This window comes from Medicago sativa, chromosome 1 (genome assembly GCF_051527215.1).
Source record: "Medicago sativa cultivar Bolivia chromosome 1, Bolivia_mono, whole genome shotgun sequence".
Classification (NCBI taxonomy): Eukaryota; Viridiplantae; Streptophyta; class Magnoliopsida; order Fabales; family Fabaceae; genus Medicago; species Medicago sativa.
In genome coordinates this window covers 82,716,686-82,788,080 of record NC_140749.1, presented here as the reverse complement: position 1 = coordinate 82,788,080, position 71,395 = coordinate 82,716,686, and the positions used below count along the sequence as shown (strand labels likewise).

At 32.7% G+C, this 71,395-nt stretch overlaps 8 protein-coding genes, 1 long non-coding RNA gene and 1 pseudogene across 14 annotated transcripts; 6 read left to right on the top strand and 4 right to left on the bottom strand.

Annotated features, from left to right (window-relative positions):
• The first annotated feature begins 1,226 nt into the window (after positions 1-1,226).
• LOC146958198 (F-box/kelch-repeat protein At3g23880-like) lies at positions 1,227-2,429 on the top strand. The gene has a single exon (XM_085751704.1). The coding sequence runs from the start codon at positions 1,227-1,229 to the stop codon at positions 2,427-2,429; it is 1,203 nt and encodes a 400-aa protein (XP_085607830.1).
• A 4,157-nt stretch (positions 2,430-6,586) lies between these two features.
• On the top strand, positions 6,587-7,789 carry LOC146958197 (F-box/kelch-repeat protein At3g23880-like). The gene has a single exon (XM_085751693.1). The coding sequence runs from the start codon at positions 6,587-6,589 to the stop codon at positions 7,787-7,789; it is 1,203 nt and encodes a 400-aa protein (XP_085607819.1).
• A 6,880-nt stretch (positions 7,790-14,669) lies between these two features.
• Positions 14,670-16,915, top strand: LOC146958196 (uncharacterized). Its single transcript, XR_015024588.1, has 5 exons — positions 14,670-14,810; positions 14,926-14,994; positions 15,078-15,157; positions 15,777-15,939; positions 16,682-16,915. It is a non-coding gene; the product is annotated as an uncharacterized LOC146958196 (long non-coding RNA).
• A 7,015-nt stretch (positions 16,916-23,930) lies between these two features.
• Positions 23,931-25,965, top strand: LOC146958195 (F-box/kelch-repeat protein At3g23880-like). Its single transcript, XM_085739767.1, has one exon. It carries the CDS (start codon positions 24,365-24,367, stop codon positions 25,520-25,522), a length of 1,158 nt encoding a protein of 385 aa, XP_085595893.1. The 5' UTR covers positions 23,931-24,364; the 3' UTR covers positions 25,523-25,965.
• Positions 25,966-26,100: 135 nt separating this feature from the next.
• On the bottom strand, positions 26,101-29,293 carry HGPT (Hypoxanthine-guanine phosphoribosyltransferase). Of its 2 annotated transcripts, none has more exons than XM_085739768.1 (3): positions 28,794-29,293; positions 26,729-26,893; positions 26,101-26,440 (listed from the first exon to the last, which is right to left on the bottom strand). In XM_085739768.1, the coding sequence occupies exons 1-3, from the start codon at positions 29,091-29,093 to the stop codon at positions 26,342-26,344; spliced, it is 564 nt and encodes a 187-aa protein (XP_085595894.1). In that variant the 5' UTR covers positions 29,094-29,293; the 3' UTR covers positions 26,101-26,341. The 2 variants fall into 2 exon arrangements, with proteins under 2 accessions (XP_085595894.1, XP_085595895.1); XM_085739769.1 differs by having other exon boundaries at positions 26,423-26,658; positions 28,794-29,271.
• Positions 29,294-32,222: 2,929 nt separating this feature from the next.
• Positions 32,223-36,336, bottom strand: LOC146958193 (stachyose synthase-like). Its single transcript, XM_085739766.1, has 4 exons — positions 34,794-36,336; positions 33,826-34,003; positions 33,342-33,709; positions 32,223-33,011 (listed from the first exon to the last, which is right to left on the bottom strand). Exons 1-4 carry the CDS (start codon positions 36,246-36,248, stop codon positions 32,448-32,450), a joined length of 2,565 nt encoding a protein of 854 aa, XP_085595892.1. The 5' UTR covers positions 36,249-36,336; the 3' UTR covers positions 32,223-32,447.
• A 3,610-nt stretch (positions 36,337-39,946) lies between these two features.
• LOC146958192 (polyadenylate-binding protein 5-like) lies at positions 39,947-44,635 on the bottom strand. Its single transcript, XM_085739765.1, has 7 exons — positions 44,096-44,635; positions 42,333-43,111; positions 42,084-42,161; positions 41,913-42,002; positions 41,186-41,485; positions 40,910-41,104; positions 39,947-40,495 (listed from the first exon to the last, which is right to left on the bottom strand). Exons 1-7 carry the CDS (start codon positions 44,343-44,345, stop codon positions 40,268-40,270), a joined length of 1,920 nt encoding a protein of 639 aa, XP_085595891.1. The 5' UTR covers positions 44,346-44,635; the 3' UTR covers positions 39,947-40,267.
• Positions 44,636-46,847: 2,212 nt separating this feature from the next.
• On the bottom strand, positions 46,848-52,608 carry LOC146958191 (uncharacterized). 5 transcript variants are annotated; one of them, XR_015024586.1, is made up of 10 exons: positions 52,429-52,608; positions 52,209-52,260; positions 51,234-51,307; positions 50,320-50,421; positions 49,962-50,105; positions 49,426-49,477; positions 48,909-48,982; positions 47,714-47,803; positions 47,393-47,499; positions 46,848-47,153 (listed from the first exon to the last, which is right to left on the bottom strand). XR_015024586.1 is itself a non-coding variant. In XM_085739762.1 (10 exons), the coding sequence occupies exons 1-9, from the start codon at positions 52,554-52,556 to the stop codon at positions 47,432-47,434; spliced, it is 759 nt and encodes a 252-aa protein (XP_085595888.1). In that variant the 5' UTR covers positions 52,557-52,608; the 3' UTR covers positions 46,848-47,153; positions 47,393-47,431. The 5 variants fall into 5 exon arrangements, 3 of the variants coding, with proteins under 3 accessions (XP_085595888.1, XP_085595889.1, XP_085595890.1); XR_015024587.1 differs by having other exon boundaries at positions 47,393-47,469; XM_085739762.1 differs by having other exon boundaries at positions 47,393-47,474.
• Positions 52,609-57,619: 5,011 nt separating this feature from the next.
• LOC146958190 (uncharacterized) lies at positions 57,620-61,889 on the top strand. The gene has a single exon (XM_085739761.1). It carries the CDS (start codon positions 59,101-59,103, stop codon positions 60,940-60,942), a length of 1,842 nt encoding a protein of 613 aa, XP_085595887.1. The 5' UTR covers positions 57,620-59,100; the 3' UTR covers positions 60,943-61,889.
• A 1,296-nt stretch (positions 61,890-63,185) lies between these two features.
• LOC146958189 (secreted RxLR effector protein 161 pseudogene) lies at positions 63,186-63,920 on the top strand (annotated as a pseudogene).
• The last annotated feature ends 7,475 nt before the right edge of the window (positions 63,921-71,395 follow it).

Here is a 71,395-nt window from a genome sequence, read left to right as displayed (position 1 = left end):
CAAATGAAATTCAAAAACTAAAAAAAAAAAAATTAATGTTTAGAGTTCTGAGGGAGTCTACAATGGGTTGGACCATCACATTTGACTATGAGAAACTCCACAAGTGATATTGACAACACATCTTCGCGTAAAATCTTAAGACATTAGGTATATTGTTCTTCTTGCTTATATGTTACTCAATGTATATTATTGCACACAAGTTTAACTCATTATAATGTTTAGAGTTCTGAGGGAGTCTACAATGGGTTGGACCATCACATTTGACTATGAGAAACTCCACAAGTGAGATTGACATCACATCTTTGTGTAAAATCTTAAGACATTAGGTATATTGTTCTTCTTGCTTATATGTTACTCAATGTATATTATTGCACACAAGTTTAACTCACATATGAAACATAAACATCTCTCCCTTAAGTGTGAGACTATTATGTATGTGATCTGGTGAGATATCACATAAGGTCAGAGACACGACATGGTAAAAAAAAGTGGGTTGGCGGCAGTTTCATAGAGGGGTGTTTGTTTCTTTTTTTTCATGAGAAGAGATAAAGTAAATTATAAAAGAAAAGAAGATTAAAAATGAATTTGAACTTGATAGAAATGAAAAGAGAAAAAAAATAAGGAGTGTGCGTTTTATTCGTGAGAGCATAGGAAACATAATGAATTGCTCGTGATTTTATGGATTTGTTGAAGAAGTTGAATATTACTGGGCAGTTATGCTACCAAAATATTAGATTTATTGAAAATATGTACATCTATTTAAAATGTCTAACGAATATGTATTTTGTCAACTCATCATACATATACATTTTTCCATTGCAAGATCCCATGAAATACCATAAGTGAAGGAATTTGAAATGACAAAGGTTATTTTTTTTTTTTGTGCATGAAAGCTAATCACATTCAAAAACTAAAATTTAAGATGAAAAATTAAACAAATGACACTCTAAAAATAACGAAACAAATCATCACATTAGGCTAGGATCCTACAATGGATTGTATTATCACATTAAGCTAAGATCAAAAAATAACGAAAAAAATAAACAGGGGTATTTTCGTCAATTCCCATGCCATTTTGTTAATTTGATGACGTGGCAGTCATTAACTTGGTCAAGGGACGAATTTTTAACTGATTAAACTTTGCAGGGGCAAAAAAAAGGATTAGCGATTGCAGGGATGAAATTTTAAGCGACCCCTATTTGCTGGGACGCCCCTTATTTAATATCATGGTCACTTCTATTCAAAGCAGCGAAGTAACAAAAGTCGTTTTGGCTGAAGGCGTGCAATACTCAATGGGTGATGATGAATGCACGTGTACTCAATCACTGCCTGATGATACCACCGTCAACAGCCAACAGTTTCCTTCTCCAACCGCCGACGTACTTTCCAAGCAACTGCCGGAAGAACTCATCATTGAGATCTTTTCGAGACTTCCTGTGAAATCCCTGCTTCAATTCAAGTGCGCTTGCAAATCATGGAAAACCCTAATCTCAGACCCACAATTCGCAAACAACCACTTTCTGACCTCAACCGCTTATCCACAACTGTTCTCTGCCGCCCTTGGAGTCTGCCGTAATCCTTACGGAATACTATCTTATCCTGTTAAACCATTGTTGGAAAATCTATCAACTCCTATTACACCACTTAACTTCAGCATGGGGCACTGTTACGATATTCTAGGTTCATGCAATGGTTTGATTTGTTTGTATGATATTCATCAATCTAATTTCACATTGTGGAATCCTTCAACCAATTTGAAATCCAGAACATATCCAACCATTGCTTCGTCTGATAATGACGTTGTCGTATATCATGGTTTTGGCTATGACCAAATTAACGACAAGTACAAGGTGCTAGTAGTTGTGGTAGGTGAGGATGAGGAAGAGGAAGAGGAAACTGTGACCAGAATTTATACCTTTGGTGAAAATTCTTGCACAACTGTTCCAAATTTCCAGTGTGATCCTCACAGTAATTTAGGTTTATATGTGAGTGGCACTTTGAATTGGGCAGGTAATAAAAATAATAAAGAGATGATTATTTCCGTTGATCTTGAGAAGGAAATTTATGGAGAAGTGTTGCTGCCTCAACATGAGGATGCTGACAATGTCCGCAGTAGTGAGTTGTATGTTTTGAGTGACTGCCTTTGTATGTGTTTTGATAAGGAAACTCATTGGACTGTGTGGATGATGAACGAGTATGGAGTTGTTGAGTCATGGACTAAATTGATGATTATCCCTCACGAGGAGTTTCAGTTAATTTGGAATCCCTTGTTCATGTCAGAAAATGGTATCGTTCTGGTGAGGATAACACGTTCAATACTTGTCGTGTATAACTTAAATAATGGTCAGATTGATTATCATAAGATTTGGGACAATCTTGTTGGGGAGATGCATATTCACCGTGAGAGTCTAGTATCGCCGCAATGGTAAATCATATCTTATTGTTATTGTTATTAGATATTGTTATTTTTAAATAATGTTGATGGTTGAGTTCAAGTCACTGCTTTGAAAGAAGTTAATTAATGTTTGCTGTGATCTTTGTATTTTATTCAGAAAGTAAGTTTATGTTGTGTTGTAGAGTGGACTAACGCATAAGTGAAAACTACCTTTTGGATATGGTTGTAGAAACCAATGATCCACACAAAACTTTAGTGTGATTGTTCTCTCCTATTACAGAGAGTGTCAAAGTAAAGTTAAATTGAATCATTCCATTATCTTATTCTAAGTATTTATTAGGAACTTTTAACCAAAATTGAAAACTTTTTGGGTTGATTCAATGCCTAGTAAATACAAGTCAAATTCTCTATCTGTGCTCAAGATGATATCTCCAGCTTTGAATCCCTGCACTTTCAGTTCAAGCTAGCATTGTACAATACAGCTTTGCAGAATCTGAATTCCTCATCCATTTCATTTGTTTGTTCTTTAACTTCCGTTTGTTTCCAATTTTCCTGCAAATATTCCTTATCTATTTGTTGCCCATAAATGTTTCGTGGTTCTAGTTTTATCGAGAGATGGTTGATTTGAGTTGTATCGACTCTTTGCAGCATGAATTGCATTCAGTTTATATATATAAACACAGTTACACACAAACTAGGCATTCTAGTCCTTGAAATTGCAAGGTCGATCTATTAGCCCGTCCATTCTCCGAAGAGATTCTGGTAGGGTTGGGTGAGTTTCTTAGTGTTGAGAAAAGCAATATTGACACATATTTTTTGGGTTGTTTTCGTTTTTGGTTTCAAACCGAGGAGATGTGTTTCTTAAAAGGTACTGCCTAATGTAATTAACATGTGTCCTCTTTTGCCTCCTCCTTCTTCGACCCATGGTCATGTCATCCCACGCCTTCTCCTTCTTCTTTGTGCGATGACCACACTTTCTCCTTCTCCATCTAACACATTCTCCCTCTGTTGGTTCTGCTCTCGCACGCGTGTTCTCCTTCATCACTTGTTATTTATTATTGTCGTTTGATTTTTCTTGATTTGGCAAGTTTGTTGCTTCAGTATTTTTGTTGCTTGATTTGGCCATTTCTTCACTGTTTTGTTTGAACAAATCTAGTCACTGACTTACTGTTTTGCTTACTTCATTGTTGTTTCTACAGGTAATTTAAAGTTGAGACAAATGACAAATCAAAGTAGTATATGAAGCACTCCTTTACAAGTAACTTATCCCGCACAAGGAGAAAGACATAAAGCTGCAACATCATTCCTGAAGGATTTAAAAGCAAGCAACATGATGATAGTCCATATCCACCACTATGTACCTTGCTAAGTTTTTTGTTAAGTTGTTACAAAATTTGCTTTACATTCTAGGTGAAGAGATCATGTTTAAGTTGATTTCATGTTTGATAGTTGATTTGGTTGTATTCTTCTTCGTTTTTTTGTGTGATTAATTTGGTTTGTACTTTAAGTTATTATCAAAGTGATGGAGACATCAGAGCTCTGTCTTTAAAAATTGCTATTTTGTTCAATCTTTTCTGTTTTAACAATTTTTTTAGGTTTGAATCGATCACCCAAACCTATCTGTAATTATCGGGTTTGTTGTTATGTGTATGAATTCTCTGGTATATACATGTGGACTATGGCTGTGGTTTTGCCTTGGTAGGTACTGCGGAGAAATGCTTAAATAGCTTGATTAATACGCATGGGCATGGTTCATGAGTTGTAGCGGTTGTTGTGTATGGTTTTTGTTGCAGTAATTCCATAAATACTAGGTGATAAAAGGGGATGGGTGCTGGCTGTTGTTTGAAAACCCATCAACTCTTGTTGAATTTGTTAACTTCTTGAGCACACGGTGCCATTACGATATTTAGGTTAAGGAAATGAGTTGCTTTGTTTGTTCGGTATATCTAGTTTTACATTGTGGAATCTTTCTATCAAATTGAAATCATAAACATCTCCAACCCATTGGTTTGTTTGACGATCAGATTATCACACAATATGGTTTTGGCTATGATCAAATTAATGACAAATACAATTACTAGTTGTGGTCAGCATATGGATGATTGATTATATACATAAATTTTTAGGAAAAATGTGACCAAAATTTATACCTTTGGTGAAAATTCTTGGAAAACCGTTCCGAAATTCCCGTGTGATCCTGGTGCTTTTGTAGGGAATCATGCGAGTGGCACTTTGAATTGGATTGTTCATAAAGGAGAATTTAATTCTAATCAAGGGGTGACTCTTTCCTTTGATTTTGAGAACGAAACTTGTGGGAAAATTTTGCTTCATAATGTTGAAAGTTTCCACAATCATGTGTTGTATGTTTTGAGAAATCGCATTTGTGTGTATTTTGATCATGCTAAGGAAAACCATTGAACTAAATTGTTTATCATCCCTCATGAGAAAATCAAGTTCATGTGGGAGTCTATAAGGCTGTCTTTTTTGGTGACCCTTTGTTCATTTTCGAAAATAGTGTTTTTCATTTCATACTCTTTGTTCTTCAATCAAATCACCTTCTTCAGTAGCTGCTTATCAATGAACCTTATCACATAACTAGTTAATCTAACTGATTGAGTTCTTGTTCTATTTGATCTTCTAATAGTTTGATCAGGCGTATCTTACATGATCTTCCTAAATTACAACTCTTATATTTTCTTCATTACTATCATCATGGCCTGAATTGACTAGTAAAAAAAAACATTACCTTTTTTTGAAAGAGAAAAAATGTTACAAGTGTTTTATAAAAAAAATAAAATAGTGTTTTTAGGGAGAAGAGAGCATTGAGGATATTTAGAACTTGAATTCATGTTAAATTAGTCCAAATTGAAGCTCAATCATGCTAAAAAAGTAATTATAGTAAAAAAAAATTATTGGCAGTTGACCCCATGACAACTACTATGCCAACGCCTGTATCTACCACCAGACCATCTTAATTATTCAAATATGCCTGCGCGTTTTTAATATATATTAGATTTTTTCACGAGTTGTACAATAAAAAAATTATTTTGGACCTCCCAAATTTAGGAGGCCCAGCTCGGTAGAGCTGTTTGCACCCGCATAGGGCCGGCCCTTGGTGCATCTACTTTTTTTTTCTTTTCAGTGCATGTCCAAATTTGTGTCCACGCAAGAATTAATTCTCCATATGTTTCTTATCTTTGAAGTAGTCACTAACCTCAAATATCTTTTTTATTTGTTGCTATGATTCATTTTATTTGGGTGTACAAACTACTACTAGTTTTTTTTTTTTTTTGGTAGTGTAAAACTACTACTAGTTTGATAGTCTATGAAAGTGGTTAGAGCTTAGGCTTGTTATCTTAAGTGACGAAATTCAAATTCCTTCGGAGAAGCTAGTAAAATGTTTAGCATTGTAATTCTAACTAATAATAATTTTCTTCTTCCTCAATTTTTTTAAATGAATTAATCTTATAAAAAGATTGGAAAATGTTATTATTAGAATTGATAAAAAAAAAATGTAGTATTATATTGCTTTTTGACAAAAAAAAAAACCGATACTATATTAAAAATGATAAAAAAAAATGTAAATTTTATAATGTTATTTTTTTTGTTTGACCAAATATTCTCTCTTGAGTCGGATATGACCACAATAAATGATAAAATTCTCCCTTAAAAGATTTAACATTGTTGTAATTTTACTATGGAAATTGAACACAAACCTCTCGTTTAAACTAAAAGAAAGCTTTTACCATGTCCTCTTAGGTTATAATGTTTTTTTACTATTAAATTAAGTAATAAAACTATTTAATATTATTACAAGATAAGTATTGTTGACTGGTGTCAATTTTTTCTTTTGACTGAATTTGTTGACTGTTGTCATATCATATATGCAAATAAATAATTAATACAATTTTTGTGAGAGGAAAAAAATAATACAATTGTTGACCACTTTAATTTAATACTATAATAACACTAGTCAACAAAAAAAAAACATTAGTATTATTTCAAAAAAAAAAAAAAACATTAGTATTATCATTGAAATTTAATGCCGTTGGATGCCATGGATAAACATTTATAAATAATACATGTACCCGCTATCGAGACATACCAGTGTAAACAAAAACCTTGTCATTGTTTGTCATAAAAAAAAAAAAAAATCTTGTCATTGTCATAAGAGTTGTGTGTTCTGTTCCAATGAGTGATTATGTTGACAATTCATCGCCAATTTTACAAGAAGATCTCATCGTTGAGATCCTCCTTCGAGTTCCAGCGAGGTCTCTTCTTCCAATGAAGTGTGTTTGTAAATTATGGAAAACCCTAATCTCAGATCCACAATTTGCAAAGAGCCACCTCCTGAGGCTGAACTCAACTGCGTATCCACATTTGGTCTCTCGTCACGAGTCTAGCCGAACAATCATAGGTTACAATGTGGAGCCATTGTTGGAAGACCATTTAAATCGAATTGAGCCTGATTTCAAGACCATGAGGCATAATTACCTCATTATAGGTTCATGCAATGGCCTCTTGTGTCTATTACAATACAATCTAAATTTTGTCATATTGTGGAACCCTTTTCTCAATATGAAATCAAACGCATCTCCAACCCTTGTTTCTCACTATGGTGAGAATGATCATATCTCATATTATGGGTTTGGTTACGATCAAGTTAATCTCAGGTACAAGGTACTGATAGCTTGTATCAATATAGATGATTTTAGTGAAATTGTGACCAGAATTTACTCCTCCGGTGAAAATTCTTGGAGAACAATTCAAAATTTTCCTGGTGATATTGATTGTTTTCCTTCTAGTGATGATAAGCGTGTAGGGAAATGTGTGAATGGCACTTTGAATTGGGTAGTTAAAAAAAATGGTTTTAGTTCTACTCAAGAGATTATTATCTCCTTTGATCTCGAGAAGGAGACTTATGGCGAAGTGTTTCTGCCTCAATCTGATGATGCTGACAATGTCAGTAATGTTATACTGGATGTTTTGAGTGATTGTCTTTGTCTGTGTTTTGACTCAGAAAAAACTCAACTGGTTGTGTGGTTGATGAAAGAGTATGGAGTTGTTGAGTCATGGACTAAATTCATGACCATCCCTTATTTTATTCTTACACATATGCCTCCTTTATTTATTCGTGACCCGTTCTACTACTATCCAGTCAATATTTCGAATACACATTGGGTGGTTCGTCAGCGCAATCTTACAATGTTGCCTTCTTTTGTTGACCCATTGTTCATTTCAGGAAATGGTATTGTTCATGTGAAAACTATGCGTTCCAGACTTTTCTTGTATCTCACAAGGAATTGCAATCCGTATTCTCGCAAGCTTGCTAGATGTAGTTTATTTGATGATCTACAAATTTACCATGAGAGTCTGGTACCACCGCGATGGTAAAGCATATATGTGGAGTCTCCCAATTCTTACTTACATGATGACTTATGATTAAAGCAACTCGAGCAAAATAAAATATGCCGTGAGTTGTTTTGGTGAAGGCCCTACCCTCGTGTATTGTTATTTATGAAAAATATTGATGGTTGAGTTACAGTCACTGCCATGTAGTAATTCAATTAAAGTTTGTTGTGATCTTTTATTAATTCTATTTAGAAATTATGTTGATGCTATGTTGGAATATACCTGTATTATTACATTCAAAAACCTAGTTAATATTAAAAGAGCTAAAATTGACAATATAAATACGAAGTTAATATTAAAAGAGCTCTGATACTTAGTTAATGTTAAAAGAGCTAGTTGGTCATACTAATACTATATTTTAATGCAAAATTTACTTAAGATGTTTTCCAAATTAATATTGGAATTGTTAGCCTATTTTAGTTCTATCACTTAAAGAATAATAATTTGTAAAGAGTACAAAAAAATGTGAAACAAGAATATAAAAATGTGATCAAGTTAAAAGCCATCAAGGTAACTGAGCTTGGATATCTGATTTTGGAATAAAAACTATGTTGGTTTGAAGTTGGATAAACAAAGTAGTGATTGTTGTGTGTTTTTGAGTGTGCAGAAATTCTGATCCTGCATAATGAGTATCTCTAAGACCATCTCTAATAAGGGCGTGTCAGAGTTTCAGTATTTTTGGAAACCTAGACCTAAGTAGAAGATTAAGTGAAAGGGTGTGAGATTAAAACCGATGCACTAAAATGCCCATACCGGAGGAACTTATAGACTAGTCAAGGTTTGAGTGGCAATTGGGTTAGTTCCCATTTTCCGCATAATTAAATGTTTATAAAGCTTGAAACAAGTTTGTTTATTCATAATTAAGGACAATAATTTTGGCAATTGAAGAGAATGTAGGAGAAATTTACTAGTTGAATCTAATTAAAGAGACCATAAAGAAAGTTATTGATTGTTCTTGTTGTAAATGTAACTTATGTTTCAGCCAAAATAGGTTTGCCAAATCAAATTATTGCAGTATATTATTATACTAGTATACTTAGACATGCTACAAAAATTTTCGTTTTAATTTTACAAAATAAAATCAATCCTTAATCAATGAACTATAAACTTGCCCCATCAATAGAAATGCCGGTGACAACCAACGACTTGAGAATTCTCCTTTTGCATAATATACTAAGATGAGATAAAGTCCTACAAACACCGAACAATAGAGCAAAGTTAAAAGTTGGTAAAAAAAAAAAATTGAAACCAAATAAAGCACTAAAAATAAACTTAAAATCTAGTAGCGTCTTAATAACCAAGCTAAAAGCTCAATGCATGTAGTCATATGTTCAAAACCATGAAGCGCTATTACGACACTGACACTAAAACGTTGATACCATCAATAACTTAAGAAAATAGAAAATTAGAATGTATGCACGTGTGTCGTGTCGGATGGTGCTACACATGTTTAAAATCTATAATTCAATTGGGTTAAACCATTCTTTCTGAACATGATTTGTGAAATCCATCATCCCAATAATACAATATAGTGGATTCATAGGAGCAGGAAACAACACTCTCTTGAACCATATTTTGCATGTGATCTGTGTTTTTCAAGAGACTGGCTAGTTTCACTTCATATTTTTCAGCCTATAGATCTTTGATTACAAACTTGAATCTTTCCATTTCTAGTATCACTGAAGATTTCAGTTGGTTTTCGTCCATGCTATTTAAAAATGGATGTCAAGTTCGATACTTGTTCATGAGGATAGATTTACGTCCTTTGGTAATCTTTACTTAGTCATATCTTCCTTATTTTCAAAGTATCGTTAACATCAATCAAATATAAAAATATTATCCAGAATGACTTGTTCATGAGGATAGACTTACGTCCTTTGGTAATCTTTACTTAGTCATATCTTCCTTATTTTCAAAGTATCGTTAACATCAATCAAATAAGTATCGTTAACATCAATCAAATATAAAAATATTATCCAGAATGAATTTTTCATTAGGTTATAATGGTATTATCCAGAATGAATTTTTCATTAGGTTATAATGGTATGTGTGTATGTAATGGAATCCATCCATTCCATCTCATTGTTGTTGGGTCATGAGGGGAGCTCGGGGGAACCGTCCCACATCGAGGCGTGCTAGAGCAACCACACAAGTTAGAGAGACACCACACTCTTACCCAAAACCTTAAGGCAATGGGTTTATGGGTCCTCTTACTTATAAGGTGTTCAACCTTTACTTTCCTATCTGATGTGGGACATATAACTCACACTTGCACACAACACTCCCCCTCAAGTGTGAGTCCATCTACTCATCATGCTCCCCCTCAAGAGAAAACTCTTACTTTTGCCACTATTGTGTCATGAGGGGAGCTCGGGGGAACCGTCCACATCGAGGCTAGAGCAACCGTACAAGCGAGAGAGACACCACACTCTTACCCAAAACCTTAAGGCTATGAGTTTATGGGTCTTACTTATAAGGTGTTCAACCTTTACTTTTCTATCTGATGTGGGACGTATAACTCACACTTACACACAATAATTGTAAACTCCACTAATATACTGTAAATAATTACACGATGATCAGTTAATTGCATTATTAATGCGCTATCAATAACTTTAAACCACAACATTTATTTACTAGTGACACCAAAACAAACAAACTAAATAGCAAATGTGTTTACCTTGTCTAAATAGATTATTTCCATTTTATAAAAGAGGCAAATACAATTTCTACCAAACTAAAACTACATTTTGGGATGGTCGGCTGAACTTGTTATTATCATTGTCAGCTTAAGCCTTTTTAGATCATTTGAAGAATAACAACAGCGTTCTTTTAGGTGGATTCTAGGGTGAGGGTTCTAACAAGTCCCTCACCGGTGGACCATTGTGAAAAACATTAATAGTCATTTGATTAATCTAATTGCTTGTATCCTACCATACACTTTTAACACAATATCACACTTATTTGTTTTCTTCTCTCTAGCCTTTTCCCGTTTCTATTTCTCTGCTCTCGGCATTGATAACCTCCATTATAGTAAATCAAACCGCTCCAAAAAAGAATCAAATATGGCACCATCTTCCTCCCTCACTCACTCCCTAATCAAGCCTACGACATCTCATTCAGTTTTGTTAGTTTTTAATTCCAATAAACGTTAATAGATTAAAATATGAATATCTGGTGGGAAGTGATGTGAAAATTCGGAGTCAAACTTTACATATGGATCTATGTTGTTAAGCCCCTTTTCTGGTTCACTTTTGTGTTTTTATCATCAAAAGAGTGCAGACGCTGGATAAAAGATTCAGATAGGCTAGGCAGAGAGAGAAAGAAATTGGATCAGGTGAGGTGATGGATAATTAGATAAGGTGAGCTGCTTTTAATCTAACGGCGAAATTGAGTGGTCCACTGGTGAGGGACTTAATTGCTCCCTCACCCTAGAATCCACAGTTTTTTTAACAGTAAATTATAACATACATTATTCCTCAATTATATTTTACATTTCACTTTTTTTAGAAGCTCACTTATCTGTTAGTTAAGAAAGATACATAAACATACTTAAATTGAGAAGCTTAAATAAGTTAATCAAAAATTTCCTTGATGATGTCAGCATTTGCATTCTTATGCAAAATTTAAAACTTACATCTGTGAATAGGCACATTATTATGTAGCTCAAATAAAGATAATTGTAAAGTGACACTCTCTTAAACTCACACTGCTTATTAATGAGATCATAGCATGCAAGTACCACAATCTAGGCAATAATAAAAGATTTATTCAAAAGAAAAAATCTATGGAGATTAAGAAATTGCTAAAATAATTGACTACTCATTTGTATTTCCATTCAAAAGTTTAGCTTATGCAAATATCTAGTACACAAGGAAGAAAAAGTAAGTGGGTATGATTATTTATGCGTGTGAGGTTCATGTGGTATTATTTGTCACTTTGTCTACAAAGAAAAAAAAAATATGGTGGATTAATTGAACAAAATGAGATTTATTCCATCTTTCAATATCTCTATTTTTCTTCCCCTAACTTATGATAGTAAAAAAAATTATATGATAAATTCAACATTAGTTGTTTCAATTTTTTTTTTGTGGTGGTCGGGGTTTGAACTCCGGACCTTGAATATATTATGCATTGTCCCTACCAACTGAGCTAAGTTCACGATGACACATTATTTGTTTTATAATGATAGGGGTGATAGTCACTTTAGTCCCTGAATATGTAATGATTAGTCATTTTAGTCCTTCATTGTATCAAAATTTCAAAATAGTCCCTGATTGTGCATTCAGTTAGTCAAAATAGTCCTTGACACTAAAATAACCTCTCAATGTTCACAATAACTCTTTTCATATAGGGACTAAAATGACAATAAACATGTACTTATAAGGACTAATATGACAATAAGTAAGGATATTGGAGGACTAATCTGACAATATTAATGAAATATTTTAACATTAAGGACTATTATGACTAACAAAATGCACAATCGGGGACTACTTTGAAGTTTTGATATATTGAAGGACTATTTTGACTATTCATTACAATTTCAGGGACTAAAGTGACTATTAACCCATAATTATAATATTACATGTTATCATTTTCCTAATATTAAATATCCACAAAAAAAAATTAAATATGTAATTAATTAAGTTACCAAGTTTGTAGTGTTGACTACTATGTAAATAAATAGTGAATATTATTTAAATATAATTATTTTTCTTATCTAGTATAAATTTTTGAAGCAATAATTGACTGATAAAACTTGAAAGTTTTATAATAGTATTATTTAAATTGTTTAATGTTATTATAGAAAAAAAAATATTGTTGACTGCAATACTAGTATAAAATCATTTAATGTTTTTTTTTTTGGAAAATTATTTGTTATTTTGAAGAAAAAAAATATTGTTGACTGCAATATGTAAATAAATACTATTCATTTCAATTGTTGACTATTGTATATGGCAATATAATGATATTATTTAATTTAATTTTCATATAATATTATTTTAGAAATTTAATATCCACTTTGGGTGCTCTAAATAAATATCTATAAATAGCACCATTTTATGAAAAAACATACAATGTCATATGCTTTTCAAATGTAACAAAACAACACAAAATTACATAAGCCCATAAGAGTTGTGTTACAATGGCAACGAGTGATGATAATTAAAAAAGTTCGTGAAATTTGTCATTGAAGTTTTATTTTGATCAGATGCAGCTGAGGAGTGATATTGCAAAGAAAGAGCCAACCACGAAAAAAATTACCCAAATGCATATTGTTGTATATAATAACATTCTTGTCAACACAAAAAATTGTTTAAACATATGTATAATACAAAAGATGGAAGAATCTATAGAAATATCTTTCTATAATCCAATAATAAACAATGCCGAATTTTGAACGGTCATCAATTTCAGAAGTTTTGTTAATATCACTTTGGCATTTTGCATAAAATATAGTTTTCGATTGTGATGGTTTTATTTTTTTCCAAATCTTGATGAAGATCTTCAAATAAGTTATGTCGTATAATGTCAAAATAATTACAACCAACGTTATTGGTGCCGGTTATAACCTTCAAAATATTAAAATTTCCAAAATAATGTTTTCATGTTGTTCTATAAATTCAAGAAGGTCTTATAAAGTGTGTGAAATGATTAATTTCCCTCTTATTTCGTGAAATAAAAAGTTAAGATGATTTATAGAACATCATGAAAAAATGATATTGGAAATCTCAATATTTTAAAGGCTTTGATCGGCATGAAAAGCATTGATTGTAATTGTCTTGACATTAAACGACATACCATATTTAATAAAGATCATCATCAAGGTCTAGAAAGACATAAAACCATCATAATCGAAAACTATTTTGGGCAAGGCCCTAGAATGATTCCAATGAGTCAAGACTTTGCTTACAAAACTTTTAAAATTTAGGGTCATGTTAACTTGTGCCCTTAGGGCACATGTTAAGGAACCTAAATAAAGCAATTTTGCATTGGAAAACACAATATAACAACTTTTAAGAAGTTGAATGCACGCATTTTAATATGTGTATTTCTATAATGAGTATCTTAACATGTGCCTTGAGGGCACAAGTTAACATTAGCCTAAAATTTAAGGGCATCCGAAATTGGGTGTTTTTTTTTTATATCAAATTACAAAGATATTTCCATGTGTTCTTCCATATTTTGGACAATACACTTGTCTGGTCAACTTCTTTTGTTGACAATAATGTCATTTTATACAACAATATGCAATTAGGAAGTTCACTAATCTTATCCATTTTACTTCGACCGCGCTTTAATATCTTCATGTTTGGCTATCTCTTTAATACAACAATGGCATATATCCGATTGCTTTTCTGGTTACTTTGTTGCTTCAAAATTTTTTTGAGGAAGTATGTGTGTTAATATGAGCCAGTTTCAAGAGTTCATTTCTTCTTACTTTGTAGGCATTTTCTTAATCGGACTTTGCCAAATGTATAATAAATTTTAGATTTTTTTTTTTGTATTTTAGTGTTATATTTAGCTTGATCACTACAAAAAATGCGCTGGTTTGCGGGAGTTTTTTGGTGGAGGTTTCTCGAAACTCCCACAAATTGAGGTAAATTTTGGTATTTGTGAGCGGAGTGTTAAAAATTTTAGTTAAACTCAAGGGGTTCTAAAACCCCCGTAAATTGGCAGGAAAAAACCCCACAGTTATACAAAATTGAGTGGGCGCTCTCTACTTTCGTTTTCCCCCTTTTTCGTTTCACCCATCTTAAACAAAATAAAATTAGGTCTCTCTCTCTCATGACTCAACTCTTCATCATCATCATCGCTTCCAAAATAATCCCCAACCTTCGCAGTTCGATTCAGATCTCACACCTTAACCGCCTATGAGATTTTTGTCGCCGCACTTCGCAAAACTTCCTTCAATCGTTTCTTTGAAAGCTAAATCGGTCTTCATCGAACCTAAAATTCAAGATTGGTGAAATTTGAGCTTCATTTTCTTCATTATAAGGTTATATTCTTCACTCTATCAACTAATCCGTCGTTTTAGGGTTCTCACTTCAAAGTTTGAACCCTAGATCATATTTCGTTCATTTATGCTTCTTCTGTTGTTGTTTTTGTTTCAGATCCAACTGTATCTCTTCCTGACATCTTTGATTCGAAAGCTCAACTCAATGAATTCAAAATACTTCCAAGTTTTACTAAACTTTATGCTTTTTTCTTCGAAAGAAATAATCTTTATGCTTGTTGTTGATTTTGCTGCTATGATTTGTTGCAGATTTGGTAAGGTTTTGAGATTTGAAGGATTTGGTGGAAGAATCTTGGGAATTTTAGACGTTGTTATTGATACTTCTGTTGGTATTACCTTACTTTGATAGAATTATTTTTTTCTTTACTTCATTATTGAATGTCTTTTCCTAATGGGAAAGAAAGCAACTTAAATGTTCTTGCCTGATTTTAGAAATAATTGATTTATGCAATTCAATTTAGGACTCTCAGTCATTTTTATTTCGCAAACATCACATTTTTCTTAATATGTGTTGCAATCCATGTTGAGAGTGATCTTTGATCTCGATTTAGTAGCTATTTTTGTCTGTTTATATTTTATTTGTTTTTACTGTTTGAATTCAATCTTTAGCAATTGGATTCATTATGAATTCATTCAAGATTTTACTTTTTAGTTGAACATGTTTATGGTTGTGGTTTTTGTTAACTTGTAAACTTCGTTGTAGTCTTGGGAATAGCAGCAATATGCATAGTTCTTATTTTATTACAAATTTATGTTAATTTTTTATGATTTCCCATTTGCTGGTTGTAGTTTTTTTAGACTAACTGAAGCAAAAATTTGTAGTATGAAAAGAATTTGCATGTGCTCTTTTTTCTTTTGCTTTGCATTTTTCATTGTTCTTCTCCATGTGATGACTCTTGACAGCATGACTTGTTGCTTATGAGATGTTAATTTTATGATTATGATCAGGTATCTCATCAGTACAGTAGGACCTGTATAAATCAAATCAAAGGAAGTCATTTTTATGGATGTTCTTAAGGATCTCGTATAGACGTGTCACACATTCAGAACCCTGTTCGTGGACTTTCGTTAGTAAGGATAAATTGTTGGATATTGGTTATGAGTATGAAAGGTAAGCACTAATCAAACATTATATTTTTTTTCCTCTAATCCTGTAATGGGCAATACTATTTCTCTTTGTGGTCTCTTAATTGAGTTAAATTTGAAGTATCAATTAGCATGCTTGTAGTTATATGTAAATCTGAGTCCAAAATATGGAATAACAAATGCTCAATGCCCCCTGCCACATAGATTATTATTTGATAGTTTTGGTAATTTAGACGGGTTAAAGCTTGGATAGTGGCTATTCAATTCTCATAGTTTGTACGATGTCAAACTTAGAAGACGGAGGTGCACAACTTCACTAAAACAATTTTTCTGCAAAATATAACAATGAAGTTATGGTTTTTTGGGTTCAGATTTCTGTCGTAGTTTGTTGTATTGGTCTGCTCCATTTCTTCTAATTTTGTGCAGGTTTATTTTCTCTGGTTGAAGTTTTATTTTGCTGTTTACGGGTCTGATTTTGCAGACATTAGTTCATGTTTTTTTTTGCTCAACTGTTGTGATGGTTATGTAGCTGTTAGTATTGTGTTTTTTTTCCTTTCCTTGAGCTTGTTAATTTGGACTGAGTTTTGTTGTTCTGTTTCTAGGGGTGTGAATTTTGACTATGTTTTGTTGGTCAATGGGTTTTGTTCAAAACCTGCTAGTTGCAGTTGAGTTCCATACATAATGATTGCCATGGTTTTTAGAGTTTATTACTTTTTCTACTTTTTCCCCTTCATTTGTTTATGATAATTTTCTGATTTTTTATGTAGGAGTGGTAGAGATTAAGTCCTGATGTTTTTTGGTAACTGATGTTGCAACTGAGCCTAATTAGCACCCATGGATGCAAGATTGCGAGAGAATGATCATCTAATGCTGAGGAATGTTTTATTTTATTTAGTATAAAATTTTATTTTGGCTTATTATGAATGTTGAGTTGTATTAGTACATTTTATGATACTCATATTATAATTTTACTGAAATGAATGTTGAGTTTTATTAGTACATTTTATGATACTCTTACTTTATTTTTACTGAAATGAATGTTGATTTGTATTAGTATATTTTATGAATACAAAACAAGCGGTCACTTTGTATCAAAAATTATGTAACAAAGAATATGTATTTTATAGTACCTTGGTATCAAAGGAGGTTAAAAACTCCCACAAAACAAGCAAAAAAAATAATAATTTGTCATTGTATGTAAGGAGGTTAAAAACCCCCACAAAACAAAACACAAATATTGCGGCGGTTTTAGATCAGAATACCAGCGGTCACTAAAAACCCCCGCAGATAATTTGTGGGATTAGTATAAGCGGGGGTTTTCAAAAATCCCGCAAAACAATCCGCGGAGGTTAAAAACCCCCGCAAAATAGCTCAAAAACCGCCGCAATCTAGGCGCGTTTTTTGTAGTGGATGCACTTATATCAGTATGATAAATTGTATTTAGATGTACATGAATTTTTTTTTAAGATGTACATGATTTTTTTAGTGTTAAATATACATGACATCCATTAACCACAATTTGTTTTAAAAAATATACACATACAATTGTGGTTAATAATGTTCAAGAACGATATTTTTTATGTTCAATGAATGATTAATGAAATGTGACACCTTTTAATATTAATTAATCATTCATTAAACATAATTAACATTACAAATACTTGAAAATAATTAGCAATCCAAATTGTTAAAATTTGTCTGTTAAAATAACTCTTACGTGGGAAAAACTAGTAGTCTAGCCTACATTTGCCAAACTGTTTTTAAAAAGATGTACAAAGGGCACACGAACATGCCACCCTAGTTAAGAAGTCCACCTAAATAAACATCTTCAACCCATATACACATGACGCCTGGTCAAAATTCAGGCAAAATAAATATTAAAAATAGGAAATGGATTAACTCTCTATATAATTAAGAAAATTGAATCACACTAAATATAAATGGATTAACTTAGCACCCAAAAAAAATTGATTAACTTAATTAAGTGTTTTTTTAGGAATTGATAGCGTATTTGTAAAAAATATAATCAATTATATAAATTTTATGAGTTTTGTTAGGTATTGATAGCGTATTTGCAAAAAACAATAATCAAATATATAAATTTTATGAAGAAGCTAAATCTAGTTTAAAAAATAAAATGTAGATGTATGATTGTCATAAATCAGTATTTTTGTTTCATATAAAATGCACCTCGCCAGATTTGTCAACCCATACGAAGAAAAAACACCTCTCACATCCGTATGGGTGAATCAGGAAAGAAAGAAATAAAATTTTATTTTCCTCCTCTCTGGATAGACAAATCCATAAGGGGGCCATTCGGGTGGGAAAAAGTTCTCTATGAGATTATTGTTTTTTCGCTAAATACGCTTAAAAAACAAAAAGAAGCTTAGCATTAAGGATAAAGAACCCTAAATGGATCACTTAAAAGAAAAAGAATTCAAGTCTTTCGACGGGGAGATGAGATCATTGTTTGTTTCAATCAACTTGAGTAGCATATTATACCAAATGTGAAATTTTGCTTCAGAAGTTAAAAAAATGAAAATAAAAGTAAATAATATTCATTTCACTTGCAAGGACTGACCGATACTCACATTCTGCTATATTCTTATCAAGATAACATTAATTGTTGCTCCAGATTCCAAAGTTTGGACTGTTACTCTCACTAAGATTTGGATTGCATCGAGAATTTACCGACTCCTTTCTAATTTTGAAGTTTTGGAAACCTGCAAGACATTAATCAGTTCAATTCATAGAACGGACACTTTTTTCTTCTACTAGAAACACAATCTCGATAGCTCCCTCTACGATCTCTTATGTTGTGTTTTCATGCTTCAAAAAAGATTGAATGAAAAAAATAGAAAAAATTGTGTTTGGGAAGGTATTGAAAAGATATATAGTGGAGAAAGCTTCATGAAGATGAAGATTCACAACAAAACAAATTTACAACTTTGTTTATACATAATTTAAACGCAAGAATTTTGGTAATAGAAGAGAATGAAGGAGAAATTTACCTGTTGAATCTAATTAAAGAGACCATAAAGAAAGAAAGTTATTGATTGTTCTTGTTGTAAATGTAACTTATGTTTCAACCAAAATAGGTGTGCCAACTCAAATTATTGCAGTATATTATTATACAAGTATACTTAGACATACTACAAAGATTTTCTTTTTAATTTTACAAAATAAGAGCAATCCTTAATGAATGAACTATACTTGCTCCTTTAAGAGAAATGCCGGCATTGACAACCAATGACTCAAGAAATTTCTTTTTACTGCTGCTAAACTATGATAAAACAATTCCCGATTGCTGCTACTAATGCATTGTATTCCTATTCAATTTACAAGCATTCTTGACATTAGAAATAATGTAGACAGTGTATATATAATGTAGATTTTCTTTTACATACAAATGCATTCCTAAATTTGTGATAAACTAACTACTCTTTTTTCTTCTTTGCATTATAATATATTGTTATATAAAATAGATAGTTACTCTTAAACCCTCATCATTTTCTGAAAAAAATGTGCAGAAATTTTGATTGTGCATAATGTGTATCTCTAAGACCATCTCTAATGAGGGTGTTACATTGATGAACATGTATCTTCATTTTTCAGCCTATTAAAGGAAGAGGAATGTTAGCAACATTCTCTTTTCAACACTTTAACAATAACTCTATTATTGTGTGAAATCAATGTAGGTTTCATCACTTTATATTGGTTCCATTTTCAAAGTGTATGACCTACATTGATTTGACCAAATAAGAAAGTAAGTGTTAGAGGGAGTGTTCAAAGGAGAATGTTAGTAGAACTATTCAAGAAATCATTATGTGGAAAAGTGTGTAGAATAGAAATTGTTGAAATATCTCAAATATGATACGGATCATAGAACGACATTGAATACAAATACAAAAAAAATGTTTTATTTAAGAGTTGTATAATTTTTTTACCACCGAAGCAAAATGAATATGAGTTTCATAAGTATGATGTGGTATTGAGAGATCATGTTTTAGTCGTTTATGAAACCCACAGTAGGTTCCATAAAAATGACCATTGGAGATGCTCTAACATGTTTGCTATCCAAATGATTGCTTATTAATGTGATTTAGTGAAGAATTTTGAAGGCCAGACATAATTACAATTGATATGATTCTCTCTTGTGCCAATTTGGGTGGGTTAATTTAGATTCTTCAAAAATAAAAAACAATTGATATTATTCATGTTGGTTATGGTTTAAAAATAGTCAATGTTTAAAAGAAATTTTCATTTTACAATGCCGTCAAAAGTAGTTGTTGTCATATGCAGCAGTACCCTTCACATTGTGGGATAAAGAATTTCACTCAGTGTACTTACTTTGCCCGTAATCATAACTAAGAAGAGGGACTTGTAGTAGAAAAGTGAGCTGACGATGATTTTTTTCTCGTTTGAATCTGAGGTATATTTTGAACTAGTAAAGATAATTTTGTTTAGGCAAGATGAGTGGTCTACAAAAGTCTAGCTTCTAGTGCAGATTCTGCATCAAGGTTAATAAGTTTTTAAATACATCATTTAACTTCAGATTTGGTTAAAAAAACCGATGTGATTTCCATATTTTTGGAAATCAAAACCCAAGTAGGAGCTTGTGAAACGGTGTGAGATTAAAAGTGATCCATGCGATGCACTAAAATGCCCATACCAAAGGAACTTATAGTCTAGTTAAGGTTTGAGTGGCAATTGGGTTAGTTCTCATTTTCTGCATAATTAAATCTTTCTACAGCTGGGAACAAGAATTTTGGCAATTAAAGAGAATGTAGGAGAAATTTACTAGTTGAATCTAATTAAAGAGACCATAAAGAAAGAAAGTTATTGATTGTTCTTGTTGTAAATGTAACTTATGTTTCAACCAAAATAGGTGTGCCAAATCAATCCTTAGACATACTGCAAAGATTTTCTTTTTAATTTTACAAAATAAAATGAATCCTTAATCAATGAACTATACTTGCTCCTTCAAGAGAGATACCGACTAGTGCATTGTATTCTTATTCAATTTACAAGCATTCTTTGTATAACTTTAAAACACAACCATTATTCACACGTGATAACAAAACAAACAAATTAAATAGCAAATGTGTTCACCTAGTGTAATTGAAGTGCATTATTTCCATTTTTTAAAGGGTAAACAGTGTTTTTAGCTCCTGTAATATAGGGCACTTTTGGGTTTAGCCCCTGTAAAAATTTTTTTTTAGATTCCACCCTCATAAAAATTTTTTGTTTTGGTTTTGGCCCCTGACCCCTGTGACTCAGCAGAATCTATGAGGTGGCACTGACGTGGCATTTTTTTATTTTTCAATTTTTTTTGAATGCCACGTGTGTAAATGAATGTCCACGTGGCATTTCTTATTTTTTTTTTAATAAAAAATATTTTTTTAATTAAAAAAATTTTAAAATTTTTTTTTTAAAAATAAATAAAAAAACGAAAAAAATTCTTAAAAAATAAAAAAAAATGAAAAAAAATCTGAAATCTGAATTTTTTTTTAAAAATTGGAAAAACTACTAAAAATGAAAACAAAAATTTGGAAAATTTTAAAAATAAAAAATAAAATATGGTAAAATTAAAAAAATTAATAAATTTCGAAAAATTCATATTTCCAAATTTTTTTCAATACCGGAAAAATGAAAGAAATTCATTTTTTTTTTCGGAAAGTACTTGTCAATGACAAGTTGTCATTCAACCGTATAACGGAAAAAAATTCATATTTTTTTTTTCGAAAAGTACTTGTCATTCAACCTAAGCTCGGAATACACAAAAATTCCCGGAAAAAATACTAATGAAAATTTCGAAATATCGAAAAATACACAAAAAACCTAAGCTCGGTTTATAAATACACATATTTTTTCCCTTATTCTCGGTTTATAAACACACAAAAATTCCCAAAAAAAATTTTTGGAAATAAATACGCTGAAAAAACATAAGTTCGACATATATACTAATGAAAATTTTGAAATTTCAAGAAATACTAATGAAGATTTCAAAAATTTCATTTTTTTAAAAATGATTAATCTTCAAGAAAATTTCAAAATTTTTTTAAATATTTTCCAGAATTTTTTCACAATTTTTATTTTTCATTAAAATTTTAATTAGAATTTTAATTAAAATTTCGAAAATTTCATTTTTCCAGAATTTTAATTTTTTTCAGAAAATTTCTAAATTTTATTTTTTCAGAATTTTTCATTATTTTTCATTTTAATAGATTATTTTATTTTTTTAATCATTTTTTATTTTTATTAATTTTTCCAGAATTTTTAAACTTTTTTCCTTATTTTTAAATTTTTTTCATTTTTATTAATTTTTCAATTTTCCAGAATTTTTTAATATTTTCAGAATTTTTTTATTAATTTTCAGATTTTTTTTTTCAATTTCTATATTATTTTTAATTTTTCCAGAATTTTTAATTTTTTTTAAAAAAAATAAAAAAATGCCTCGTGTACCCAAAAAAAAATATAAAATAAAATTAATTATACAGTCAGCGTGACACGTCATCAAAAAAGGTGACACAGCATGCCACATCAGCGCCACGTCAAAGATTCTGCTGACTCAAGGGGGTCAGGGGCCAAAACCAAAGCAAAAAAATTTTATGAGGGTGGAATCTAAAAAAAAAAAATTTACAGGGGCTAAACCCAAAAGTGGTCTATATTACAGGGGCTAAAAGCACCGTTTACCCTTTTTTAAAAGACAAATACAATTTCTACAAAACTAAAACTACATTTTGGGATGACCGGGTGAACTTGATATTATATTGTCAGCTTAAGCCTTTTTAGATAATTTGACGAACATTAGAATTATTTGATGTATATTTCCTTAGGACTTAGATGTAATTGAACATCTTTATTTTCAACGAAAAAACTAAGAGCTATGTCACACATATTAAAAACAAAAATAAGCAAACTTAAGTGTTGGAATTAAAGTTTGAATAACAACTGCGTTTTTTTAACAGTAACTAATAACATACATAATTCCGCAATTATATTATACATTTTACTTTTTTTAGAAGCTCACTTATTTGTTAGTTAAGAAAGAAACATAAGCATACTTTAATTGAGAGGATTTGAACGGTATCTCTTGAGGTAACAAGTTAAAACTCTCCACTAAACAACTAAATATCTAAATGTGAGAAAAACACAAAAAATGGGGGTTTTAAATTGTGTTTTCTTTATATGAAAATCTTTTCTAAGTTAAAACAGATCAGAGGACAAGAAAAGATATTTATTCTCGTTCACCCCCACAATCCGATATTACATCCAGACCACCCACATTTAAGAGATTTTTCCTTGTAATCAAACTTGATTACAAATCACTTAGACACCATGTCTAAGAATACTTTTGCCTTTCCTATAGGACTTCCTTCCATCTAACAAGATTAAGTGTTTACAAGAATTTGTTGTTTGTTTATTGGTGTCTCCCAAAACACTATGAGTATTTTTGTGGGGGAAAGATTAAGTACAAGTATACATTGTCCAAGTTATAGTATAAAAAGATATCGATCACACAGGGATTGTGGAGCTATAGCTTCACATACTTTTCAGCATAAAACTTGTTTGCAAGAAAATAAAATAAATCATTTGTCAAAACAGTAAATATAAAAGGTTAAGTTTGGGAAAACAGTTAAAAAGATTTAGAAATTCTCAAGATGGAAAGTATGGTTTAAACTAGGTTCATTTATGACAAAACATTATTGCGATTATAAAGCTATAGCTTGGAAAGTGTGGCTTCTTTGTGTTTGGGTGTTGTGGAATGAACGAAACGATAGAATATTCAAAAATTCAGAGAATTTCATTCCATAACTACCGCTGAATGTAAAATAGTATTCTTTTTGGTGAATGAAGACAAAGAATGTGAATTTTTTCTATAACTATCTTTGTTGGCATTCGAGCCTTTTACTTGTTTGGGCATCAGATAAGTTCCTTTTTTTGCCTCATTTGTGAATGACTCATTGTAAACTTTAGTGGCCTTTTTGTACGCCTTGTGCTATAAAAAGACAACATTGTTGATGTTAACATATTTCATTTTTACTTGTTAAAAAAATGTAGTGTATTGAGATATTTATACTACATAAAATATTAGAAATTAAAAATCAAATAAAAGTTTAATTAAAATATTTTGTGGATAAGATCAAACTAAAATATGAAGTTAGTTGAGATATTGGTTGAAAAAGATAAAAATATAATAAAAATATTTAAGAATAAATATGACGCGTGAAATAAACAAACTTACTTCTACCTCAAAAAAAAAAAAAAAAAAAAAACAAACAAACAAACTTACTTTACATGCTTCAACAAAACCTTAATTTATATATAACTTTCATTGATATCGAAGGAGCTGAGCTCATTAAGATTAGGAATCCCTCTTAAACACCAACCCGTTACTCGTATTACTATTCCCAGTTTTGCTGGAAACACTGACTGGCCCTTCGATTATGGGCAATAGTTTATCCACCCAATCGTTACTCCAATCCACACCTAATAGTAATAGATTGACGATGCCCGTCTTGCCGGAGGACCTCATTCGTGATATCCTCCTCCGACTTCCCGTAAGATCCCTCCTTCAATTTAAGTGTGTCTGCACATCATGGAAAGCCCTAATATCCGATCCCCAATTCGCAAAGAGCCATCTTAAAATCTCAAACGCTGATCCAAACATGACAAACCAACAATTGCTCTTTAACGTTTTATCTGAACCCGACAAAATTTTATCTTACCCTTTGAAGTCATTATTCGAAAATTCATCAACCCCCATTGAACTCGGCAGCTTTAACAGCATGATGAAAGTGAAACACGGTCATCATATTACACGTGCTTCATGCAATGGTTTGTTGTGTCAGTTTGATGGCTCTCAGAATTGTGTTCGATTATGCAACCCTTCTATCAGGTGGAAATCCAAAAAATCTCCGGAAGCTTTTTCGCATGGTTGGATGACTATTTATTATGGCTTTGGATATGATCAAGTTAATGACAGTTACAAGGTTCTAGTAGTTGCGGGAAAAAAGTCTGATACTCGTGAAAGATTGACCAAAATTTATACATTTGGTGAAGATTCTTGGAAAACCATTCAAAAATTCCCTTGTACTTCCACTGTGCCATTCGGGGAATTTGTGAGTGGCACTTTGAATTGGATGGTTGATAATGATAATGATATTGGAGGTGTCAGTTATAATCAAAGTGTGATTCTTTCCTTTAATCTTGAGAAGGAAACTTATGGGAAAGTGTTGCTGCCTCAAGATGATGCTAACAAGGTGAGCATGCATAGGTTGTATGTTTTGAATAACTGCCTTTGTGTGTTTTCTGAGACTAACAAAACTCATTGGGTGGCCTGGTTGATGAAAGAGTATGGAGTTGTTGAGTCATGGACTAAATTCATGATCATCCCTCATGAGAAGTTTATCCAGAATTATCCTTCTTTTGTTGATCCCTTGTTCGTTTCAAAATATGGTGTTGTTCTTCTATTGAACATATGGTGTAACCAACTTGTCCTATATAACTCGAATAGTGGTCAGTTGGATCATATCTTAATAACTAGCATACTTGGGCGGCATTTACATATTTACCGTGAGAGTTTGATATCACTGCGATGGTAAATCACATTTGTGGAATTATCCAAGTTTTACTTGACTTCTGATTTAAACAAGTTTTATCTTTTGCTTTGATTTTTTTTTTTTTTTTGTGCTATACTTAAGCAAGAAATATGTGGTGATCATCTCTTATTTATCGGTGATATTGATGGTTGAATTAAAGGCAGTTCTTTTTTGTAGGAATTCAATTAATGTTTGCATTGATCCTTTTATTCTATTTAGAATTTAGAAACTATAGTTATGTTATGTTGGAATCATTTGAAACTTTCTTTAAGGATGTCATTCCTCAACAATGGATGATACTTTCTTTTGACATGGAAAAGGAAGCATTTGAAAAGGTGCTGCTATCTGATTTTGGTGATATAGAAACGGTGATAACTCCATTTTGTACTTTCTTTTAAGTATTGGAATAACAACCGAGTTTTTTTTACTTAACATACAAAATTCCTCCATTTTGTATTGCATTTCACTTTTTATAGAAGCTCACTCATCTGTAAGTGAAGAAAAATAAACATTTTAATTGAGAAGCTTACATAATTAGAAGTTAATCAAAACTTGTCTTGCCTACATCAGCATGTGCACCATTTCTATGGATAATTTAGAACTTTCATTTGTTAGTCCAAGTCACACACAATCATGTCGCTCAAATAAATATAATTGTAAAATAATATCCAAATCACAACTTATGATTTCACGGCGGCCATGAAAAGGCACAGCAAATCCATCTTGTTCTATTTCTTCTAGTTTCTATATAGCTACTATTGCTTCATTCCTTAAATGCTTCGTGGTTCCAAAAGTGGCAAGAGCCATGTAACAAATATAGCATCAACTGTAATGTTCGGGCTTCAAGACACCAATGTAAGGCAGATTTCTGTACAGTTCAGCAAAATCCATTCCATAACCAACTACAAAATAGTCTGGACACTGCATAAGAGAAACATGGACATAGAATCAGTCTATCTCACAGCTTACTGGTCAGACTATAGCATTTCATGCTTGTTCAATAATTTAGGCATTGTTATAATTATCATTGCATAACAACAAGCTTTATGCAAAAACTCCTCACTCATACTGTCATACCACATGGTCAATTGTAACTCCTACATATGGCATACTAAATCAGCTCAAGTGCATGTATTTATCTGCAGGAACAAAAAAACACAGCCTAAAAAACAGATAAAGGAGAATAAGGCAGAAGTGGAAGCATCATACCTCAAATCCTCGGTAGAATTTCCCTTCACCCACCAGTTCCACATTAACTTTTCTCCTTGTTGGTTTGTCAAGTAGAGTGCATACGGACACAGAGGATGCTCCCTTCGATTTTAAGTGACCAATGACTCTAGATAAAGTATGTCCGGTGTCAACAATGTCTTCAACCTAATTATCAATTAAATTTAAACCTTAGTGATTTAAAATATTTTTAACTACACACATGATAGGACTACTGAAGAGTAGAGGGGATAAGAAACACAAATAGCTGGAGAGAAAAAATTGAATAGGTAGCAAAAGTACAAATGCAATTGAAAAGAAAACTAAAATTAAAATTAATTTATTTTGCTTTCCTTAAACTTTCTTGTATTTAAACTTTCTTTGTTTGTGAGTTTGGAGGGGAAGGGAGGGGAAGGTTTGGGAAAAAAGGAAGGAGCAAGTGGAAGAAATAGAGGAAAATGGGAGAGGAGGGCTTTGGGGGGTTAACTTTTCTTCATAATACAAAACCCTCCTCATTTGGAGGAACTAAAAAATTGTATTGGAGGAGGGTTTTGGGGGGGTTTTGGAGGGTTAATAAGAATTCTTCAAATTTAATCTATGTTGTTATAATATTTTTAAAATTTAAAATAAAGTAATCATATGCACTAATTTATCATTCTCTAAAAAACTACTCTTTTAACTTTTTTGAAAGATTTCACTCTTTTTCCTCATATTTTGCACCCCTCAAAGCCTTTCCTTTCCTTCCCCTCCAAACTCCCGAACAAAGCCTAAGCCGACTGAAAGTGCATTACATCCAATTATAAATTACAAATTTCTGAACCAACTGAACTAATAGGATGATTGTGGCAGCATAATCTAATCAGTTGTAGTAACAGACAATACAGAATGGTCATGTTTAGTTGTCATTGTTTAGGTTGTTTAAAATATGGTGGAATTTAATGGAACAAAATGAATTGAAATCCAATCCATCCTTTCAACATCTCCACTTTGCTTCCCCTGATTTATGATATGAAATGAAACTAACTTTTTATTCATAAGTTCCCTTAGCATTTCGTTCACTTTCCATATGATGAACTGAAAATTATTGTATATTCCATCATGAAGTATAAAATAGTACAGTATTTTAATTCAATCCTGCACAGTTCCATTTTATTCAGCATCACACACAGCATGACATGAGATACCCAAAGCAAGGCTAAAACAAAGTACATAATCTCAATTTTTTTATATGTGCATGTACAAAGATCATTAATATATCAATTGTTAATTTTCTCATTAGTGGTTTATATTATCAGTATGTCTTACTTTCGCTTGTAAAGTAAGGGTGCCCATTAAAAAGAGACAAATCTCTTTTAACTATAGGGTTACTAGTTTTTCTTTCTGCACAGCACTTGTTTGGATATATAAACTCACAACCTATAATTTCATTTTCATATCAATTTGAATACCAAAGGAAGCCAATTGTCTAAAGTATAATAACAATAATAATAATTATAATTATTATTTTTCTTTTAGACATTGCCGTAAAGGTAGTTTCAACTTGTTTTTGACAAGGCTAGGCTAGCTTCAACTTTAACTTCTAAGAAATTGACTTGTTTTCTTCCATTTCATCACTTTTGCTAAATTCCCAAACATAAATGAAAATACTATAAAAGTAAAAAATTAGGATATGTTTATCTTAGCTAAACAAATTGATTAGAAGAGTGTATAAAAAGTAATTTATATAAAAATAAAAACTCGTTCACATGTGTTGATGATTATTATACAAAAATGTTTGTTTATTTGCCTTTCACCCTTATTCATGCAATGAGGGGACCAATTGGACTACCTTATGAAGTGTCTACTTTGATGAATTTCATTTTTTTTGTTGGTAGATAAACTAATAGTCAAAGCTATTATAAATACTCGCACACAAGTGGAGATATCGGGGTTCGAACCCAGCTGCCCGACCTAACAATTTCGGGCATTTTTGCTAGTTGAGCTAAAAATTGAAATAATAGAACCCTTGCACAACAACATGATATAAAAACACATACATGCATTAATAGGGTTAGAGAGAAAACAATACCAAGATGACGTGGCGGCCATTGACATCAACCTTCAAGTCAGAAGAAACGGTGGGTGCGCAATTGGAGACAGTAGCAGAACCGTAGGATTGAGCTCGGATAAGATCAATGGTGATAGGGAGGTCAATTTTGCGAACAAGGTCAGCAAGGAAGATGAATGCGCCGGTGATAACGCCGACGAAAACGGGAGGAGGTGAAGAAGAGGGAAAGTCATGAACGATTTGAGCGGCGAGTTGGGAGACTCGGAGAGAGATTTGGTCTTGGTTCCAGAGGATTCTGTCTATGTGGGATTGCATTGTCATGGCGATAGCCGCAGAATGGGGATTCAGGGTTTAAGGGGATTTCGATTGTTGCAACTTGCAGTTGCAATTGCAATTGGATTTCTCTCATAGCCCCACCCACTCATACCGTATTTAAATTAATATTTTTTTGTGAAATATCTTTCTTTCTTTCTTTTCCAGAATTGATATTTACCTTTTTATATGTCGTTTTCGTCCTTTGATTAATGTGATAAGAATATTCAAGATTCAATTAAATGTTTGTTTTAGAGATCAATGGTTTTATTATTATGAAATCTTAATTTGATCTTTCGCTTATGTTTTCATAATTTGATTCTTGAATGTTTATAAAAATGATGCAAACATGTAAAAGTGACATAAAAAAAAAAAATCGTTAGTTAAAATTAAGTTATGGAACGATAAATGTAATTTTCTCTTCTTTTTTTGTTAGAAATTTTTTATGTAAGTTGAGCTATGTGAATTCAACAAAGTTAAAACATATCACAAGATTCAACAAACGCGTACAAACGTATTTATAAATCCTGAGTTGGTATAACAATAGACCAATTTAAAACAAATTTTAAGTTAATATTTAGGATGAAATTCAAATTCGTTTAACATAAATAAGAGTGCAACTATATATAATACATGCATTTTTCCTCAAATTATGTAGTAATATTGTAGTCCACTCCACTGAGATCTGTTAATCTTCATCTCTAGATTTAATCCTAGGTAAGACAATGGACTAGTTTAAAACAAATTTTGCTCCCGTGCACGCATCTCTTAACAAAATAATTAGATGGAACCTTATTTATGGTGCTTAACTCACCATAACTTATTTTAAATTAGCCTGACATATATAATATCAGAATAAAATATTAAAGATAAAGAAAAATCTAACCTTAAAAGAGCTTATGGAATGGATACTAGAGTATTCAGTGGCAAAGAGATTATGAAAACAAAGATTTTATTTATGAGAATATTTTGCAACGAGCGTACAAGATGCTGAAGAAAAGCGTGCTTTGAAGCACAAAAGAAACTCTATATAAAGAAGGAAATGGTTCACTATCTGAACCAATAAAACTTGAACAACCGGTAACCGGTAAATTAAATAATTACAAACGACCAAATAAAATGATAAAAGAGTCAATTATTGATGCCGGGTGCGCTTTGTGGGCCCCATCGATCACGTCAACAAAGATAAAAGCAAAACACTACAAAAAACACCGAAAGAAAAAGTAGCTATTGTCCGCCAAAGAATTGATTCTCAATATGATAGAATCTTTGAATTACTACTTCAATTATTTCATTGGTCCTTTGTCCTTTTGTCCTTTAGAACCAACGGTGTAGATCATTGCATCGAAGAAATCTTCCGGAATTGGTTTCAAGTAATTATAATCAGAGCCAAAGACTAGGCTTATAAACTAGGTGGCAATTAAATCTATTCCGGAATTGGTTTCAAGTAAAACTAGGCTTATTTTTTTGAGGGAGTAAAACTAGGCTTATATGTGTTACGCAACGTCAAAACTCTGAGTCAAAGTTTTAGCTTTTGATGCCGCTCAATTTTGCTCTGATCACAACAGTGTTTGTTATTCAACATAGTTTAAACACATAATTTTGATGCTTGATATTTTCTGTCTAGATATACACAAATTCTTTAATTATTTAAAAACTCTTTGGATGATAAAAAGAAAAGTTTTATTTTTCATTTACTTCTGTTTGGTGTCTATTTTTCTCTTAAATGGGGGTGGGTTGTAATTCTAATTTCCAACTTACTTCCTTGCTTATGTTTTCCAAAAATACACTTTTAAACAAAATTTGTGGAACAAAGGTACACTTCCAAAAACACATGTAATTTTTGTAGATATTGTTAAAGTGGGAGAAGTTGCTCACATCGCCCATTTAGTTCTCACAGCTGTACTTGACTAGTAATGGAACTTTCAAAACGGACACGATCATTACCAATTTCATGCTATGATGTTGACACAATGACAATCCATTAAAGCTAATTTTGGAAGCTTTTCATGGTTTGAAGCTGGCATTATGTGACGCTATGAGTAACGACAATGCAAGTTCTACGTGATCAAGTTCCACCTTGTTAAACTTTTAGTGTGTAATTGGAAGTTAATGAGACGACGGAGGAGGATTTTGAAAAATAAATTGGATGAAATAGAATGAACTTGTGGAAACTAAAAAATTGCCTTGAAGAAGAATTTTGGACGATTTGGATAAGTTTTTTAAATTCAACTATACTATTTAAAAAATTTAATTAAATTGTGAATAAAATAAAATAAAAAATTTGGTAGATAGACGAGATGGCAAAGCCATCGTAAACTAACACACATAAAACCCCGATCATGACGTCCGGCCTAACAATTTCGACATTTTTGTGAGTTGAGTTAGGACTTATGAGACGTGAATAAAATAATTTATTAAAGAGTAAAATGGAAATTAAAAAGCCACAAAAATTAAAAAACCACAAAAATATATACTCTCTTTATATATAGAATTTTTTTTTGAAGAATCTTTATATATAGAAATTGTTAAAGTAAATTGTAAAATTACGATTTAAAACAACCAATCTTCGAAAATCTGTGAGGTACGCAAGGAGAATTCTCTCCTCTTAATCAAATTTTCTTAAGAATTAAAGATCAAACATTTGACTACTTACTTAAATGACTCAAATTCATTATAACTTAGATCACTTACATAATAGTCACCGCACATTGGCATAACATACTATAATCCATTAGGGTTCAATTTCCCTAACCCAAAACAGATGCATAGGCAGAGAAAACTTATCACAATAAAAAATGAGAACACCTAAAAAAAAATTGAGGGAAGAAATGTCAACCAAAAGTCCGGTTCATCATATCATTCAGCTCTAAAGATGAATTATTATCAAAGGTTTAATGAACTAAATCCTAACATTTTCTCTAACACTCACTATATTTCAAATATTATCTCTAGCATTCACTCTTTTATCTGGTGAAACTAAGTAGGTTTCACCATTTTATATGAAACAATTTCTAAAAGTGTGGTACCAACATAGATTTCACCTAATAAAAGTGTGAGTATTAGAGTGTTGGAAAGAGAGTGTTTCTATCACTCCTACTACCAATCTCAAATGAAACAAAATTGAGAGAAGAAATGTAAACCAAAAGCCCAATTCATGGTATCATTCAAAGTCTAAAGATAAATTATTATCAAAGATTTAATGAATAAATCCTCTACTACCAATCTCAAATGAAACAAAATCATAAAATTATCTTGAAAATCTAAAAATGAAAATGCTAAAAAGACTACCAAAACTACCAAAAGAGGTCCTTGTCCTTGACTTCCATTTCTTGGTATGTAAGAAACAGAGACTCTAGTAGTCTAGAAGAAAATTGCCAAATCAGAAACTCCACCAGCCTTTTCAATCCAAGGAACATTGAGAGACAATTTTCCATCACTCAACCACTCAAAAGCCACTTCAGAACCATTCAATTGGCACTTCTTTGGTGATTCATTTGAATAAGCAAGGAAATTCCCACCACCTTTAACCTTAATCTTAGCACAACTTTCAACATATTCCAAATCAAGAATTGTTCCACCACTGTTGAACATGTTTGCCAATCCGATTGGTGCATATTTGATGCTGCCACCTAGCTTTGTGACTGGAACAAAACTGTATAACTCAAAGGTAGATGGTTGAATGATAAATTTGATTGGTTCAGATTTTGGAGTCATCAAACAAAGTTCTTCAGCTTGATTCAAGTAGACTACGTACTCTTCAGCCTTGCCCAAATGTCCTGCTTCTTTCTTTTGATCCCATTCAACCTCAGTTACATGCACAGAACCAGATATGGGCTTGTAGCATTCAGGGAAGCCCCTGAATGTGTGCACTTTTGGGTCCCACCCTGACCCTTGACAGTTGAAAGCACCAATCACTCCTCCATACTGTTGAATATATGAACAATTTCTTTTATTAGATAAATATATAGTAACCTATAAAACAATGACAAGGACACCGAGGCCGACATAGCACTAACATAAATAAATATCGATAACAATTTAAGAAAATAAAAATAATTGAATGTAACACGTGCCATGTCGCATTGGTGTCGGACAACAATATGTATCGAACATCGGACGTATTATTAATTTGAAGTGGCGGTAGTAATAGACAAAGTATATATATATATATATATATATATATGGAAAATATTTTGTTAGACCCTGATATTGAATTTGATCTAAAAGATGTGTGAGTGAGAGAGAGAGAAGTACCTTGTTGAAGTTCCAAATTTTGAGAACAGTTTTTTGATCAAATAGAGGGTTTTTGAAAAGACAATCTCTAGTTGGAAGAGCGAAATGTGTACATCTGGGGATTGTACCATCAGGGAACACAAGCTTCTTAATCAAATCAAAGTCATGAGAGCCAACATTATCACTAAAATAAATTGGACCACCACAAATAGCTCTTGAACCTGCATGATATTTGGCACAAATATGGTCTGATTGGAACATGTCCCAATCAGGTTGAATCATTTGTCCCATCCATAAGCTATTGTAGGAACAATGAATCATGTGTAGCCCTTGTAACCAAAAAGCTCCCATTGGGTCATCTTCAGGACCATTGACCCAAAAGTCATCCCCTACAAAACACAAAAATTGTACCTTTTTTGTTAATAACATTTTTTTTGCTTGCATATATGTGTGTGAATGAAAAAATAGAAATAAAAATTCATTGATCATGTGCTTGTACACTGACCAGCTCTTCCCATGGAAACTTGCTTTGTTCCAAGAAAGAAAAAGTCATTGCATTGCTGCATGCTAGCAATGATTCCACTTCCATTAAAATTCTTGGCAATGGATTTAGTCAACCCTTCATAGTAAGCTTTGGCAAGGTCAACTCTTCCTCCATATTCATCACACACATATTCAAGAGTCTGCATACCAATAATAAAATTAATTATTATTATTATTTGGCCACAACAAATACTACCACAGTCATAATCGGTATTCAATATTGCTTGATCCAGTGCTAATAAATAGTATAAGTTTACCTCAGTTAAATAAATAATAAGAAAATAGTATGACAATAATTGTAGGTGAAAGACTTTGTCCCTGAACTACCCATATTTCTCTATCATAATAACATGGTATAAAAAATTGCAAAGCAACTCATATTAGTTACATGGATAACAATTTCACCTTTTTCATTGAAGATACACGACGGTTAATTGTCATAGAACCAAAACTAACTTTGAAACATTCATCTTATTTTATAAGAGTAGATTCTACAATGTCCCAAGATTTGTGTATCAAACAAGATAGTTTAGGAATATCCTTTAACAAATTTTAAAGTTTTAGAGATAGTATTATAAAAAAAAATGGACATAATTGGTAAAAAAAATAGACATAATTGGTAAATGGCACGGTAATAAAGGCATGAATATAGAAACAATAATACAATTTGAACGTGAAGAGATACAATTTGTCATAATTTTTTACATAAAACAAAATAAAATTGCAATGTATATATAAGACTAACCATGAAAAGGAAAATAACCAATTCTAAATACATTCATATATACAACTTTATATGCAATGTTATTAGGTCCTAATGCACCTACTTATTCTTGGCATGTAAGCAACTCATTTTAAAAAACAAAGTCTAAACAGAAACTTGTATTTCTAATAACACTATGTAAAGGAAAATAAAATTAAAAAACTTACATGCATGACATCAACTTTGACTCCTGTGATACCAGATTCAGCAAGATAAGAGTGCATGGAATCATAAAAGTCAATGGCTTGATTAGGATGAACTAGCCCAATTGCACCTTTGACAATGTTAACCACAGCAAGATCTTCCATTGTTCCATCAAGGCCAGGTGAAAGTTTGCATGGAATAATTTTGGAACTTAGGTGTGTGGTTTCAGGCCTCACACCACCCCAAGCACCACAAAGTGCATGCCAAACATAAATATCATCCAAACCTTTGAACTTAGTCCTAAGGTCCCTTGTGAAAGCCTTCAATCCATACTCTTTATCACTTTTTGGAACACTATGACTTTGTTCTCCACCAAAGAGATCATCAATTTCTCTTGTTACTTTTTTGATATTTGACTCAATCTCAGCCAAATCAGAACTTTTGGATAAGATAGCATCCTCTTTTTTCTTCTCCAATTTCTCATATTCAATTCCCTTTGAAATCAACTCATGAAACTTCTTTGGATTATAAGTAGGTGCATTAGGACCTAATAACAATCCACTTTCATATTTCTTGAATTTGTCACCTTCATCAAGCCTATGAAGTCTTCCAGTCATTTGTTGACCACCAAGAATAAGATTCTTAGCATTCTCATTTGGATCACAACCATCCAAACTAATACTTTGCCATCCATCATCAATGATAACAAACCTAGGCTCGACACCACCTTTCGAAAACTCATCAAGACCATGAAAAACACCAATAGGACCAACACTTAAATAGAAAGCATCCCATGTACACCAACCAAATTTATCAACCAAATTTGGAAGTGTTTTCTCTTCCAAAAGCCTAAAAGTGTTGAGATGAACCCTAATAGCACTATAAGCTTCATTCATCAAAGTATAAGAATTTTCACTCACATGAACATAAGCAATAGCATTGAAACTCAATGCTTTCACTTGTGTTGAACCACTTTCAGCACAAATCATGACATGATCATCAGAACCAGGGTGAAGTGCAGACCTAAAACTTTTTTCAATGATAGGAATGACAACAACATAGGATTTGATTTCAGGAATATCAATGAGAAACCATTGAGTTTCCATTTGTAAATCAGATCCAGAATTTCCTATCCATTGACTAGACCACCAAGTTTTGAACCTAAAAATACTAACAAAGTCTTTTCCATTGAAACTTCCTAAAGAGTTCATCAATCTATCAGAAGGTGTTTCTTGGGAGAATCCAAAGAAACCACATTTGTGAGAAAAATCATGAACACGTTGAACAAGTGAAGGTGGTGCATTTGATTCAGAGGTTTTGCATATAGAAGAGAAAGAACTAAAAGAAACATTGTTAGGAACATCATGGAACAAAGGAACACCTTTCACAGTAAATGTTCCCTCAGATAAATCAAATAAAGACTCAGTTTTGACAAGATCAAGGGTTGTGGAATTCACTGGATGATTGGGAGGAGCCATGGAAAAACAATGAACAAGAACAGAGGAAAAACAGAGTACGAAAAACAGAGGAAGAAATAGGGTTCAGTGGAGTGAAAAGTTTTACTATATGATGGGGTATATATACTAAAATTCTTACTTGTTTTCTTCTAGAAAAAAGAAAAACGTTTTGGTCTAAAAAGGGAAAGAAAATTAATCCAATTTATTACAATTTGATCCGAGAATAACAAATAAAAAATGTACTGATTAGAAAGCATGTTTTCTTGTAGAAAAAGAAAAACGTTTTAGACTAAAAAAGGAAAGAAAATTAATCCAGTATATTACAATTTTATACGAGAATAATAAATGAAAAAAGTGCCATTTAGAAAGGAGTAATGATATTTTGACATCCATTTGGTGACAACTTTGTTGACAACCTTGTTTTTCTCAATTCTTATTGGTCAAAAACAATGAAGAGAGAAAAAGGAAGAGAGAGGATAACAACATCATGTGAGTATGAGAGAGAAAGTTGTCCAAAAGTTGTAAAAAGTGGTTGTCAAAATATCATTTCTCTTTAGAAAGCTTGTTTCTTGTAGAAAATGAAATGAAAAACGTTTTAGTCTAAAAAAGGAAATGAAATTAATCCAATCTACTACAATTTATCCGAAAATAATAAATAATAAAGGTACCAATTTTTTTTTGACAGTCAATAAAAGTACCAATTAGAAAGCTAGGTTTCATGTGTGTAACAAAAAAAAAAGTTTGTTTTCATGTGAAAAAAGAAAAACGTTTTAGTCTAAAAAAGGAAATAAAAGTAATCCAATTTATCACAATTTAATCCGAGAATAATATTAAAAGTGCTGATTTTTTTTTAAAGAATAAAAAGTGCTGATTAGAAAGCTTATTTTCTTGTAGAAAAAGAAAAACATTTTAGTCCGAAAAAGGATAGAAAATTAATCCAAGTTATTATAGTTTAATCCGAGAATAATAAACAAAAAAGAAATTTGAAAATTTTTAAGGATTGCTTCTGAAAAAAAATTATCTAAGGATTGATTTTGTTCTAAAATCGAAGGAAATAATTATTGTAAAAAATTGAAAAAAAATAACAAATTTTTTTTATAGACGAAATGACAAATAACATAAATAAGACATTGATTTTGTCATATTTATCGGTTGAATTATGACTTATTGAAAGAAAAATAAAATATATATATATATATATATATATATATATTTGTAAAAAAAAACAATTTATATACATAAATACGGCATTGATTTTCAATATTTTCTTTTACACGTCAATCCTAAAAAAGGTTTGTTCCATGAAAAGTGCTATGAATATTTTTTTCTTTTTGATACTCTCAAATATTCACTCGTGTTTGATGAACTATGTGTGAGTCTCACACATTAAAAATAAATCTCACATAAATACTGAGATTCACATAGATTTCACCTAATAAAAAGTCAATATTGAATTTCTCCTTCAATAAAAATATTCTTAAAATGTGCAGCATCCTATTAGGATTAAGGGCATTTAGTCAACGTAAAAAAAATCAGATTATGTATTTTTGAATATAATCTTTTTCAAATATTCTAATAAAAATTGTGCATGCGTAAAATAAGTATTAGCAACTTTAACTAAAAGAAAATATTAGCAATTACGGTTTTCGGTGCAGTTTGTTTTAATTTTGAGGTTAAAAGTTATCTGAATTTCAAGATTAAAAAAATGTGGTTTAGATTTGTTTCATTTGACATTTTAAAAAACCAAACCATACTAAACCAAACCAATGTGGTTTGATTGGTTCGGTTTTTTGTGAGACAACACATAAGCGCGGCAAGTTAGAGTAATGTATAGTTAATTGGAAAAAGAAAGAAAGAGAAAAGGTGGGGCTTATTGAATGTTTGGTGGGTTGAGAGTGTGTTTCTCTAAGTTTGCGATTCGAGTGGCTAAACAAAAACCGTAAACTAAATCAAATCGCGTGGTTAAGTAAAAAGTTGCTCGAACACTTCTAAACCAAACATGGTTTTTGTAGTTTTTAATTGAATTGGTTTGGTTTACGAGTTTTCTTCTATTTGGTTGTTTTGGTTTTAAACACTCCATAATAGTTGCCGGTTTAATTTTTGCAACATAAATAGATAGGCAATTGACAATCATGAGAAATGTTTAGAACATTCACTTTCTAACACTTTGTTGAACCTCATTTTTTTTGTTGGATTAAACTCATGTAGGTTTCACCACTATATGTGGAATCTTTTACTAAAGTGTATGATTCATATAAGTTTCATCTAATAAAGAGTGAATGTTAGAGAAAGTATTTGAATTAGAGTGTTCATAGCACTCATCATTATATATATATATATATAAAATTCTGTAAGAAGCTGAATTATGGAACACAAACGAATATTAAACAAATTACAATATATTTTTTTAAGAGATTGGTCTAAAGGTAAAAAAATTAATAGAATATTCAAAATTCTCAAAAAAAAAAAAAAACAAAGATAGAGGTGTGTCAAAATTCAAAAATACAAGATACAAAGGAACAATAAATCACACTAGCCGACAAAAATACATAATAGTACCCCCTAAATAAATCACCAAACCATGGTTTAGGCCCCTTTTATAAAATAAATACAAGCAAGAGATTGAGTGCATCGTTTGTTTAATCAATAGCATAATAATAAAATGAAAAATACCAAGTGTTCTTGGATTGGAGTACTTGTAACATTCTTCAATAGATGAATAGCATTGAACTCTTCTTTACAAAAATAATGTCATTACGAAGTCTAAATAGCCCCAAAGGAAGCCAACCAAATCAAGGCATTATCCCACATACCACAAAACTGGGCATCATAAAAAAAGATGAATTGATTCTTCAAAACCACACCCACCTACATATACATGTGATTCATTACATCTTTTGTTGGTGGACGTTTTGCAACGAGCACCAAGAAAGTATTAAAATCTTCAACGGTGCTTGTTTGTTCGGCAAATATACGTGTATTAACTAGGATTATAATTTTATATACATCTTTGACCAAGTACTAGAGGAGTGTGTATCAACACCCACATCTCCTTCTCTGCTCATGACTTTGAATTTCGAAAAAACTACCTCGCCTAGTCATTGAGACGAGGTCAAGTCATTGTTATGTTGAGTAAAACTAACAACCCCTTCAAGTTCTAACCAACAAACTCAAGAAGCAAATAAAAAAACCCTCAACAAGTTCTAGCAATAAAATGTTACTTCACAGAAGGCAGTTAATAAAAACAAAAACTAATGAGGATAACAAAACCAGATCTTAATTGAGTTGATCTGGTTTTGGTTTTACTAAAACAATATATTTTATTTTGACACAAATCCGGAAGAAGAAAAAAAAAACACCATTTGGAAGTTTTTTTTACCAGAAGAATTTGACCCTGGTAGATAGAAAAAGGTGTATCATCAATCCATTTAAACAAGAATTTGACCCTGTCTTTACTATGTTGTCTAATACAAATTCAGAACTAATTTCTTAAAGCAGCAAAAACATAATGAACAAATAATTCAATCAAATTGGTATAGTAAGAGATTTATTAGTCAACACAATAACTATTATTATTATGTTTGACATAATAGTAACTGCAGGTTGGCATAATCTACTAATAAGAAAAATGTTGATACTCCATAAGGGTTCGATCTTGTCAAACCAAAATCAAATGTGTAGGCAGAGAAAACACATCACAATAAAATTGAGAAGAGATGTCAACCAAAAGCCCAGTTCATATCATTCAGGTCTAAAGATAAATTATTGTCAAATATCCTCTACGAAGAATCTCAATTGAAATAAAATCATAAAATTGTCTAGAAGCTAAAAATGAAAATGGAAATGCTAAAATAACTACCAAAACATGTCCTTGAATCTCTACATATCAGCCCACCAATAACTTATCTGGCAAAAATAAAATATGATTCTGATAAATCAAAATTGTATACGACCCCAAAATAATAATAGCTTATCAAGCACAAAAACGCGGCTCACATATGAGACGATGCATCATATCTACCACTGCAGCTGAAATTACTTCATTCGTTCAATGACAATGAACCAAGCTGATCACCAACTTCAGATCCCGATGCAGCTTCATGAAGGACCTGCAATGCCTCAGAGACCTTTATTTTTAGGGCATCGGGAGATTCAATAAGATGAATCACTTCGGATTGGTCCATTTCAAGCAACATCCCTGTCACCTTTGCAGTATGTTGGTTTGGTGTAAGACAGTCCACAAGGGGATATAGATGTTCACCGAGCATCTGATAATTTCAATTGGTACATACCGAAAAATTACATTTCTCACACATGAGTTTTATAAATTAACTGATACAAAGGTAACTACAAATTAAATTATCTACATATGTTATTGATATAGCTTCCAAGAAAAAATAGAAAACAAGTATAATGTAATTTTAGTCCTTAGTTAGTAATGTACCTCAATTTGATCCGTGTTTAAATTATGCATATGATTTTATCATTTAAATTACTAAACAAATATTATGCTAGACCCTACCATAAATGGCAAAAGGAGTAACATGAAGTGTTTGAATAATTTAATTAAAGGGTTAAAATTGTGAGGCAAGTAAATTTTCAGAGATCAGAATACCAATTTACTCTAAGGAAACAATCTACAGTTCCTACATGTAAAAATACCAAATGCAACTTATACATACCATGCGCTGATTGTCTGGGGTAGCAGAAGCTAAAGCAGAGGCAAGTGATGTAGACCCTGGACGCTGATTATCAATAGGAGCAGCAGAAACTCCAGAACCATCAAATGTCATCGGCAACATTGGACCTGCTAGATCCATGCCATTTCGATTGTTGGCCATATATCTATACCCTTGGTTGGAGTTACGATGCAACATCTGCTTTCAATATATATGTTTTTAATGCGATAAAACAAGTCATTATAAAAAGCTCAAAATTTAAATTTAAGTAATAATTACTTGATTCTGCTGCACATGTTGGAGGTTTCCATTTCGTCGAGCACCTATCCGTTGCCCATTTTGACCCTGTCTTTGGAGCTGATATGGCATAACAAAATTCGGAGCAACACCAGGCCGCATTCCAGGCAAGATCTGCTGCTGGAAACCAAATCCAGCAGGCTGAGGTGGTATGAAGCCAGGTGTGCCTTGACCGTAATACAACTGCTGAGGGGCAAGTCTTGGTGCCCCTGGATGGTACCCAGGAAGCCCTGCAGCCAGCGGTGCCATTCCACCAGGGGAACGGATTTGAGCAAAATGTGCCTACAGAGAAAATAACTTGTTAAGCCACCCATTGATTTTATGAATAAACTCCAAAACACAGTCAACCGACCATGAGAACTGTGAAAGTAAATAAATGTTTAAAGGGAAACGGGTTATGTCTAAAACATCAACCATGAGGATTCATAAAGGAATGTCAAATAGCAGAACTCAAATAAATTGTACACAAAAAAGATGAGCATTTAAAAAAACTAGATACAAGTCATACAACATACCAATTATAAGCAAAAATGAATATTTCAACAAAGCAAAAATGAAGAAGTGTTATATATTACAAAGCAAAAATGAATATTTCAACAAAGGCAGTCAAAGCAAATCCACTAATTATAAGCTATAGCCAGTCAGCTACTTAATAATGAAGTAAGTATTGAAATCATATGTGCATAATGATGTTAAAGAAGAGCATCACCTGCAACTGAGCCTTCCTCTCTTCTTTGCGCTGAGCCACAGCAACAAACAAAGGCTTTCTTCCCACCAACTTTCCATTCATTTCATTCAACTGGACAAACAACAATAGAAAGCTTAAGAATCGATTATGAAAATAAACATGTAGCTCAGCCACGCTTCTTTGAATACTTACCGCTTTATTTGCTTCCTCGGGAGTAGAAAAGGCCACGAAACCAGAACCCTTGCTATGACCATGTGAATCCAACATCACCTAATAATGCAACATATAATTTCATTGATTAAAATAATATCAATAAAATTGACCAGTAAAAAAGGTATGTTGGAAGTATATAATGCACACAAAAAAGGACATAGTTGCGCATGTTCACAAACAAATAAATATATGCAGAGAGACGGTCAATAAAAATAATCTTTAACATACCCTGCAAGATGTTACAGTTCCAAACTCAGAAAATAGATCTTTCAACTTTTCTTCATTAAAATCGTCATCAAGATTTTTCAGGTACAAATTAGCCCCTTGCAATTTCTCATATCTGTTAATTCTTTCCTGCTCGAACTTGGCTTTCAACTCATGCTCTCTTTCTGCTTTCCTCTGAGCCCTCCCCACAAATAAAACCTTGTCATCATTGATAGCAGTTCCATTTAACTTCTCAACTGCAGCAGCAGCTGAATCTGGACTTTGAAAATTCACAAAACCAAAGCATCTAGATTTCCCATTTGCATCTTTCATGACTGTTGCACTAGTTATCTTGCCAAAGGGGCCAAAAAGTTGTTTCAAGTCCTCATCAGTTGATGCTTCAGAAAGATTTTTCACATACACATTAGTGAACTTGGGCGATCCATTTGTCCTAACCCTTTCCTGGTGGCGAACAAAAAACCCAACATAGACTTGTTTATCATTTATCAACATGCCATCCAACTGTTTGATGGCACTCTTTGCAGCTTCTTCATTGTCAAACTGAACAAAGCCATACCCTTTTGACTGACCATTACTGTCAAGAGCCACCTTACAAGAAAGTACAGGGCCAAACGCAGCAAAAGTGTCATGCAACGCCTTGTGATCAATTGATGTGTCCAGGTTCTTAATGAACACATTGCCCGATCCACTTTTCCGAACACTTGGATCACGTTGAGAAAACATGATACGAATAGGTTTCCCATTCAGAGGAGTGAAGTTGAGAAGTTCCTTTGCATTGGCCGCTGAAAAATCAAGAAACAAAAATAGGATCAACAATGCATATCAACCATAAGATATTTTTAATAACTACCAAAACCTATGATAACAACAGTCCATCCATATATTAATTATTATGGATGTAAAATGAGAATAAACAGTACATCACAGTTCAGAAGAAGAAATTTGTGCACAGATTTTGTGGTTTCTTCAATGTGACAAAGCCGTCAAATAATACAAATTAATACAATGACCAACCTAATACCCCCAACATTAATATGCCGTTAAAATAAATACATAAAAATGGGTTGGTATAATTAATTAATAGATACAACTATAAACAAGGACAACATCAACCTTCATCCTTACAATTGTTCATCTGGATTTCACATTCAACATACATAAGTTATGATATGAATAATGAATCTCGGAATACATCTAATAAGTCATTCTATATAGGTAAAACAAAACATCAACAACTACCCAACACTTAGCTTTGTACAATGTACAAGAATCTTTGTAGCATCGAAGGCATGTTCAATGTTATCAATTGCACCGACACTTCTTATTGAAGACGTGTCCCAGTGTCTGACATGTGTAGTATCCGATACTGACACTTGTGATTACATTGATTTATATCATTTTCTTAAAATTTTATGGTGTTATGTATTTGTGTCGATGTTATGTCCGGTGTCTGTCCGATACATGTTAGTGTCCAACATGACACATGATCACAATGACTTATGTTCCTTTCTCAAATTATCGGTGTGGATGTATTAGTATTTGTGTCGTGTTTATGCTTCATAAATGAAATTGATGATAATTACGATGATAACAACACGTAGATGATTAATTACGATGAAATCGACATGCAAAAACCAAATTACAACACATAGATGATTAATTACGACGAAATCGACATGCAAAAACCAAATTAACAAGAAACAGTTAACAAATATCAGTATCAAATAAAAGATCAAACAAATTAATTTCGAAAAATAAAAACTCACCATCCTGAGCATTGGTGAAGTTGACATAAGCGTAACCAAGAGAGGATCGCCTAGTCTGATCCCTACAGACCCTAATTGAAACAACCTGAGCGACTTGGCTAAACAGATCAAAAAGTTGTCCTTCGTTCACACTCCCTTCGAGATCGCCAACGTAAAGTGACGCATTCACGAACGGTCCTCCGGTCAATGCTGCCGTCGCCGGAGCCACCACATTCGGAGACTGAACCATCGGTGATGAAATCGCAGCCATTCCGTTATTTCCCGTGAAAAATAACAGAAAATTGAAATGGCGAAAGTGAGAACGAGAACAGGGAACAAGAAGAAAGTGTAACTACAGTAACTGTGAGAGGAACAAATCAGAAAACAAACTCCTATTTTTTGTTTTTGAGAAATTATTATTTTTATTTATTTTTTGTTTTTTGTTTTTTCTGTTTTCCTTACCTCTGAAAATAAGGAACAGAGAGGACATGAAAATGGTTCGGGACGAGGAGTTTGAGTTTATATATGCCACCCATGCGTGCTGGAAAGTGAAAGTGCAATGTCGTTTTCGTTCTCATTTTCGCGTTTTGTCCTACGTATTTTGGTGGTCTTTTCGGAATGATGACTTGGCGCAACTTGTTTTGCGTGTTTTTTTATTTAAAATGTTATATATATTTTTTGTGGGGTAACCTCAGCGCCCAATTAAGACTAATTTTTTGAGTTTTATGGGATTCAATGAATAGCAAATTCATGTAACTTTTGTGCATAATTGCGAAGACTAATACCTCGAGTTTTATGAGATCTAAATGGGTGGGAAATTTAGTATCATCCGAGCGCAATTGCATAGATTAATACTCCCTCCGTTTCAAAATGAGTGTCGCTTTAGCCAAAAACATTTGTTTCAAAATGAATGTCGCTTTCAGTTTCCAATGCAATAATAACTTTTTCTTTTCAATTGTGCCCTCCAATTAATACTCTGCACACTACTTCCAACGTATTACTTTTAAAACTAACCAATAGTTAATAAGGATAATTTGGTAAAATAATCGTTCTCTTTCTTTTAATCATTACATTTCTTAATATGTGTGTAAACACCTAAAACGACACTCATTTTGAAACGGAGGGAGTATTTTTTTAAGAGTTTTAACATTGTTGCATATCCAAAGGTAGATTCGGACTCAGGACTTTGGTTAATCTAGAAAGAGACTCACGTCATCTCATCTAAGCGTCATTAGTAAAAGTGTTATATTTTATTTATGAGTAAAAATTCAATTTGATATATATTAATATTCTCGCAACTTAATAAAATCAAATTAGTCCTTGGTAATTTTCAACCAGTGACAAATTAGTTCTTATATCATAATGAATCGATGACTAATTTGTCTTTCATATAAAAATGTTAGGGAATAATTTTGGTATTATTTTTTGTAAATAATTAAATTGTGTTGAGAAAAAATTGTAAAAGATCAAATTGAGTCATTAATCTTTATTGAGTTTTATTAATTTGTATCTTAATAGCATACGGTAAGGATCTTAGAAGAAGTTTTACATTGAAAATACAATATAGGTAAATTTCCTTTTTGACTATGTATTTTTTAATTTACTAAAACATGGCCTATCAAACACAAGCTAGAACAGGTCAGAAACACAAACTAGAAATTTGCAAGGAAATACCACAAGATGCGTTTAAAATGGAACAATATTAAAAAGATTCATGGACAGGGAAGTTTGCCTGAAATGTTGATTTGTTTATGGACAAACAATCATTTAGATTCATGAACGTGTGAGGTGTTGTTACTACAATTCCTATATGCATAGAAATTGCAAACACATACATACACGTACACAGTGTATAAGAAAATTCTAGGTATTGTAAAATAATTCAGATAGTATTACTGTCTAGCAGTTGTGTTTCTCTGATTGTTGAATTTTCCACAAGTTCTTGTGTTGCAATTGTGTTTCTTTATTTTTCTATCTTATTTTTTCCCAACAAGTTTCTCCCACTTCAATGGGGTTCGCTTGTCAGTCTAATAGACCGTTTGCGAAGTTTGTTAGGCATGCTTAAATAGTTACTTGCATTTTTAAGGGTGGAAATAGGTTAGGATGACTAATAAGGACATACGACCTAACCTAAAATATAGAGTGCTCTATCGAGAGAGTAGATCACTTGTTTAAATTGCCTTCTAACTTGTTTTCCTATGTTTGAATCGCCTGATCTATTTAAAACAAACGAGCAACTTCAAAACAGAAACTAATCGAAAAACCACCTGTTATAAATCCAATAAAACTACCATAAAGTTAAAAATTACTTGGAAAATTTGGTCAAACCAGATCATGATAAATTGTATACTTTGCACCAATTTATTTTAGAACAAAATGAGATTGAAGTATGAAGTTTCATCTCAAAGGTTTTTCCAAATTCAGTTTGTCATGACTCATGAGACTTGTTTGTTCAAATTACTGCCTTTTTCTCCAATTCCATTTGGTTCCTTCTATCACCTTCTACACAAATGCACGCTTCTTTACATCAAGGTGGATAGGGGAAGAAGCATTCTACCCTTCTTAATTTATCACCCATTCAATGAAGAGAAATCACTGCTATTTAATTGTAGTCCAAGAGTCGGGGGAATTAGAGTCCTAAATCAAGCAGCAAACACAGTTCTCCCAAGTTTCCAGGGTGGTTTCCGCGCATTAAACTGAAAAAGCTATATGTTTTAAATTTTGTTAATATCTAGTATAGGAACCTGCGTCGAAATCCGGTAAAAAATGCAAGTGGTAGTAACAAATTAATATATACTTAAGTTATGATCTAACATTTTCTCTCATTCGGACTATTACACATTATTATTCAATTCATTTACAGGATAAAAAAATAAATGCATGCACAATTAAGTACAAATCAACAATTACACTAGGGATATAACTGTGTTTCATTTATGTCTAGGGAGAATAACATCGTCCATCTGTGAGCTAGTGTTTGCAGAGACAATCTCCACACATCAATTTCATCAGTATGTTAGTTTTCTGTCTTCTGGGTTCACAATATCTGTTCAGGGGTTATCTGGTCCCTTTTTACTTCCTATAATTATCAATAAGCGAGATGTTAAGCTCAACATGCAGCAGAAATACTAAAAACACATTGTTTACATTACAATGTACTATTTTTTTTTATTTGGTGAATTTCATGCTAGTCTCAGCAAACAAAGTGGCTCTGGCTCCAAATTTTTAGTGAGACCAACATGAAAATCACCTAATAACAAAGTGATTGTCAAATAGTGTGCAAGAACATATACCACTCACAGATTAGTACGAACATACCTGATACCACGTCTTTTGCTCATTAACGCCAAGCCATTGTTATGTTGCCTCGGCAGAAAGCCCCTTATATTTGTTTTCTGCCCTACCATCAACAATCATTGCCGTTTCTAAATAAATTAATAAAATTAAGAAAGAACATATATTTGTTTAGTTGTAAAGGATTCTTATTAAGACAGTCGTATTAAGACAGAACACAAACTTAAAGGTTAAAGGATTCTGCCAGCCCAAAAATTATGTTGCTTCATGCATATTTCAGTCTCAAATATAATTGATAAAAAAAATCAAAAGAAAAAAAAAGTGCTATGTATTATGTATACTTGCCTGTCACTATGACGCACTAAAATAAGATAAGCAGGATCTTGACTAGATATCTGGAACAGCTGCAATACTACGTACATGCAACTAGTAATACTGAAAGTTTGGAAAAGTAAATAACAGTCAGCCACACATAAAAAGTTCCAAATCTACTTGTGAATCTTCATCTTAAAACATATTTCTCATTTTATATTTAATATTTTGATATATTTTTTTGAAGAAGCTAAATTAGCCCACCCATTTTGGCACCGGAGGGAATCGAACTTGAGACCTTGAGGAGGAGCACACTCTCAAGTCCCAAGCCATTACCACCAGACCAGCCCAAGTGGGTTTATTTTGATATATATACCTAACACCACAAAGACCAGGTGCATCTGACATGTATGACTAAATTTCATCGGTTGCCACAGCTTCCTTATGCTCAACTTGTCTAGGAATAGAATCACTGTGAGCCAACTTGTCTAGGAACGAACTATATGCCTCAAATTTTTATAATGAAAAAGGCAGCTTAGCCTCAACTCTGAACACACATAGCATAAGGAAACTCAAAATTAATAAATGGATATTACTCAAAAGATCATGTTAGGGCTGCCCCTGGCATTCCTGACCCAGCTATTCAGCATTTATAATGTTATAGAAAAGAGCCTTTGTCAAATTGGTAGAAAACTTCCTTATGCTCCTGTTATTTATTGTTAATTGTCATTTAATGGTCAAGGAAAGTCCTCAAACTAACGTCTTCAAGAATTTGAAAGAGAAAACTGTGCCATGTGGATTAAAATTTTATAGGACAACATCCCCTGATGTATATGTTAGCTGGCATAAACCATTGTTCTACTTGTATAAGCAGAGGTATCGGTTCTACAATACACACACACACACACACACACACACACACACACACACACTAAAAAACAGCTTTTTTTCTTTCATGCATCTTCTAGAATATCCAAAAAAATAAGCACCAATATAGGGTACAATGTCATTTATATAGTAATATACTATATATCATACATTATTTTCTCATAACAACAAAATTTGACGTCTTAATCAAAGAAAATTTGAAAAATAAACAAATTGCTCAATGAAATTTATAACCTGTAATAAAATTAAAATTATTTAACATCCTAGATAAAAGTATTTTCGAATAATAGTTAATTTTCATCATCAACCAATAAGCAAACATAAAATAGTATGGACTAACCTGCCAAAACATATCAATAGAATCACCCAAAAGACCGCATAAATCCAACTAGATTCTTTGTAGGCAACCCAGACCTGGAATTGAATGAAGAGTTGCAATGCTTAAATCCAAACGAAAACAAGTGTGTTGAATACTGATATTAAAACTTTCACATTCTTATACAGTATTCATCATAACCTTGAATTCACAAATACTTTTTGATTATATTGAGATCTTTTAGTGGTCACTGGTCAGTAATCAAATAGATCAGTCTCACAAGTATTTACAATTGTCTTGAATTAAGTCATTCTGTTATAGCCCCGTATTGCACTTGGAAGAACAAAATACACTTGTAATGTTAAAAAAAAGTGTCTTACATCTATTTTTGAACAAAAGACAACAATTTTAAGCGACTTCTTGAATATTAATCCTCCGAGGCAATGAAATAAATTTAAATAGTGACGAAATAATTTTATATATTTTGTACCATTTAGAGCTACTAAGATTAAAAAAAAAAAAAAAAAAAATGTTGACTTACTGCTAGAGCTACAACATTGACGTAGAAGTCCACAAGTGTTGCATCCATCCACCTGTAAACATGTTGGAGCTTGTGACATTCCCAAAAAAACAAGTGACTGCCACAAGCAGAAGCTGTGCAGAAACTTACTCACATGAGCATGACAAAGTTGCAAATATATACTTGAATGACACACAGAAAGTACATGTGTTGCCTTGGTGAATATTATTAGGAAAATGAAGAATGAAAAGCACTTTATAAATCACAACTTTCAAAATCAATGTTGTCCTCACTGCAATCTATGGATAAGCTTTCAATTTTTTACCAATTACCAATGGGCAGTTTGCATATAATATAAGTTGTGAATAGATAAATTCAGTCAACCATATAGTAGACAGTACATAGAATGTGGAATGTGAGTGGTAATGATGTTGTGTATCTTTTCCCACTGAACTGGAAAAGCGAAGTTAAGTACTATTATGGGAGAGGAATATTCATTTTAAAAAGAAAAAAACGTATGCTCCATTCGCGCAGTTCATGCTTATATGAGCACTTACGGAGTCAATAGCTCTGTACGGAAAGGAGAACCATCAGTGACAAGAGTGTATACCAAGGTTCCAAGCATGACAACACCCAAAATGCTGAAAAGGATTCTTAGAGTCGCAACAATAGAACACTTTGTTTTTGGTTCTGTGCCACTCCTAGATAGAAAATATCACATTATATTAGAACTGATGGTGAAAATCAAGACATTAAACATAAAATCATATGGAAAACTAAAGTAGTAAACCATGAAATAGGATTATCTAAATATCATCCTGCGCCTTTTCTCCAAATATATTTATGGAACATTACTCTATAGTGAATCAAATGTAGAGAGAAAATTACTCTATAGTTGTTTTTTTGTAGACATACTTGTGTGGTTGTCGCAACAGAACATAATACATAGGGTCCTGTGAAGATTCTTGAGATGACAGCTTCAAAAATTGCACAACAATATAGGCAGATGTAGCAATGCTGAAACGATAAAAATACCACAAAGAAATGGAAAAATAAATCAGCACTTGAGATTCCTTTAAACTATAAGCTACAGCCTAGAAACTTCAATTTGAGCTTTTATAATAGGATTATTTTGCTTTTCTATAATATGATTGAAATCAGAGTATCCTGTCAGCATGCACTATAGGTACAACAAGTGACTAAAAAAAGAAATAAACTTAAATACTGTAAAGCTATTATTACAAGAGAAACAAAAGGGCGTAATTCAATAGTCAAATCTTCTCTTAAAACCAATATAAGTAAGAATTAAGTAAAAACCAATCATGTGACTTTCTGTCAGCACAACACACACAAATAACCAAAATTGACTATTTTTTATGCAAATCAATTAAAAAAATATATATGCATCAAATAAAGTCAGTTCAAAGATGAACTATACAGCATTATCAGATCCCTATATCCACTTGGAAATTGGAAAGAGTCGTGCACATTTATATTTTATACAGCCCTTAGAGCACCTATATTTAAAATTAAAAGTAAGAAACCACGATACCCAATATTTATCTGTATGTACTTCAGACCTGTATTTAAACCAAAAATGAAAACGAAACCATGACATTTGTTTCAAAGTTTTATTTGAGTTACAATTATAGTAAAACAAGGTAATATAAATTGGAAAATATCAGAGGAAAGAAGTATAATTCCTCTTGTTAAAAAGAGATTCCTCTCATACCTCAGATTATAGATAAGATTTATATTAACAAACGTCTTGATTAAGCAAGCAATAACGCATACACTAATGATCATCAAATCATGACAGAAAACAATACCTTCCAAGGCCGATAAGTAAAACTATCCATAGAATCGAGCTGATCCAATTAGCTTCCTTGTAAATAACCCAGGCCTGGTTGGTGTGACAAAAAAACATATGTCAGAGCTGATGAAACTCCGGTTGGAAAGAGATTCTGACACAAGGTTAATTAGACTACGTTCCATTAAAATTAGTCATGTTTTAAATTAAAAGTGGGTTCGGCAGAAGGAAATTGACAGATTACGTTACATATAAGTGTTTATCTATAAGTTCTTTGTAACAAAACAACAATCAAGCCTTATCCCACTATGTAGAGTCGACTACATAGATCTCTATTATATATCATATTTCTATCAAACTCATTAATCTCTAGATCTTTCATAATAGTTTTCTTATAGTTTTTGTAGGTCTTCTTCTGCCTCTCTCTGGTGATTTGACGACCCTCCATCTGATCTACTCTCTACATGCCCAAACCACCTAAGCCAGTTTTCCATCATATTTTCTAAGATAGGCGCTACCCCAACTTCTCTTCAATCATATCTTGTCTAGTTTTAGCACACATTCAACGCAGTATCCATAATCCTCATCTCCGCAACAAAAGATAAAATAAAATCAAACTACTTTCATAAGTTATCCTGAAGAGCTTATGGAGATAAGCTGAAAACAACTTATGGACAAATCATAAGCAGTTTCCATAAGCTACCTCAAACAGTTTCACAAGTACTTATACCAATAGATAATCTCAAACAGGCCCATAACACCCGCGTTAAAAATTACTACAAAATGGAAGCACACGACAGCACAAGTGACAAGTTTTCAGGAGAAAATTGCATCAAACATTAAGAGGAAGTTCTGAAACCAATAAATTGCACAACAAAATCATTATAGTCCATCTAAGCTGATTTTTTGTATATTTAAATCACCAAAATAGTAAATATGTTTAAATACTGAAGAAAGATGATTATAATTTATAGAGTTAAGTAGCTTGACATACACTCAAAATTGTAACGTTGATATAGAAATCAATCAAAGTTGCTGCCATCCACCTGTATCAAATAAAAAAGTATCGTTATATTCTATTATTATTAAAAAGGGTTTTTCTATCATAACTATGAAGAAAGAAATATAGATAACTATAGATAACTATGAAGAAAGAAAACAGAACAGAGAGAGAGAGAGAGAGAGAGAGAGAGAGAGAGAGAGAGAGAGATTACGGAGTGAGAAGTTCTTTACGAAAGGGTAAACCATCGGTTATGACTGTGTAAAGAACGATAGCAAGCATGAGAGTTCCCAAAACAATGAACAGAGTTTTTAGACCGTTTGCCAATGAAATCGTCGCCATTGATGCTTGGACGAGATACGGAGAGTTTTGCAATAGCTATGGCGGGGAAGATGAAGATGAAGAAGAAGGGTGTTTGAGAAATTAATAGATAATAATGGGACACTAGAGAACCACGTCGCATACAAGAAAAATCAATGTTGCGTCACTTTCAAATTATGAATCAACTCACTCGTATTCATTTCTCGAATTTTTATCATTTTTTATTTTATTTTTATATACAAAAACATCATTTTCTTAATCATTTACATTTTGATTACTACTTGCTTAACTTAACTTATGACAACCCAATAGATTTATAGAAATCGTTAGGATAGTTAAGCTTGTAAGTAAAAATTGTAATTTGATTTGCACAAAAAAAAAATTGTAATTTGATATTTTCAACATTTTCATTACACATTGATATTTTTTATGCACAAAATTGAAATCAAATTCGACAACAAATTTGGTGGCTAAAACAGATTAAATATGTGATTAACGCATTTTAGTTCATAATTAGTAATTATTAAATATAACAAAGCATTGCAGCTTGTTAACCATTCATTAAAGACAATTAACCATATTTTTTAATGTCGCTATCCACATTGTTCAAATAAGTATATATTTGAACACAATTTAGATGATTGATGAATATGTACATTGGAACACCTTTTTATTCATTAATGGATATGATTGATGGACATATATATCCTCAACGTGATTAACCACATATTGAAATTGTTTAAACCATTTAACTTGTTATCTAAATTTGATATACAATGTGTGTCAAAACAACATTACTCTACTTGAAAAGGAGATAAGTTGCAATGTATATATTAGTTTTTTTTTTTTTACAATAATTTATATATCATTTAGTCTCATAATATATCAACAAGATTTAACTTTATCCCACAATATAAGTCATTTTAACAAATAATATACTGATTAAAAAATATAATTAATTTATAGCATTATTAGAAAAATCAATAAAAGAGTAATTCTCTGAACTATAACTAATGATAGTTTTTTTGGTCAAGTGACAAGAAAAGTCGGTCTTTAATGTGAACAAATGAAAAATCCATGTTCCTATGTGTTTTTTTTAGGATTCTTCACATAAAATACTCACAACTACCGGTGATTTCTCAAATTCACAATTTTCTTAAATTTGTTATAACTAAAAAAAATGAATTTTATGTGTACGAAATATGCACGTAAGGAAATGGACTCAAGTTTTGTCCTTTTGCAAATAAAAGGTCAATTGGATTAATGAGTGTAATCTCAGAAGATGTCTTCACTTTGCAAATTGGATTAATGAGTGTAATCTTATGGATGTTAACACAGTTGGAACTAAGTTTACTTGGAGGGGTCCTAAGTGGAATGGTTATGAGAGAGTCTTTAAAAAGCTAGATCGTGTTCTTTGTAACGTGGATTGGAGGCTACGATACCATGAGGGGTTTGCCAAAGTCCTCCCTAGGGTGCAGTCGGATCATCATCCTATTATGGTTATGCTTAATGGTGAGCCTTATTATGGAGGTAATCGTCCTTTCAGGTTTGCAGCTGCTTGGATTACTCATGATGATTTTCATAGATTACTAAAAGACAAGTGGGGTAGAGGCTCTGACTTGATTCACACTCTCAATGAGCTCACACCTTCTTTAAAGGAATGGAATCATGATACTTTTGGGAATATTTTCAAGAGAAAAAGGGAGCTACTTGCCAGGCTTAATGGGATCCAGAACAGCCCTAACTATGGTTATAGTAATTTCCTAGAGAATTTAGAGAAAGAACTCCAAGAACAACTTGCCATGACATTGTATCAAGAGGAGTGTCTCTGGTTCCAGAAGTCTCGCAGCCAATGGATATCTGATGGGGACCGTAACACTAAATACTATCATTCAAAAACCATTGTTAGAAGGAGGAGGAATAAAATATTAACTCTTCGCGATAACGATGGAATTTGGATTGATGATCCTGCGAATCTGAAAGCATTAGTGAGAAATTTTTATGAGAATTTATTCAAAGAAGATATCATTATTCGTGATTCAATAGTGTCTTGGAATACGTATCCTAAAACTGTTGAGACCCATCATGACCATCTGAGTGCTAATATTAATTTTATGGAGTGCAAAAGAGCTTTATTTGATATGGGTCCGCTCAAAGCACCTGGAGAAGATGGATACCCTGCTTTGTTTTTTCAAAAATGTTGGGATACCATTGCAGGCTCATTATACAATTTTGTTAGTCAGGTTTGGATAAATCCTTCTCTCATCTCTTCTATTAATAATACACTGATTGTTATGATACCTAAAGTTGATAAGCCTGATTTTGTTTCTCAATTTAGACCTATTTCTTTGTGCAATGTTATTTATAAAATTATTTCTAAAGTTATTGTTAACAGGATTAAGCCTTTGCTTGATAATATTATCTCACCTTTTCAATCTAGTTTTATTCCGGGTCGTAGCATCCATCATAATATTATTGTAGCTCAAGAGATGGTGCATTCTATGTCCAAAATGAAAGGTAATAAGGCGTTCATGGCTATCAAAATTGACTTAGAAAAAGCTTATGATCGTCTTAATTGGAACTTTGTGGAGGAGTGTCTTAAGGAGTGTAAGTTTCCCCCTAAGCTAATCAAGATCATACATCATTGTATATCTACTCCATCTTATAAAATAATGTGGAATGGTGACAAAACTGAATCTTTTTACCCATCTAGAGGTATTAGACAAGGGGATCCTCTTTCCCCTTATTTATTTGTCATTTGCATGGAAAGGCTCTCCCATATTATAGCTGATCAGGTGGAAGCTGATTACTGGAAACCTATGCGTGCTGGCAGGTATGGTCCCCCGATTTCTCATTTACTTTTTGCTGATGATCTTCTTCTTTTTGCAGAAGCATCCATTGAGCAGGCTCATTGTGTTTTACATTGCATTGATATGTTTTGTCAATCTTCGGGGCAAAAAATTAATAGACAAAAAACTCACGTGTATTTTTCCAAGAATGTTGACAACCAACTTCGGGAAGATATTATTCAACATACAGGGTTTAACCAGGTTAACAGTTTGGGTAAATATCTTGGGGCGAACATAGAACCAGGTAGAACTTCAAGAGGTCATTTCAATCATATTATCAACAAAATTCAAAACAAGCTAAGTGGTTGGAAGCAACAATGTTTAAGCTTGGCAGGTAGAATCATTCTTTCAAAATCTGTCATCAGCTCCATTCCTTACTATCACATGCAGTATGCTAAGATCCCTAAAACCATATGTGATGAGATTAAAAAAATTCAAAGAGGTTTTGTGTGGGGAGACTCGGATCAGAGGCGTAAAGCTCATTTGGTAAGTTGGGATGTATGTTGTCTTCCGAAGATGCATGGTGGTCTTGGTTTCAAGCGGCCTCATCATATGAACGAGGCATTTCTTATGAAGATGATATGGAATCTTATCAAGCAACCAGATAAGCTCTGGTGTAGAGTTCTTTACAGTAAGTACGGTAGAAATAATGATCTTAATAACAGTATTAGCTCCCAACCTTATGACTCTCCCCTGTGGAAAGCGATTGTAGGAATCTGGGATGATTTTAAGCGTCATGTTATTTGGCAAATTGGGGATGGAAGAAGTACTAACTTTTGGCTCGATAAGTGGGTCTCAAGTAATACTTCTCTCTTCTCTTCTGCTAATCAATCTTATGTGGATACTACTATTTCAGTTAGGGATGCTCTTAATACTTCTGGTGACTGGGATCTAAATTTTTTGATGGATAACTTGCATGTGGACATTGTTAACCAGATTTTAGCCCTTCCAACCCCTTCTGATTTTGATGGTCCAGACACTGTAGGATGGGGAGGAACTAGCACTCTCCAGTTTACTGTTCAAAGTGCTTACAATTTGCAGCAAGAGACCTCTTTGGCTGTGAGAGGTGATTGGAAGACCTTATGGAACTGGAAGGGTCCCCATCGTATCCAAACTTTTATTTGGTTGGCCGCTCATGGAAGAATCCTTACCAATTATCGTCGTAGCAAGTGGCGGGTTGGTATCCCCCCTACTTGTCCTTGTTGTGCGAGAGAGGATGAAACAGTCATTCATGTCCTTCGTGATTGTGTGCACGCCACTCAGGTATGGCTCAGACTTATTCCGTCTAATTACATAACTAATTTCTTCTCTGTTGATTGCAGGGAGTGGATCTTTAACAACCTTAATAAAAAAGGGATTGGAGATAATCCTACTACTTGGCAGACTATTTTCATGACAACATGTTGGTATTTATGGAATTGGCGAAACAAATCTATTTTTGAAATAGGATTTCAAAGACCAAGCAATCCTACACTGGTAATTCAAAAGTTTACTAGAGAAATAGAAGACAGTACGAAGCTGGTGCAAAAAAGTCCGCATCAAAAGGAAACTATATATATCGGTTGGGTGCGACCTCAGATTGGTTGGGTTAAGCTTAATTGTGATGGTGCTTGGAAGGGATCTGGTACTCTTGCAGGGTGTGGAGGGCTTCTTCGAGACTCTGATGGCAGATGGATCAAAGGCTACTTCAAGAAGATTGGAATGTGTGATGCTTTTCATGCTGAAATGTGGGGCGTGTACCTAGGTTTGGACTTGGCGTGGAGGGAGAATACCACTCATCTTATAGTGGAGAGTGACTCAAAGATTTTGGTCGATATGATTACTGAAAATTGCAATTTTGGTGGAACAACTCCTACCTTGGTCAAGCGTATTCGACAACTTTTGAGTTTGAGTTGGAATGTCAAAATTACCCATACTTGGCGTGAAGGCAACAGAAGTGCGGATTGGCTTGCTAATTTCAGCATTTCGATGGATTCTCTAGATTTTCATGTCCTGGAAAATCCACCTAGTGAGCTTCAGAGTCTTTTGTTTGATGATATTTCCGGGGCTTGCATGCCTAGGAACGTTCGTTTAATTTCTTAAGTCTTCTTTCTCTTTGGGCTTTGGCCCTCTTTTGTACCAAAAAAAAAAAAAGGTCAATTGCCCTTTTTTACAAAGGAAATTATCAAAGATGTTTCTAATTCTATACGGTACGAAATGAATCACTTATGTGTTGAGACAAAATCCTTATTTGATGTTTTAAAGATTACAAACATATTATATTTATTTAATCTTGTTATCTACTAATTCATTTTGTGAGAATTTGTTTCATGAGAACAATCTGAGAACGTTCTGGCAAATACGATGAAAATGAAACAGTACATCAAAAGTGAACAAGTCTGCACAGCAAGAAAGCATGGCAAAATAGCATTTAATAAATGTCTCTTGGGCCTTAGGAAAAGGGTTCGACCCATTTGGATCCAAGAAGCCCATTAAAGAATAAATGCACATGGCTTAAAGCATGACATCACTAAAACAAAGGACAATGACATCATCTGCATTGGGCAACAAGTTATACAGCTCATAACAGCTGGTTATCTCATGCGCAAGCAAGCAACAGTGCTGTAAAAGCCAGGCTGTTCATACAGAACATTCTGAGAACGTTCTGGCTATTTTAAAGAAGAAAAGAGAAATCAATTGAGTCTTTGGACAGCTATCAAAAACGTGTCCAACAGCTCTATTTTCTCCCTTGATCACCAAGACACTCCTCACCTATAAATACAAGGGCCTTTGAAGGTTATAAGCAAGAGTTTTGCAAGCTAATATCTCTCTAAGTGAAAATCATCACTACAAACAAAGCTCTTCGCAAACAAAGCAAATTCCAAGCTCTCTCACTATATCTCTTGGATCTTCTCTTTCGAATTTGCTATTGTAAAACTCAAACTACGAGTTGAGTATTTTATTTGATCCACACAAATCTCATTATACAAAGTGTGTTGTATTCTTCTCAAGTCTATTGGGCTTAATAGTTTGAGGTAGAAAATTCCAACCTTTCTTTTGCTAGTGCGCAAAGAATTGTAGAAGCCTGCTGAGGTTGATAATACAGGTGTAACGGACTGATCTGGTGTGATCAAGATCTTATAGTGCTAGTCAGAAGTTTCTGTTAGCAAGAAAACTATAGTGGATAATCTCACACGAGGTGTGGGGACTGGAAGTAGCCGGGTTTGGTGAACCAGGATAACTCTCCTGTGTTATTCTTCTTTCTCTCTCTCTTTATTTAAAGTTACACAACACACACACTTTATCACACTTACATTAATCTCCAGAACATTCTGGTCCAAGATAAAACATTTACTTAAATATTTAACTAAGGTTTAAAATCAGCATATAATATTGTTTTATCATTCTGTCATCATTCTCCAGAACATTCTAGTCTTTGTTAAAATAAACTTATATTTTAACTTAACATCATTTTTCTCATTCTGCTTATAATCATTCTTTAGAACATTCTGTTTTGATTAAATTGTTATATACTCTAAACTTGTTGAACTAACGTACACCAAGAACATTCTTGAGTATATAAATCCAAACTTAACTTTCAGGAATAATTTTTAAAAGGGTCACAATTCAAACCCCCCCTTTCTTGTGACGTTTATTGCTACTTCAATTGGCATCAGAGCCCGGGCTCTACAAAAACACCTAACAAGTGTTGGAGGAAAAGATTCAGGAAGAAGGCAATGTCAAAAGAAAAGTATATACCAGAAGGTCTATCATGCACAAGACCACCATTCTTCAATGGAAAGAACTATTATTTCTGGAAAGGAAAAATGGAACTATTCCTCAGATCCCAAGATGTGGATATGTGGAAAATAATCACAAATGGGAATCATGTACCCGTGACAACTGATGCAACAACAAAGGTGGAAACAATTACACCAGAAGCATCATGGTCAAAAGAAGATAAAGAAAAAATACTCCTAAACTCTAAAGCTCGACTCTTTCTATCATGCGCACTAAGCATGGAAGAAAGTGAAAGAGTTGATGAATGTGATACTGCAAAACAGGTTTGGGACACTCTAAAAATCCATCACGAAGGAACTAGTCACGTAAAAGAAACAAGAATAGACATTGGTGTAAGAAAATTTGAAATCTTTGAAATGAACGAAGATGAGAACATTGATGAAATGTACTCCAGATTCACATCCATTGTGAATGAATTAAGATCACTTGGAAAAACTTATACCACTCATGATCGGATAAGAAAAATATTAAGATGTCTTCCAAGCACATGGAGACCCATGGTAACTGCAATCACACAAGCTAAAGACTTAAACTCTTTAGCCCTTGAAGATCTCATTGGATCATTAAAGGCTCATGAGACGTTACTTCAAGATGATAAACCATCAAGGAAAGGAAAGATGGTTGCTCTCAAAGCATCTCAAAGCGAACAAGAAGATGCCATTACACAAAGCGAAGGAATCAAAGAATCCAATGAAGAAGAAAACATCCAAGGAGAAGCAGAAGACGAACTAGCTCTCATCACAAAGAAGATTCAAAGAATGATGAGAAGAAGAGATCAGATAAAGAAATACTTTCCTAACAAGAAAGACAACTCAAAAGGAGAAATTGACAAAAGTCAAGTAACCTGCTTCGGATGCAACAAACTAGGGCATTACAAAAATGAATGTCCATTAAACAAGAAGACTCAGAAGAAATCTCCCTACTCAAAATCGATGTTTACATGGGATGATCTTGAAGAACCAAAAGATGAAGACACTGAAGCCAACATGGTTCTAATGGCGAATTCAGAAAACGAAGAGGTAATTCTTTTTGACCAACCTCAAGTATACAAAGAGTTAGAAAATAAATTTGATAGTCTTCTATTTGATTCAAATTTTTTAACAAACAAATGTCACTCTTTACAAAAAGAAATTTCTGATTTAAAGGAAGAAAAAGAAAAGCTTCAAACTTTGAATAATGATCAAAAGAAAACTATTCAAAGTTTACAAGATTCTTATTTTCAAGCAACTGAAAAAATAAAAGCCTTTGGAAAAACCAAACTTCCTGAAAACTCTAGGAATGAAAATATTGTTCTTAAAAGAGAAGTCAAAGAACTTAGAAATGATCTTTCACAGTTTATAAAATCAACAGAAACATTTCAAAAAATTGTAGGTTCACAAATGGCAGAATTTGACAAAACTGGTTTAGGTTTTAATCAAATTTATGAAAAGTGTCTTATACCACAAAAATTAAAATGTTCATTCTGTAAGAAACAAGGACATCATGAATCTATTTGTTTTCATAAAAAGAGAAAACAAGAAATAAAAATAGATCAGACTATCTCAGAACATTCTCAAGAACATTCTTCTTCAGTAAAAAGAAAAGAATGCTCATATTGCAAAAGATTAGGTCATCTAGAAGTAAACTGTTTTCTCAAGATTAAACACCTTGAGATTTGTGAAGCTAACCAAAAAGGACCCACATCTTCATGGGTACCTAAGGAACCACTAACTCAAAATGCAGGGATCCTCACAAGATGCAAGAACAAAGCCATGGTACTTGGACAGTGGCTGTTCTAGACACATGACTGGGGATAAACAATGCTTCATCTCCTTCGTAAAAAAGGAAGGAGGTCTAGTAACCTTTGGAAATAATGACAAAGGACAAATTAAAGGTAAAGGTATTATTGGTAAGAAAGACTCTGCAAAAATTGAGGATGTTCAATATGTTGAAGGTTTAAAACACAATCTATTAAGCATAAGTCAATTATGTGATAGTGGATTTGAAGTTGTTTTTAAACCTAACATATGTATAGTAAAACATACATCCTCAGGTAAGATTTTCTTTACTGCATCTAGAAAGAAAAACCTATATGCTTTATACTTAGATGATATTCCAGCTGAAACCTGTTTTATGACTCTTGAAAAAGATAAATGGATTTGGCACAAAAGAGCTGGACATATAAGTATGAAAACTATTTCAAAAATATCTAAACTGGATCTTGTAAGAGGACTTCCAAAAATTGATTTTGAAAAAGATAGGATATGCGAAGCTTGTACAAGAGGTAAACAAGTTAAAAGCAGTTTTAAAACAAATGATTTTATTTCAACCAAAAGACCTCTTGAACTACTTCACATAGATCTATTTGGTCCTGTTAGAACCGCCAGTTTAAGTGGAAAACAATATGGTTTTGTTATTGTTGATGATTTTTCCAGATATACTTGGGTTCTATTTTTAAAACATAAAGATGAAGCATTTGAAGCATTCAAAACTTTTTGTACATTAGTTCAAAATGAAAAGGAATCCAAAATCATTTCAGTAAGAAGTGATCATGGAGGAGAATTTGAAAATGCATTCTTTAAAGACTTCTTTGATGAAAAAGGAATTTTTCATAACTTCTCATGTGCAAGAACTCCACAACAAAATGGAGTTGTTGAAAGAAAAAATAGAACTCTTCAGGAAATGGCAAGAACAATGCTAAATGAGTCCAACGTAGAAAAATACTTTTGGGCTGAAGCTATAAATACTTCTTGCTATATCATAAACAGGGTTTCAATTAGAAAAATTCTAAACAAAACCCCATATGAACTCTGGAAAAATATAAAACCTAACATTTCATATTTCCACATTTTTGGATGTTATTGTTATATTTTAAATGATAAAGAAAATCTAGGAAAGTTTGATTCAAAATCAGATAAAGGAATATTTTTGGGATATGCAACAAATTCCAAAGGATATAGAATTTATAATTTGAAAAATCAAACCATGGAAATTAGCATGCATGTTATTTTTGATGAGTTCGATGATTTAATAATCAACAAAGAAGATGAAGAAGAAATTTCTCAAAAGGAAGATGATAACATTCAAGAACATTCTCCACAAGTTCTTCCAAGAAGCTGGAGAACCATTGGTGATCACCCTCCTGAACAAATCATTGGAGATACATCTGATGGAATAAGAACAAGACGATCATTCATAAATAATGATGTCAACATGGCAATGATCTCTCACATTGAACCAAAGAACATACAAGAAGCAATATGTGAAGAATCATGGGTAAAAGCCATGGAAGAAGAACTCTCTCAATTTGAGAAAAATGAAGTATGGAACCTTGTTCCTAAACCTCAAAATCAATCCATCATTGGAACAAGATGGGTATTTAGAAATAAACTAAATGAAGAAGGAAAAGTTATCAGAAATAAAGCTAGATTGGTAGCACAAGGGTATAATCAACAAGAAGGTATTGATTACGATGAAACTTTTGCTCCGGTAGCCAGGTTAGAAGCAATTAGAATTCTTCTTGCATATGCATCTCATAAAAATATTAAGTTATTTCAAATGGATGTCAAAAGTGCCTTTTTAAATGGATTTTTAAATGAGGAAGTTTATGTTCATCAACCTCCTGGTTTTGAGAACGCAAATAAACCTAATCATGTGTTTAAACTCACAAAAGCACTATATGGTCTCAAACAAGCTCCTCGAGCTTGGTATGAAAGGTTAAGTACATTCTTAATCAAAAATAATTTTTCTAGAGGAAAAATAGATACAACTCTTTTTAGAAAAGATGACAACACAAATTTTTTAATTGTTCAAATTTATGTTGATGACATTATATTTGGTTCAACAAATGAAAAAATGTGCGATGATTTTTCCAATCTCATGCAAAGTGAATTTGAAATGAGTATGATGGGAGAATTAAGATTCTTTCTTGGCTTACAAATTAAGCAAGAATCAAATGGCATTTTTATTTGTCAAGAAAAATATATAAAAGATCTTCTCAAAAAAATATAAAATGAATGAAGCCAAAATAATGGCAACTCCCATGCATCCAACATCTAACCTAGATAAAGATGAAAATGGAAAAACTATTTCTGAAAAAGAATACAGAGGAATGATTGGATCTCTGTTGTACTTAACTGCCAGTAGACCAGATATTGTTTTTGCTGTTGGTTTATGTGCACGTTTTCAAACTTCTCCAAGAGAATCCCATTTAACTGCTGTAAAAAGAATTTTTAGATACCTAGTAGGTACTACTGATCTTGGCCTTTGGTATAGCAAAGGTTCTTGTTTTGATCTTATAGCATACTGTGATGCTGACTATGCTGGAGACAAAATAGAAAGAAAAAGCACAAGTGGAGCATGTCAGTTTCTTGGGAATGCACTTATAAGTTGGTCATGCAGAAAGCAAAACACTATTGCTCTGTCAACTACAGAAGCAGAATATGTGTCAGCAGCCAACTGTTGTTCTCAAGTTCTTTGGATTAAAAATCAACTTGAGGATTTCTCTATAAGGTACACAAATATTCCAGTATTTTGTGACAATACAAGTGCAATAAATTTATCAAAGAATCCCATTCAACATTCAAGATCAAAACATATTGAAATTAAACATCATTTCATTAGAGATCATGTTAATAAAAAGGAACTTGAATTAATTTTTGTTGATACAAAAAATCAATTAGCTGATATCTTTACTAAACCTTTAGTTGAGGATCACTTTAATTTTATTAAAGAAAAATTACACATTATTCAAAATCCTTGCAAAAGGTCCAAATAGGAAGAGTCTTCTCTTCATCAGAATGTTCTAAAAACATTCTTGAAAGAAACACCCACCAAGACAGACTTGTGGGACACGTCTCAACCATGTCCTTTCAAAATAGTTTCTTCTATTTAAACCTAGTCTCTAGGTAGAAAAGAAATTACCAATATCAAGAAAAATTACAACTCATTAATGCTCTTGTTCCCTCTCTCATCATTAAACCACTAAAAGTCACTTCTCACCTTTTTCCCTCTCCCAAAACCGGTTTCTACTTTCTCTCTCTAAAACTTCCCACTCTCTTCTTTCTCTGAACCGTCTCATCTTCTTCTCTCAAACCACCACCGTACACCACTTCCTTCACCTCACATGGCTCGAACCAAAGGTGCCGGAAGCACTAACCCTGACAACTCATCTCCGCTTTCACCATCTCCAACTCGTTCTCCTTCTCCACCGTCTCCTCCGACGAAACCACCGTCATCCCCCACATCACCACGTATTGATTTAACTCCACCACCAACCAAAGAAACTACTCCATTCGAAACTCCACCACAATCTCCGCTCAAAAACACTGTTGAACAAACCATGCAAGATGGTTATCTCACCACCGAAACCACACCAGAAAAAACTCCATCGAAGAATGATGAAGAACTTCCCTTCATCCCTGACCCAGAATCTTTCCATCCACTTGCGATGGTTGTGTATGTTGAACCACAACCAACATTTGTCAACCTCAATCTCAACCCACCAACAGAAGCGGTTGAAGAACAACAAACCGCTCCTCAGGAACCTCCAAACCTGAACAAAATGGCTCCTCATCTCAGGAACGCCACTAAAAGGAAGATGCCTCCAAAGAAGGCTAAATCTGCTCCTAATCCAAGACCTAGAAAATCTCTAAGGCTTCGCTCTGCAGTTGGAACAAGGAAAACCAACAGTGTGGACACAACTGTCCATGAAATCTCTGATTCAGATGAAGAAACTGAACCACCTACCCCTTTGGTTGAGAAAACTCCTTCTCCTCTTAAGCCTAAGCCTAAGAGTAGCAAAAAGGTCTCAAAACCTTCTGTTAAGGCTTCTATACCAAAACCAAAGCCTAAACCAACTGTGAAGGACAAAGGAAAACAGAAGCAAACTGTTGAACCAGATCGTTCTCCAGAAGGCTCTTCAGAAAGCTCTTCAGATGAAGATGACAAACTGTCTTCAGATTATTCTCCAGAATGTTCTCCAAAGCGTAAAACTACCTCAAAACCAAAGAACATTAAAATCTCTCAAGGAAAGAAGGTACCCCTGTTTGATCCAACATTGAAAAAGGATTTCAAGAAGAAATGGGAAAACAGGTCTATTGGAATTGGAAGGTATTATGACTTTGTCAAACTTGAAAAAGACAAAGTTGATCTTAAGGAATATGTGGATGAGCAAGGCTGGACCAAATTTCTTCAACTTCGTGAGAGACACTACCCAAAGCTTATTCAAGCTTTCTACTTCATGGCAGAAGCATACCCTGAGGAAAGCCTGATAGTGTCTAGGATCAAGGATGTTGAGATTCGTCTCACTCCACAGGTAATCTCTGACATTCTTGGTATCTCTAATACTGGTCGTACTGTTTTTGGTGATGATTGGTTTGAAAAACTCGAAGTAGATTCTGAGAATGTTCTCAAACTCCTTTTCAAACCAAATGTCACTGAGTTTGTTTCTTCGAACCTTCTGCCTAAACCAAAAATGTTCCATGGTATAAGTCAACACTGTGTCTTACCTAGAAATGGCAATTTTCAAAATGTAAGTCCAAATGATCTTTTAGTCATGTATCATCTCTACATGAAAGAAAAATTGAGTCTACCTCATATCATAATTCATAACATGATCAATGTCATTCAATCTCGAAACAAAAAGTCATGTCTGCCATATGGAATGGCTCTCACTAAAATCTTCATCAAAAATCATGTTCCTTTTGAGGGTGAACAATCTCTATTTGAGTATTCTCAATTCACCCCAAAAAATCTGAGTCACATGAAGCAGGAACCTGATGTTGAGCCTCAAACTGACCTCAAAAGAAAGAGGGAAGATGAGTCTGCTCTGCAAAATCCTGTTCCAGAAAATGCCTCTGATGAACACTGCATCCCTCCAGAACGTTCTCCAGAACGTTCTCCTGTGATGGAGGAGGATCAGGAATTGCTTGCTAATTTTGGCAACAATGCATCTTTCTCGAATGTCAAAGCTTCTGAGATCCTTCAAAGCCTCACAGAAAAACCCCCGGTCACAAAATCATCAAACTTGTTTATCTCTCCACAAAAGCATGAATATTCTGCTTTATTCCAACCTGACTCGGTGGACAAACTCTTTGCTCCACAAGGTTTTGATACATCTGTCCAGATGGATTCTTTCAAATCTCTTCAAACCAATCTCACTTTTCCTTCAAGGTTTACTGAGTCTCCTTCTATGGCACAAAGGATTGTTGAGAACAATGAAAGGCCAACTAAAAGGTCTAAAGTTGAGAAAGATTGCAGCAAGACATGTAATGATCTGACTAGGGTTATTGAAGGGAATAATGCTATTTTGCATTATCTGTCTTGGCTGACTTATGAAGCTACTCTGTCAAGGAAATGGAAGAACACCATGAGTGACAAGAATGAGGTACCTAAACCTGAACAGAATCCCTTTCCTGTTCCCATGTATCCCATGTTTATGCCTACCATCTCTTCATCATCTGATGCTTCCTCACCAACCATTCCACCTGCTGCTACTGCTCCTGTTGCTGCTGCCCCTTTTCATGATGACAAAGGGGGAGATGATTTAGGGGAGTTAGGGGAATACCAATTAGGAGGACCAGGAAAACAGCTAGGATCTAGGGAAGAATAGATTGCTGCTTATGCTGTTTTATTATGTTATTTTGATGTTTTAAAAACTCTGTTTTTATTTCTCTATTTATGCTTTTAAATATGTCTGAACAAGGATCAAAACTGCTGCTAGTATATGCGCAGGTGAACATTGCATTTTGGTGAATCTCTGATGTTTTGATATGAATCCTTGTATTGATCTTTATGATCTTTTTATCTAAATGAATATGTTGGTTATGTTATATATTCTCATGTTTGCATATAAATCTTGAATGCATGAATTGAGGGGGAGTTCTTTGATAAAATTATCAAACTCAATTGCCATAAACAAATTCTGGAAATACTCTCAAAATGGCACAAAATTTTAGTTGCTAAAGTTGAGGGGGAGTTTTTAACAAATTTTTCAAAAACTCAAATCAAAATCAAAATAAATTATAAATGTTTGTCATCATCAAAAAGGGGGAGATTGTTGAGACAAAATCCTTATTTGATGTTTTAAAGATTACAAACATATTATATTTATTTAATCTTGTTATCTACTAATTCATTTTGTGAGAATTTGTTTCATGAGAACAATCTGAGAACGTTCTGGCAAATACGATGAAAATGAAACAGTACATCAAAAGTGAACAAGTCTGCACAGCAAGAAAGCATGGCAAAATAGCATTTAATAAATGTCTCTTGGGCCTTAGGAAAAGGGTTCGACCCATTTGGATCCAAGAAGCCCATTAAAGAATAAATGCACATGGCTTAAAGCATGACATCACTAAAACAAAGGACAATGACATCATCTGCATTGGGCAACAAGTTATACAGCTCATAACAGCTGGTTATCTCATGCGCAAGCAAGCAACAGTGCTGTAAAAGCCAGGCTGTTCATACAGAACATTCTGAGAACGTTCTGGCTATTTTAAAGAAGAAAAGAGAAATCAATTGAGTCTTTGGACAGCTATCAAAAACGTGTCCAACAGCTCTATTTTCTCCCTTGATCACCAAGACACTCCTCACCTATAAATACAAGGGCCTTTGAAGGTTATAAGCAAGAGTTTTGCAAGCTAATATCTCTCTAAGTGAAAATCATCACTACAAACAAAGCTCTTCGCAAACAAAGCAAATTCCAAGCTCTCTCACTATATCTCTTGGATCTTCTCTTTCGAATTTGCTATTGTAAAACTCAAACTACGAGTTGAGTATTTTATTTGATCCACACAAATCTCATTATACAAAGTGTGTTGTATTCTTCTCAAGTCTATTGGGCTTAATAGTTTGAGGTAGAAAATTCCAACCTTTCTTTTGCTAGTGCGCAAAGAATTGTAGAAGCCTGCTGAGGTTGATAATACAGGTGTAACGGACTGATCTGGTGTGATCAAGATCTTATAGTGCTAGTCAGAAGTTTCTGTTAGCAAGAAAACTATAGTGGATAATCTCACACGAGGTGTGGGGACTGGAAGTAGCCGGGTTTGGTGAACCAGGATAACTCTCCTGTGTTATTCTTCTTTCTCTCTCTCTTTATTTAAAGTTACACAACACACACACTTTATCACACTTACATTAATCTCCAGAACATTCTGGTCCAAGATAAAACATTTACTTAAATATTTAACTAAGGTTTAAAATCAGCATATAATATTGTTTTATCATTCTGTCATCATTCTCCAGAACATTCTAGTCTTTGTTAAAATAAACTTATATTTTAACTTAACATCATTTTTCTCATTCTGCTTATAATCATTCTTTAGAACATTCTGTTTTGATTAAATTGTTATATACTCTAAACTTGTTGAACTAACGTACACCAAGAACATTCTTGAGTATATAAATCCAAACTTAACTTTCAGGAATAATTTTTAAAAGGGTCACAATTCAAACCCCCCCTTTCTTGTGACGTTTATTGCTACTTCATTATGTGCAGGAGGATCTTATCCAAGGCGCCATTTCAGGTACGACACTGCCATGGGTCATGTACCATACATGACCACTTTTTAGTTTTTTTTTTTTTACTGCAAGACCAATTATAGCCATTGGATTAGTTTGAAAGGCAATAGATGGTCGAGATTTCAAGCTCTCTTACCTGCTAAAATGTATGCAATTGAATTTGAAATTAAATGTAGTAAAGGGTGTTTTGGAAATTCTCTTCAAAATCTATAAATGTTTTTTAGGACCGTTTTTATTGTTGCCCAGATTAATTTTTAATTTTTTTTTCTTCGTTTATTTTAGTTTGGGTTAAATATGTTTTTGATCCTTATAAAATTAGGGCATTTTAAGTTTAGTTATTACTTAATTTTATTAATTCTTTAGTCCCTAAAAAAAGATTTTGCACTCAATATTAGTTCCTACTCAATTCAAATTTGCTTAATTTATGTTTAAATTCTTAAGTTTTGAACAATTTTTTTGCAGATGTGTTACGAACATTACTTAAAGTTCATTCATGAAAAATTATTGCAAAATTTGATTTTTATTTTCAGATTTTGTTACTTTTATCTTTAACTTTTCACGTTTTAAAAATTCATATTTAATTCATTTCGTGTTAAAAAATTCTAAATTTTAGTAATTGAACCTTTCATAGTGTTTTAAACTTGTCTCAAAAAAATCGTTCAAAAATTTAAGAGTTTGAGGATAATCAAACAAAAATTGTCTTATCAGGGACTAAAATTATAAGTAACTTTATTTTGTATGGACTAAAAAGACTATTAAAATTAAGGGGTTAATTAAGTTTTTTTATTTTATTTTGGTCGAGTAGCCTAGTGGCTAGAGCTCGCACAATTTAATTGTGGAGAAGTGGAGTGTTCGGGGCTCGAACCCCGGCCCATGCATGTAGAATGCAATATCCCTACCAACTGAGCTAAGCTCACGAAGTTAATTAAGTTTTTAATCCCTATAAATATTCACAGTTTTGTTTTTACTCCCTACAAAATGAAATCACACTTTTTATTCTCTGTGACATTTTCCTTAAGTATTTTAGGGACCAAAAATGTTGATGAAAATTTTTGATGGGGACTAAAAAGGCTGATGGAAAATTTTTGTAGGAACTAAAAACAAAATTCTGAATATTTATAGGGATCATTTACTTAATTAACCCTAAACTTAGAAGTTCCAAATTTCATATGGACCAAAAACATGTTTAACCCTTTTAGTTTTAATACTAATTTTTTAAAATGCAATTAAACTTAGATTATTTTAGTTTGGGTTAATACCGCTTTTGGTCCCTGTAATATTAGCAAATTCCAGTTTTAGTCCCCGTAAAAAAAAATAGATTCCATCCCTATCATTTGAGATTCTTCCACTTTTAGTCCCTCACTTAAACTTGTCATCAGAATCTACTGACGTGTCTAGCTGATTGTGTAATTATTTTTTGTTTTTATTTTTTTAAAAAGTAATCAGATGCCACGTAGATTAAGTTGTTTGTTTTATTTAATAATTAAATAAAAACAAATTAAAATTACAATTAAAAAAACATAAAAATCAAATGTCCTTGTTTTTCCAACTTCTTCTTCCATCGTTCATCTTCTTCTTTACATGGTCCATGTTCTTCTTCTTCCTATTCATCATAAACCCAAGCAACAAGAACAAATATATGCAGGAAGCTTCATGTTTATATAAAATAAAATAAAAACATACTCACAAATCCACAAAATTTCAAGAACAACAACAAAAAAAATTCAAGAACAACAACAAAAACAAGAACAACAACAACACAAGGTTCAACAAGAAATCCATAAATTCACATAATCACAAAATATTAACAAGAAATTCACAAATTCGAAAAGCTTCTACTCATGCCATATCTGACTCACACAAATCCAAAAAACTTCAGCACAAATTTACATTTCAATTTCATCTCTAATCTTTTATGGATCTAGATCCCCAAATTGATATTCATGAATTTTAATTAAAAAAATTGTGAGTCATTAACTTAAACACAAAACCAAAACGATCTACAAAACCAAACCTAGACATTGTGGATGATTCAACTCAGATTCTTCTTCCTTCATCCTTTCTCTCTTTAAAAACAAAGCTTTCTCTTTCTCTCTCTAAACAACACTCCTATTCATGTTTATGTTTGTTTAAGTGTGTGGTTCAAATTTTAAGAAACTCATAAATTCGAAATTGAAAGATGAGATTTTTATAAGCCCAGAAATTCAATTGTGTTCTTTTGATAAAAGGACCAAGAATGAAAAAAAAAAAAAAATGGGTTTCAATTTGAGATATATTGGGCCAGATTCAATTTGGAGAAGGAAGATGAAGCTTCAAGAAGAAAGTTAATGGGGGAAAGGAAGGTGATGATGGGTCCAGATTTTTGGGGCGCTGGGTCAAGCACTCAAGCTGGAGAAGGAGAATTGGGAAAGGAAAGGGAAAGATGAACATGAAGAACATGGGAAGGATGAAAATGAAGTTTTTATTTTAATTAATTTTAGTTTCTTATTTTAATTTAATTTATTTTATATCAATTCTAAATTTTATTTTCAATTAATTAAATAAATGTAAATCAAATATAATCAATGGACACAACCGATTAACAATGTCAAATATAATCAATCTGACTATTGAATATTACCTTAATTGAACAAGAACGAAGTAGAAACTAAAGTTTTGGCAATTAGAATCTTCGGTATAAGCCAAAATATGAAAAATTATCCCGTTGGAAACCTAGTCAACATGTAA

Bases quoted from the DNA above. Each gene is read 5' to 3' on its own strand.
- LOC146958198 (XM_085751704.1), top strand. From the start codon at position 1,227: ATGGTCACTTCTATTCAAAGCAGCGAAGTAACAAAAGTCGTTTTGGCT.
- LOC146958197 (XM_085751693.1), top strand. From the start codon at position 6,587: ATGAGTGATTATGTTGACAATTCATCGCCAATTTTACAAGAAGATCTC.
- LOC146958195 (XM_085739767.1), top strand. From the start codon at position 24,365: ATGGGCAATAGTTTATCCACCCAATCGTTACTCCAATCCACACCTAAT.
- HGPT (XM_085739768.1), bottom strand. From the start codon at position 29,093: ATGACAATGCAATCCCACATAGACAGAATCCTCTGGAACCAAGACCAA. The intron at 26,894-28,793 runs GTATTGTTTTCT...ATTGATAATTAG, and splicing joins ATGGCCGCCACGTCATCTTG to GTTGAAGACATTGTTGACAC. The intron at 26,441-26,728 runs GTATGATGCTTC...TCTCTTATGCAG, and splicing joins AATTCTACCGAGGATTTGAG to TGTCCAGACTATTTTGTAGT.
- LOC146958193 (XM_085739766.1), bottom strand. From the start codon at position 36,248: ATGGCTCCTCCCAATCATCCAGTGAATTCCACAACCCTTGATCTTGTC. The intron at 34,004-34,793 runs GTAAGTTTTTTA...ATTGGTATGCAG, and splicing joins TCAAAGTTGATGTCATGCAT to ACTCTTGAATATGTGTGTGA. The intron at 33,710-33,825 runs GTCAGTGTACAA...TGTGTTTTGTAG, and splicing joins AGTTTCCATGGGAAGAGCTG to GGGATGACTTTTGGGTCAAT.
- LOC146958192 (XM_085739765.1), bottom strand. From the start codon at position 44,345: ATGGCTGCGATTTCATCACCGATGGTTCAGTCTCCGAATGTGGTGGCT. The intron at 41,105-41,185 runs GTAATTATTACT...TATTGAAAGCAG, and splicing joins AACATGTGCAGCAGAATCAA to ATGTTGCATCGTAACTCCAA. The intron at 40,496-40,909 runs GTATGTATAAGT...TGAAATTATCAG, and splicing joins CCCCAGACAATCAGCGCATG to ATGCTCGGTGAACATCTATA.
- LOC146958191 (XM_085739762.1), bottom strand. From the start codon at position 52,556: ATGGCGACGATTTCATTGGCAAACGGTCTAAAAACTCTGTTCATTGTT. The intron at 52,261-52,428 runs GTAATCTCTCTC...TATTTGATACAG, and splicing joins CGTAAAGAACTTCTCACTCC to GTGGATGGCAGCAACTTTGA. The intron at 48,983-49,425 runs GTAAGTCAACAT...ATTCAATTCCAG, and splicing joins TCAATGTTGTAGCTCTAGCA to GTCTGGGTTGCCTACAAAGA.
- LOC146958190 (XM_085739761.1), top strand. From the start codon at position 59,101: ATGTCAAAAGAAAAGTATATACCAGAAGGTCTATCATGCACAAGACCA.